The sequence below is a fragment of the Streptopelia decaocto genome (genome assembly GCF_964273445.1).
Source record: "Streptopelia decaocto genome assembly, chromosome: 1".
NCBI classification, from domain to species: domain Eukaryota; kingdom Metazoa; phylum Chordata; class Aves; order Columbiformes; family Columbidae; genus Streptopelia; species Streptopelia decaocto.
Window position 1 is genome coordinate 66,924,379 of NC_138663.1, and position 61,708 is coordinate 66,986,086.

A 61,708-nucleotide genomic window follows, 5' to 3' on the forward strand; every position below is an offset into this window, starting at 1 on the left:
GTCCCCAATCAGAGGCGGAGATCCTTGAGGGTCTGACCGTCAGACTGTCAAACATTATCAGAAGACTGACCAGGGTGTATTTCAGAACTGGGACTGGGTACTCCATTACATAGTGCATTTTTGCCTGTCCTTTGAGCAGATTTCAGTACAAGGTGTGGGGATTTCAAAGTACCCACGTTAAGGAGTAAATCACTGGCTCCTCTCAAACCACAGGCACACAGATGGTGTTTTTGCAGGTCTGTATCATCTGCATAAGTCAAACTAAAGATGTTGTTCTATTGATAAAAATGCAATGGATAGGCTGCACTGTTTCAAGAACAACAGGATTTTAAAGAATTTTGTTTAAGCTTTACCTATTTTGACTACCCCTTGACCCACCTTTTAGTGGGTAGTTGGCACCAAGTAGTTGGCAAAGGGATGGAAAGGAGGGAATCAAAAAAGGCTGAAAAGTATTCTGGAAATAAAAGACAGTTAATAGTTCATGTCTTCAGTTCCCTTGGCTCACGAAAGTCTCAAGACAGACTCTTGCTTTCTAATTAAAAAAAAAAAAAATCCTCTACTGCCCAACCTTCTCTCCACTACAATGTCTGATGGAATCCAGAGCCACAAACTGCCTGGGCTTCACAAGCAAAGGGCATGTCCTACAGCAGCCCCTTTTATGTCTCCCCGACACCCCGCAGGCAGCCTTTCTCCCAAAAGCACAGAATCTTGCAATATCATTATGTGTAACATTCTTTCCATGTTTTCACTTACACTCCCAAAGCACATTTATTTCAATCAGTGTGCACATATGGGTTTGGGGTAGGGGGGGTTGTTGGGGTTTTTTTTTAGCTTTTTCTTTAGCTTGATATTCTGCACTTTCTGAAGCTCAACATTTTGATTAAAGATTTTGCTTTGTGATGAAAGCAAACCAAGTACTTTAACTTTGAAAGACAGAGAGCAAAAAGAAGCAGCCAAAACATGTGGTGATTCTTGTTTTTCTTTCAAGAGTGACAAAACAGCATATGCAATTCAATACCAAAGACCAGTTAATTTTAGCTGAAAAAAGCAGCTTATCATAGAACATTTGCTATGATTATAATATGTAATCCTAATTTCCTATGTAAAGCCCCCATGGTGCCCATACAAGTCACCTTCACACTTTGGGAACACGGGCATGGGGCAACATAGGTCACTGGTTATCAGCCTCTGTTTTATTTTACAACACATTCATGATTCTCTGTACTTCCAACAGCAAATACATCATGCTTGGTTGGCCAGTGCTGGTATCTGATACTCCATGATTACCTTGGCTTCAAAGTGAGACAGTAATGCGCATTTGTGTTACTCTCCCTTTAACGTAGTACAAAGCTGGACACAACTCATAAAGAAATCCCTAAAATCCATTACCTATTTATGATCATGTACAAACGGATATTTATCATGTTAAAAGAGAACCATATGTTAAAGCGGAGGCTAGAGCCCAATAAATCTTTTTGGATGAGATCCCTTTTCAAAAAAAAGGAATAAAATAATTAACATTTGCTTTTGCCAGTAGAAACATTTGCTCATGAATCTCCTGGGAAGGGAAGGGCATTTAACCTTTTTCCAGGCCATCCCCTCAGACATCTCTGACCCCTGCCGCAAAACAGACAACAAAGATTCCCGACTCCATGTTGCCTATTAAACCCCTTGTAAGAAACATCTGGATGAAATTTTCTTGGCAGTTGATCTGAGAAGTATACAAGAAGCAGAACTAGGGAGCAGCCATAGTTCAGCTGAGTGACACAAAGATGATCCTATGCAAAAGCAGAGTTCTCCTTGAATGCATCAACTCCTGAATATTAGCTTGTGACTGTGTGAACAACCTCATTAGCACAAAAAACAAATAAGCCCCTCTTCCACTTTGCATGAGTGTAGAGAAGGAAAATGGGCTCTGAAAGAAACCCATCCACAATATATTTTTTTTTAAATAAAATAATAGCAGGCTTAAACAGTTTACCTGCCTAATACTTCAATTATCAGGTAAGAGAGAAGTTGGCCGTGTCCTTAACTTCCAGAAAAACATTTATTAGATCTGTGAACAATTTCAAAACTTCTATGGTTTCTGAGAAGCTCACCAACAAACTGGATGTACCACTTTCCTGCCTTCTCAGTCAATACAACCCCAGGCCTAAATTAGCAAAAGTGACCTACAATTTTCATGGCCTGGCATTCAATATAAAGGATGTCCTGGCCCTCTGCTGCTTGAGCTTAAAGAGCCTGTCCAAGGCAGCTCAATGTATTGTTCACTTTTGGAAATGCAGACCCTGGAATGCTCATAGTTTTCTATACAAACAAAAGACCTAAAAGTGAGAAATTTTCATGGTTGCTATTTAGTGAGTACCAGCAGTGAAAAACCTACACCATCCAGGCCAACTTTACTTTGCAGTAGAAGGGAAGAAAAACACACAAACAGCAGAGAGAGTCTGACACAAAGGTGCAGGTAAAAGAAAAGCAGTGGAGAACCTTCTGCCCCACAGCTGCCAGGCTGAGAAAATTCCAGGGGATGGAACAAGGAACATGCAAAGATGCTTTGGCCTTTTCCAGAAGCCAAGGTGCAGAGAGCTTCAGATTTATCAGACTGAATTCTAATCACTCTGACATATTAAAAAAAAAAAAAAAGAAAAATAAAAAGTATCAGCACAGTGCAGGGCCAGCAATCTGTACTTCATGTCAGTCATTGAAAATTTAATGGGATATGGGAAAGACTTTGACTTTTCAGCTGGGGCACTGCTCTAAAGACATACATTGTCAGTATGCCCTTAAAATTGCTTGGTAAATATTTTTAAGTCATGAAGAAATTAACACCTAGAAACAAAATCTGGTCTCAACATCTTATCTCTAATCCAAACTTCACATTCTAAAGCACCCCTACTTATTTTGACTAAACCACTGCGATCCCAATAGATCTAAAGGAGGGGTACCTATCCAAATTAGTGCTGCTACCAGGTTCTCACTAAATGACCATATTCACAAACATCTTATTATATGTGTTCCAATTTATAAGAAACCAGTCTTTGAAATTTAGGAAAAATCTGGCAGATAATGAAATTTCAGCATGACACAAGAACAGCCAAACTGAATGCAGACCAGAAACTCAACCACAGAAGTGTAAGAGTAAGAAGAAATAAGTTAGAAGCTGTTTTACTTCTATTAAGGTAAATAAAATACTGTAAATATTTTGTACCACATTATTCAGTACTACCACTGGAATGGTAATGAATGAATAAAAACAGAAAAGAGGTTTCTAGAATCCCAAGTAAAATTCAATATTCAGCAAAAACAGTGGAAATTAAAAGTTGTCATGTAGAACATCTACATGCGAGGGCCACACCACTTATCCAGGCAGGAGGTAACATCAATAGGTAGATTTAGGGGAGCCACCTGCCATGTGTGTCATCATAACTCAAGTGAGTTTATTCCATTGCTAAGAGAAATAATTTAAGACTACTGCATCAAGGGAAAATCTGCAGTATTGTTGAGACCCTTTGCTGTTACCAGTGTATGCTTTGCAACTCCAACAGACACCTCCCTCTACACGTTTGGTCTGCACCAAGTAGGGAAGATGAGATAATATTCTGAATCCAGCAATGTGTACTCAACCAACGAACAATCAAACCAAGCAGTAAAAAGCAAGTGACTGGAAAACATGGAACCGAGGCTTACAGTGTATCAAGAAATGTCCTTACACTTTAAAAAATTATAATGCACTCCAAAATCCATTTGTTCAGGCAATCCATGTACAACAGAAGGCACTGTTATCCATATGAATCTATCAATTCTGCACGGCAAAAACCTGAGAAGTGCAACTCAATTAGATGCAGCCTGGCCCCTCCCAGTCGTTCAGGTTCCTTGAGGACAAATGTTTCCTTTCAGTCCACCAAATTATAGACACACCACAAGAATTTGTACATTACAGTAGCTGGTTAGAAAGAGCATTCTGGTGGGGGAAGCACACTGCTATTTTTCCAGAAAACCTTCAGCAGCATTAAATTACCCTCCCCTATCACTCAGAACTCGCGATGATTTCAAGAAAATGTAGTGATGAGACCCTTTCCATTGACCTTTGTAGCTGATCCTTCAGTTGCCACCAGGAGTACTTCCAGCAAAGTTAAATGCTGTGATCAGTCCTTTGTTGTCAAACGTGTAGCCACTTTGTTGTTCTATTGTCTTAGTCTCTAGAATTCAAAGAAGGGAAAGGATATGAAAAATAGTCTACAGAGAACGCTTTTGCCAGAAACAATACCATTAAGAATTAAAAGTTATGGAAAAACCTCTTGGCTGAGTCAAAATTTTGTTCCCTAAATGTAGTGACAGTAATAAATTACACTCAAGATTTTCTCTAAATGCATAATCGCAAACACCTCTACAACAAAACTGAGAAATGAAGCCTCTACAGAATCAGGGTACATTACACTATTCTGCAAGCTTTTTTATTAAATCTGAATTTATTTTCCCTGATGCAAGCTTTCTAAACACCTGAAATCTTACACTGACTGTGAAGGCAATGTTAGCGGTTAAAAAGTTACAAAACTGCTAAACACATAATAACCTATAGCAATCTTCATCAAATGCCTGGCTGACAGCTAGGTGTTGCCTTAATTTGCTCTTCATTTCAAATGCCAGATTGTGCAAAACTAGTTCATACCCTGTTCAAACAGCAGCACATGTCAGTGAGAAGGCAATTAATTGAAAGTAACAGTAATCTATCTGAATAACACACACTTCCAGGCAAGGGATAATATATGCACAATATCCTACTCAGGCCTCTCAGAAAATGCTAATTAGCACAGAGATTTATTCTCGTATTGTTGCGGATTAGATGCAATTCCAACATCCTTGCAACAGATAAAATGGCCCAAGAGAAGCGACTCACCTGCAGCATTTCGCCGGTGCTCTGCTAATGTATAAATTTCCTGCAGCTGTTTCTTCTGATCCTCACTCAGCGGTGCTGTCAGCGAGTGGTACCACGCCGCATCTCGGCTCTGCACAGCTGTCAGAACAGGAAGGGATGAAAAGTGATTATCAGGTTATATTGCAAGCTCATTTCACAACAACAAAACGAAACCCATGGAATCTCTGGTTGGTTTTAACAGAGAATTTGCACTGCAAAACAGGTTTAGTATTCCTGACAGAATCCTCACTGTAGTAGAGGCAATCCATTTTGGGGAATTTGATTACATCCTCCGCTTTCTGAAACAGAAAGTTAACCATGTGGCTGTTACTCACGGACAATTATGAAGTGAATCTTTTAATTTAAAACTTACATCAAAACTAAAACCAACAGGATTAGTCAAACAGGAAAGGGAGAAATTATTTCTCCATTATGATTGCAACACCTAGAAAGAAACAAATATTTCTATATGTAGGAGTCCCTCTAGTGACCAAGTCCCACTTATTCAGGCTGTGATTAAAAAGTCCCAAAAGAGAATTAATCTCTGGATGTATTTGGTACCATTTGTGTTTTGCAGTACTTGTAAGCCAAAAAAATATTATGTCTAGCATTAGAAAGCAAAATCACATTTTCCAGTCTCAATGATCTAAATTATTACTCGTAACGCAGAAAACGGTTTTCTAAGTGACGACCATGAACATCTCCAAACTATTTCACCATGTTATATCATTCTGCCAGCTTGCAAACACATACCTAAAAGTGCTTGAGTAAAAAACTGGTATTCATCAACACCATTTTCAAGGTCAAGAGGTGTGCTGAACCCTTCAAGAGCAGTCTCCTCCAAGGCATCTTCATCCCAGTCATCATCGTCATCATCTTCATCCTCCTCCTCTCCACCTCCTCCTCCACCATGGTTCTCTTGCATCGCCTGGCTCACTTCGTTTGTCTCCTCCTCATCACTCGGTATCTCCTCTGCAGAAGCAATGATTAGAAAGTATAGGGAAACAATGGCTTGCGAATGAAGAACAATTAATAAATCTAGGTTTCAGCTGGAAAGGGGACCCTCTGTTAACACCCCTTCCCCAAAACCTTAGAAGAACTGGAAAAATGAAGCTGTTAGGATGTTTCCTACATTCAAGATTCGTTAAACTTTTGTTTTCAAGCACACCTGGGGAATGTGAAACTGCCATCTTTTTTCTTCTTCCATTTATGCACTCATTGTGCATTTATAGGATCCAAAAATGTTGAGGAAATGTGTCTTTGACAAAGTGTTCCATCACTGTGCCTTTTAAATTATGAACAGAGACTTGCCTGGACTTCACAAATTGACACAAAACAAAGAGAAAACCAGACGTGGGGCAAATGTCTGCCTGCTATTCTTCAGAGTGCTCCTTTATTTGAACAAAGTTAAAATCACATCTTTTGCTTAGCTTTACCTTCCATTCTCCTTACGAAAGAAGTATTTCATCCTGAATTAAATGCAACCCCAACATGCAATTCTAAAGACTGCTCTTTCTCACTGAAGGAAAAATATTTGAGACTTGTTTATAATAACCAAGATTCAAAAAAAAAAAAACCCAAACACTTCTAATTCCAAACCTTCAGATCTTCCTGTGTCAACAGTTTAGAAAGAATAAAGATGACTGTATCTGCAACAAACAGAAGCACTGAATCACAGGACAGAAATTTGAAAATTACTGTGGTGTATCCATACTGTATTCCTATGCATTGAGAAGAATTCTGTAATTCCATTACAGAACAATCACGTGTGAAATTTGAGTGGATTACATAATCTGCTTACATGCAATCTAATTTTCAGGCCTCAAACCATCTATCTACTATTCTAAGTCAAATACAGCCACGCATATCTGCCTGCAATACTGTGTAAAATTCTCTCCCCGCAATTCCCTCCACAAGGTATTCTTTGATGTTTTTTCTCTTCTGGCAGACTCAGCAATAAGAGGCCTGTCTGCTCCAGGAACCTTCAGTTGTCTCAAACCCCACTTTACAAATCACCTTCCATTTGAACAAAGAAGACTTGCTAAGATTTCCTTCAAAGTTGACCACAACAGGTCTTTCAAATAGTTGGGTACTAGGAACAGCTTCTTTCCAGGAATCAAGAATATAACCAGTGCTATCCTGGCAAAGTCCTGCTGCCTGTGTGAGAAGACAAAGCACATTGACAACCCACAAGAGTGGATTTGCGAGTTTTGTTGTTACTCTTAACCAATACTACCCTTCCACAAAGTGTTAGCTGTTACACATTGAAACATTTTGGTTTCATTTTGGGAGGAAAAATCAATTCCTAAGATGATCTTTCAAGGACCCACTAAGCCTAGCTATTTTCAGCAGACTAATGAGTCTTAAAAATGAACTGCAATTTCTTACCCCCTTTAAATCAAATCCAGACAAAATCCACAATGTGAAAAGGGGAGATTTTACCATTATCTTCTGCAACGTGTTTTTCATCTTTAGCATGATCCTCATGTTCTGTGAGTTCTCGTGAGGCGCAAACTTGTTTTAAGCCCAGGAAGAGCAGGAGGATTGAAGGGACAATCTGGGCAGCCACAGCATCCACTGCAGGCGGTCGGTTCTGTAATTCCATTAGGATGCTCAGTCCTATTATACACATCTTTCTGTCATGGAGTCTGAAACAATACACACTTGTTAGACAAAAAACAGATTTTCACTGCAAGGACATGTAGAGAGAGCATTACAGTCCTGGTGCCTGATATGGCAGAAGACAGAGACAATGCCATACAGACTGTGTTCAAAGTCTGTGATCAAAGATCCTAAACACATTATTTCCTTCGTTCTGAATGCAAGTTCCCCACTGGAAAGTCCGTTCCCAATAACAATTAAATACCTTTCAAGCACTGGCCAAATTCCTGGAACAACTGTTTCGCATTACCAAATATGAAATCTGTAATGCTAAATAAATACTGTTAAATAATTATGCAGAATATCTTGTCTTTAATAAAGCATTTGATACAGACTATCACCATTAAATAGGATGGAAAATTAATTTGCCTTGGCTTCGATAACAGTACTGTTGCAGGGATTGAAATTAGCAAAAAGACTATTAGTGGAGAGTAATGATAAGCGGGAATGCACTGAATTGCAGGGCACTTTTACAGAGTGCCACAGGGCTAGCTGTATTTAAACATGTTTATTAAAGAGTCCATTTCCAACACTAACTTGAGACACATTGCTAACTCCAGTGAAAGCATGGAAGTAATTCTACCATATCAAGAATAGTTGGCAGCACGCTCAAATAGGGAACTTGCAAATGGCTAGACTTCCAGTAAAACAAACAAATGATAATTGAAGGGAAGGAAAGTCTTGAAATTAGTAGCAGAAAGACTTTTATGTGACCATAGCCAGACTACTAGGTAAAAAGACTATACTCTTAAAAATAAGAACTGATTTTCACTTCCAGAAATAGAAGTCATCTGCAAACAAGACAAGGAAAAATTCTCTAACTTCTTCTGCAGATACTCTTTGGTTCTCCTTTACTGGAAACACCAGCAGTATTCAATTCCTCTCTACCATTATGTTATTTTAATATTAAGGGGTTGAGACAAACTTGTTTTGTTTGAACTATTCAATTTGATGCTGACAGCTTCTGTGCCAGCCTTCTGCAGGACAAGTAGCTCCAGCAAAAAGCTACAGCAAGACCTACAGAAGCCAAGCAAACCCCCAGAGCTGGCAGAAGACGGCAATCCTCCAGACTCTCAGTAGATATTTCCCTACTGAATCAGTTCTACTTTGGAATGAAGAGGATAGAAGTTGAGAGAGAAGAAATTATCAAGTTGTGTGCCACAGTGTAATAAAGCTTACAGGGAAGTGCCAGCTCAATCCACCACTTCAAAAATTGCTACAGAAATACAATTTTAAAAGTGCTTACAATTTAGTTACCAAAGAACCCACACAACATGCTACTGAATTACAATATTCTTTAAGTAATAAAAGTGACTATGTATTACAACTTTCTGAACTTTGCATGTGCTTAAACAAGGCTGGGGATTAAGAGGGATTTCATTACACCCCCCACGTTGTTAGTCCTGTTAGGGCTTAGCGAAGTGATTCCATTCTCAGAGTAGCTGACAACTACAATAAATTATATATGACCATGCGTAACATTATGTTCACAGAGGACCTTCCAAGAAAAACAAAGTCAACCAGCGTATCAAATTACGCGATTTGTCATGTTGGGTTTGGCTGCTCCATTACACATGTTGAAAAATGTACCAAAATGCAAGTAGGCAAAGAGTGTCCTTCCATCACTGCTAACTGCAACACTTTATTTTCAGAAGGAACAGGGCACAAAAGAGGGCATACAGACCAAGCAAGGAAACCGAGGCAGGAGAACAGGGTCTGCTTTCACCATAAAAAATAATAATTAAAAAATAACAACAACAAACACAAAACACTCTTGTGAGTTTATCTATCTTGAAAACAAGCTCAGCACCATTTGCTCTCCTGCCAACACTGTGAAGACCAAAATCCAAGCTAAAGATGATGTTGCCTATGAATGAAGCATAGCTTTTTGAGCACAGTTGTCCTTATTGCAAGTACAAAACAAAAGAACTTCCCCCACCCCTTCTCTCTGCCTGCACCTTCATGCAAGTTTGACCCAAGCTCTGTAATCTATCCACAAGACTTCTATTCTGCATCTTGAAACTGGGAAGCAATGAAATTTCTTCAGTCCCCAAATATATAAAGAAGTAATTTCAGTGTACATGCACTAGAGTAGTTAATGACATTTGGCTCTAACTGTTACAACCATTACACAATGCCAATTGTAAAATGCAACATTGTAAAAAAAAAACAAAACAAAACAACAACTTAGTAATTAGTGGCTTAGCTTCATACTAAACTATCTTTCTGGACAACAAATGAAAGCGCAAGAATCAAGCATTGCTGCTTAAAAGAGAGTCATCATTAGGAAGGAGCCCAAATGGCCAGAAAAATACAGCCTATTTGTCATAATCCATTTTCAAGCTACTAAACAGAGAAGTTGTAAGAATGAACATGTGTCTTCAGAACATGCAGGTTATTAGAAGGCCCACCAGGACAGCAAAAATCCAGGCATGAAGCCATCCTTAGTGAAGCTGAGCCAGAAGGAGACTTGTTTCTTCCACCTGCCAGCAGAGACAAACAGCAGGATAAGCATCCACCTTGCCTGAAGTTCGGCGTTCTGCTGTGCCCCAGCTGTACCAAGTACCCACGGGACTGAACAAGCAAAACAGAGTTTAATGTCATTTACATATTTTCATAATGGCATAGAACAGTCTCAGGACCATTCCTTTGCTATCCAAAGGCTCATTATCTCAGCAGCCTTCCATCTGCATGAGGGAGCCTGGATACAATTCTCCTTAGCGCTTTGTGCTTCAAGATCCGTACTTATTTGCTCATCAAAACACAATAGTCCTCCCTAACAATCATGGACTTTACTTGCTCCCCCAATGGTATATGAAGCCCGGAGTGCTAAACATGCAACGCATGGCAGTGCAATGCACAACTCCTGGGCAATCTGTTCTTAAAAAGCTGCGTGTGGTCTTCATAATCCGCAGGACTTTTTCTTGCTAATACACTTCCTTCAAACACAGGACAAAAAGGTCCAAGAATCTTTTGTATTTAAAACCAAGCTGAAAGTGTTTCAAAGGAAAAAAAAATAATCACTAAGCTTTTCCTTTACTGGTTTGCTTTGCTCCTTTATGTGAGGATCAAGTTGCTTTCTATTACATCAATCCAGTTCCTTGACAAACTGCAAATAATTAGCCATTTCCTTCTAGCTGCAGAGTTGGAACCAACCCTCTTTTCCTATATAAAACCTAAATTTTATATATAACTCTGAGAAAACTAGGATTTCTAACTATTTAAACTCCTATCAAATAAATCCCCATATTCAACTTCTAAAAAAATAAAATCACTTTTTTTTTTTAAAGCAAATTAGATTTTCCTTTCACCCTACTTTCCACAGAAGAATTTTTAGTATGAGAATTACTATCGCTCTTGCAGAAGTCTCACCCAAATTTCAGCTGCCAGGGAAAACATGGAAAGCAGTCAAGGAACAAATGTTTCTACAAATGGCTTTTCAGTTTGAGGTTATTACAGAAAATATTTAGAAATAAATAAACACAATATACTGTGGTAAATGGGTATTATGGGCACACGTCCACAGATACATAAGATCCACAATGACATACTGGATTTATGCAGAGCCTTACATTGAGTTCTCAGCTCTCCTCGCCTGAGTCATTTTTAATACTCCAAATTTCTAATCGGCTTTAAATAGTTTCCATACTTTTAACGGAAGAACAGCTACTTATCCTACCATAACTGCTTTCCCCCCACAAGAGGTATTATTCTCATGGATTTCGTCTCATGCATTCACAAAGTGCTGCCTGAGAAATCCTGCATTCTCTTGGCAAACACTGTTGGCTTCAGCCTGAGAGCATGCGGACACGCACAACCCTGCCGCTGGCAGAGCAGAATCTACGGGTAGTAGGACCTCACATGAGCAGAAGACAGACAGAGGGTTGCGAGATTTATGGAGAGCCACTGCTACCAGTAAGTCACATATTTTCTGCACAGATGGGAAAGAAACGGCAGGAAGATTCACCTGGTCCTTCACACGTGGAAGGGACTCTACTTTGTTCTTCTCCAGTTTCTCTAGGATCTCTGAGTCTTCCAACTGGTTTGAATTTGAGCCTAAAACTGCCTCTTGCTGGAAAACAATCTATAATAACTGCAACCCAAAGCAGCAGCGAATGATGGGTGGTGGGAAAAAGGACTGTATAGTTCAAGGTGCCCACTGCTGTCCGCACTGACGAAGACATGAAATCTGCAGGGGCGGACCCAAGAAGGGTTTCAAGAAAGTCAGGTTTTGTTTGCATTTCTGTCTTTTCCTGCTTGGTTAGGCCTCTGAGTATCTGGCTGCTGTTCAGATCATGACCCTTGCTACCCTTACTGAAACAAATTGTCTTTTAGAAGTCGTGCTGTCCAGAGGGAAAGGGAGGAAGACCATTACATCACATTGCATCACCGTGCCTGACAAGCGGGACTGAGGAGACAGCACTGAAGGAAGAGCAACTTTTAGATTTAAGCAATATTACAGATATTTATTTCACTGCTGGTAGTAGCAGATCAAAGAGATACATTTTGATCTGCTGCCGTTCAAGTGCAGAGTCTGAGCAGAATCTTGCAAGATGATCTCCATTTTCAGTGTCATAAGCTTTGTCAACTTTTGCCTCAGCTCTGAAGAATTTAGTTGAACACTAGTTGCAGTAGCTGATGCTTTTTGAAAAGCGACAAAAAAGAACGGAATGTTAAGCTGTAGCCTACAGGAGTACTTGAGGTTGGCATCTAGTCAGATCTCAGCGTTTTTCCCTTCTGAATCTGACTAGTTTCTCACCAAATGCTCCAGGATGAACAGTTTAAGGCTATACATCTCTTTCATTTTTTATTTCTTTGAAAAAAAGGAATGACACATTTACCTCCTATAGGGAATATCTTCTTTCATACTGTCTCTGTATGCATTCAGCATTTGATATGCAGTAGAAAAAATGACTACACAGAGCTGAATCTCAAGAACTTTGCTTCAGCCATAAGAAAAAAAAAATAAAAATCAGTACATGGAAATCCTAAAAATTCTTGGTCTTTTTTAAAGTCGGTAGATGTAAAAATAATTCAGTAATTAACAATAACATCTCCACAAAGTGTAGAAGTTGTAGACTTAAATGTGCCCTTTTCCAGCCACGGGCACTCCAAAAGAAATGAGGGACACTGGGTCCTTTATGCTTTCTTTGTCACCCACTCAAGTAACCCCTCTAATTGATAAGATGTGTATTTCTGTTAAGATACAGGACGTACCATAGCCATTCTGTATATACAGTGGGCAGAAGAAGTCAGAATGTTTGTGATAATATGAGCTGTCTGGTTTTGTTATAATGACTACAATATTTTTTTTCCTCACTTTTTATCTGTTTAATTTTGTACTTTTTATTTTTTTTATTTCAAGGAGAGAGTGCTATGGTAACACCTTGGAATACAGACATCAATGGGGAGTCTGCACAAAGCCTGTATACACCCAAGTAGGCAATTTCTCTGGTATCTCCAAATGGTTTTCATTCTAGTAAAACAGACAGAATTAATGTGCAGACCTGAAATAAAGTAGTCTATGTTGCAGTTCTCCAAACTACTGTGCTTTCACACTCATCCCACTAAAATGTGTACTTAGGGCAGAGGAGGGAGGAAAACAAATTTTACTGTGTACATTTGGTACGTGTTTTAAAAATATTACAGAGGGCATGCTCAGGGCAAAACCTGCTTATACCAGTTGGCCATTGATTAACTGGGAGTCATTATTTTATTACAGGTACAGTAAAGGTAATGCAGCGCTATAAAGCACCACACAGTTCTAAATTCAAGATGGACAACTGGGACAATAATGCAGCTATACCAAGATGGTGTATAATTCTGTTCATGAAAGATTAACTCAAGTAAGAATTGGTACAGAGAAAAGCTTACTTGGATGACTGCGAAGTGGAGAAACCTAATTATAAGAAACCCCCAAGACACTTGCTTAGAATTGGAAAGACAAGACTGTATCAATAAAAAACAGGTAGGAAAAGAAAGACAACCTACAATAAGGTGTGCATCTGTGGGTCAGGAGCTGCTGCCTGGGCCCATGCTCATTCTTGGGATGACTCCTGACACGCTGACACTTCACTTAATCTGTTGACATAGACTATACACAGAGAAGACGCGTTCTAAGCTTACCCGTACACCTGCAGTCAGATGTCAGCCCCAATGACAAAACGTACCTCACAGCGGGAAGGTGAGAGGAAGCTGTTAACTACATCTGACTGTCTGACTGCCCTTGAGTGGATTTGAATCTCACAGTTGGATGCCACATCTTCAGCCAAGAGGCAAGCACCAGCTGCCGAGCATGGGACTTCACGTCTGCCCAGCATCAAGTGTGTGCTTAACTATGCGATGACAGGCTTTGTCCACCTTCATTTACTTTAAAAATGTTCAGCTCCTACCCAAGTGCACACTAGTGCAGCGAACACACATGTTCAAGGGAGGTCGGATTGAATTTTAAGTTCAGGGGTTATGCTAAACATCCAGTACACCAATGGCATAATGATAAAGATGCAAAGATGATCATGAACAACTCATAGGGATTAAAATCAGAGTGTGGGATTCATTGGAAAGAATAACGGTTTTTTAACATTAAATGAAGCCATTAAAAATACTTTACAAAATATAGAAGAGAAAAGATGGACACACTGTGTTTCAGAAAAAAAGTTAACATCTTGCTGAAAAACAGCTGGCCAGCTGCATGCTGGACCATCTACTGAAGGAGCAGATAGTTTCTGATTAAGAAACATAAAATAATTCTGAAATATGATATGTATCATAGCCTTGCATCCTCACAGCACAGAAAATTCAGCACGTAGCTCAACAAACCAAGAAAAGTTACAGGGACATAAGTCACATTTACTGGCATCACAGCAATTAGAGCTGGTGTGGACTATTGTTATTTAGACTAGCAAAGGAATGAGAACTCTTTCATCAACATGACTAGGGATGCAAACAGAAGTGAAAAAAAACATCAAACCCATGGACTCTCAAAAAAAAAAAACCCCACACAATACTTGCCCAAGAAAACAGTCTGTGTCATTCATCCACTGGTTTATGAACTGTGCAGTGATGGGCTCAGGATTGTGTGGAAATCTGATGTTCTCCAAGGTGTGCAGAAGTAGGTCAGGATTGTAGTAGAGCGCAGCTATGGCAACCTGAAGACACATGGTACGAAGCTCGCTTGTTTTAACTCCTCTAGTTAACCGCTCCAGAACAGCCTCCACAAAGAGTGGAATACACTGGGCATAGAAGTATGAAAGGAAAGGAGAAAAACAAAGAAAAACAGACATTATACATGTTGCCAGATTATATAACAGTTTAAAATACTTTTATCAGAACTGTTCTCCAGAGTTAAATGAAGTCCAGGTATGACCTAGGAACACATTCTATTCACTTCCTAGTATAAGAGCATTTTAAGCCTCTCCTGGCATGCTTATAAATCTTTCGCAAAACAACCATAATCTGAGCTAAGAACTGCCAATGTTATTATTCTCAGCATGGAAAGGAATATTTGGGGCCATTTGGTGGAATTTGTTCTAGCATGTATAAAAGGTTTAGAAAATAACTCAGAGGCATTCTCATATTTAAATAAAGATATCCAACAATTTCAAAACCAACAGGCATTAAAAATGGAATTACCTAAATCTGAAAGAAAAAGAAGTTTTTCCTAACAAATGTAAGTGATATTAAATTTATGATAAAAGTTCGAAATGAGTGAGCTTATTCAGATAAAAGCAAGTATGCACAAATTTCTACCCAATGACATAAACATCTACATATACTTCAATGTGCAGGTTTATGCTTGACAATAATTTTGGAAGCATTATGAGTGTTTTAGTTCATGAGTTTCAGTTCAGTGTGCAACCATTTTAATTGACAGAGCTGTGGAGCTCAGTTAAGCCTTCCACCACATACTTACTTCAATGCAAATGCATGCAATTCACTTTAATCCCTTCCAGATTTCTTTTAAAAATAAAATCTTCCAGGGAACAGTTTTATCTTCATTACTTCATAATTACATTAGTAAATTTATACTGGTTTCAGTGACATTAACTGAAAATTTATCACTGCAGTCCACAGATTGCACTGTGGCAACATCAAACACGACGTGTTAAAGTAATTTAGGCTGGAGTGTTATGTAAAACATAAGACCAGAATTTAGCCCTTAATAAGAAAAAAGACTACTATCTAAAAGCATATTTTAACAAACAGGAAAACTGTGATGATATTTTTCCCAGCAACCACAATCCAGCCACACTAAAAATTCTTCATTTCCAAATGCATCGAGCAATTAAAAACATTAAAAAGAAACAACTTCAGTAGTTGGATATGTATAGTTAACATTTCAGCCACATTAGTTTTAACAGCGTGTGTTTTGCATTAAAAGGGAAGTCCTATCAGGAAAAGCAACAAAACAAAACAAAACAAAACAAAAGACAATCCTGCACATCATACTATATCTTTACCTTACAGCCTATATTCGTTTTCCAGTCATGCCCATGAATCTCTGATCTCAAAAAAACCCCTCAAATTAACCAAACCTTACAACCTCTCTTGAGCTCATTTACTCCTTTCTGTACTTCTCCCCATTCCCACACTTTACCTTTCCCTCAAATTCTCCTATTCCAACTGCTCTTCCCAGGAATCATACACGTCATTGGAAGCCAGTAAAAGAGAAAATCTATTCAATATATATCACCTGGTCAATACCCCGTCCTTTGCATTGAAGAACAATTACTTCTAAGAGTTTGGCTGCATGGCACTCTGCATCTTCTCCTGCATCTCCTGTTAATACCTAACAACCAAAATGACAATTCAGTTTATCAATATTAATCACTGACAACTTTGAAAGCAAGTGCTCCTGTACCTGCACCCATCAAACACCCTCTATATGACATATACATATCTATTCATGCTATATTTTGTGAGGAACTAAGACACATAAAAAATCATCTATACAGGACATAAAAAAGGATAAGTGGCTAAAGATGAATTTAAAAATTTAGAAGAAATCGCCATAGTTCTTTATGAATGTTAGTATTCTTTATATGTCATTGTTTTCCCTTTTTTAAAGGAAATGTCACTTAGAATATTTATTGATGTCTTCCATGTTCTGCTTCAATTTTTTTACTTCAATGCTAATATAGACACTGGCAGATTAACAGCCTGGCAAAGTGAAGTCCTCTCTCTAGGCTACTTTCTGATTAAAAACAAGATGTGTGCAATCCCTCTGTGTATTCACATATACATGAAACTGCCTGCTGCTTCTCAGTACATTTCAACCCTATGGTCAGTGCCAATCAAACCTGACAAAGAAACAGAATTCTCGAACACATTCTATCTATATAAGTTTCTTAAAAATAAGCAGGTAGCTAAATGTCTAACACTCTATAATGCCCAAAATCAGAGAAAGGCTGCAGCATGATCTCTTAATTATACATGAGAGAATCGGCATAAAAGAGAAACATTATAAATGTCGGAAGAACTTCAAATGAGTTCACAGCTTAGCTGACAACTAGAGAATCTAATCACAAGATGTACAACCCAAGGAAATCAGGCTTCATTAATTCCTCTACTTACCAAAATAGCTGTTCATAGAAGAGAGTCGAGATGAACAGCAACTTTCTCCCACACAGATTTTGTGCGTGCAATTTTTTTAAAAGCATGTCACTTAAAAAGTGTGAAGGTGCTATGTGTACTCAGAACTGAGTCGAGACCAGATTTCATTTCATTCTGAAATGACCGGCCACCACCTGGCATATTCAGGTCACCCTGCTAATCTGATTGTTAAGTACCAGTGATAAGCGCAAGAGTAAGAATCAGAAGCCTTACCTTTTTACACATAGCATAAATGATTTCTAAATGCTTTGGGTTAGACAGTAAAGTATCAGTGTCAATGGTCACATAATTATGCAACAGGGGCATCATATCTGCAGAACAGGGAGAGCAAAGGAGAAAAAAATTACAAACTAATCCATGAAGTGCTAACCAGTGAGGCTGTAATCCTATAATGGGATTCATTAGCTCAGATTCTTGGACATGGTTGGAAACTCAAGCCCTGCAAAGCCTATTCTAGCAGAATTCTTCTACAAAGTGCACCAAGCATGGTACATTCTCAGAAGAAATAACACAGGACTACATCTTAATTAATTAATTAATTTGCTTTGAGTTCAGGACCTCCTACAATAACTGATCACACTGACGGATTTGAACATGCTTCTCCTACTTAAATATGCTCCTGTTACACTCCCACACTAAACAGACGGTCACGGTACGACTCAAACACATGATCGTTCTAAACCCCCACATTAAATGGATGTGACCCTTACAAGGTGGGTTTTTGAGATAAATTCCCAAATAGCAGAAACATAAACAGAATAGAAGTGATCATACCTGCAAAGTACTCAAAGCAATCCTGCTGGAAAACCTCATACAGAACACCTAAAAGCTGCCACATTTGAGGTGAAATCATCTGGCATGTCAAGCTGTAGGCCAAGGAGAGAATTTCTTCATAAAACTCTGGAAAAGATAAACAATTTGAAGCAAGGTGCTTTAAAAAATAAATTTAAATTGCAAACACCTTGAAATCTGAAACCAAGCCACGAGTCATATAACATCTAGAAGACAGTAATTAGGAACTAAATCAATAGGTAGAAAAATAATACAAATTGGAAAAGACTCTTTTAGATGGGCCTTACATTGGCTATAGTTACAACAACATACACAGTTTTTCTTTATAAATACACAGTAGAGAAACATATTACCAGCCCAAAGACATTGTTTCTAAACAATTTACTGCAAAATATTTTTATTTCCCCAACTTCTGTTGTATTTAAAGGCCTTATCACAAAACTGTGTAGCTCTTTAGTACAGGGTATTGATAAAGCAGTAATTTAATCACAGACCGTGTCCATAAAAACACTAATGTAATTGTAGATGTTGTCCTTTAACACAGCTAGCACTGTAATCAGAACCGCATCTACTGCTTTTGAGTCTGACCTCCAGAACACAATAACCAGCCTGACTAATGTACAAGAGACCAGGAGAAACAAATCACAACTGAGAATTCATGTCTTTTTTTTCTTCAGTGAAGCACACCCAAAAAACACGAAGTTCCGTTCAGGAAGACAGTATAGGTTGTAATAATTAAGTTGAGAATTTTTTTTATGTAAAAACATCTAATATTTTTCTAAAAATTATCTCTAAAACATACCTATAACATGTTTCTGCAAAACGAGGCCAATGATCTGTAAACAAATGCTCTCAAGCTGTTGAGTTATCTGAAATAAAAACATAAAGCAGTTTTTTAAAAAACTTAGAAATACAGCAGTTTAATCAATGGATTTCACTAATTCAGTTTGAGAAGTTCATTGAAGCAAAAAGGCTTTAAATCACTCTTTAAATACTGTATTAGCAATCACAATATTATGAAATAAGGTCTCACTGATCTAATTACTCAGATTTTCAATAAACAGTACTGCTTTAAAATTTATGACTTACAGCATTCGGCTTTATTTAAAGAAAAAAATATTTTTTGGTTATTCTACACATCCCATCAAAAACTGTGCCTCTTGTGCTCTCTGGATATAAAGTAACACCGTCCTCAAAATGTTTGTGAAGAAGCCTCTGTCCAAAATCTTGGAAGTAGAATCGGTTTAAAGGCAGAAAGGAAGAGATGCTTTTGCTGAAGGTCTGTGGAGAACTTCCCGGAGTGGGCTCAGCAAGAGGAACACGTGCAGAAACTGGGAGTGTACAACTGTGTTGAAATCAGGATTCAGCTTTGCCCTGTTGGGCAGAGAGACTTCACTTATGAATTAAACTAAATTGCAAGGAGAACTATATGGCCACATTGTAAGTCTAATTAAAACCAGCAAATACAGACATTTCATGATATTACCACAGGTTATTCATTACAGACAGAACCTTGCAGGATGTGAGGCTTTCTGGACTTGTTCTAGCAAAGGGATTATGTATGTGACCACAGATTCATCCACTTTCCTTCAGACACTTGATTCAGAAATGATCGTCCCCTAAAATCTCATCATACTTAATGGTGAAAGGGAAAGGAATTTCCAAGGAGCTTTCAGCCCCATATATCATTTCTATACCATTTATATCACTTCTGAAATAAGATCCTGAGATGAAAAGCACTCAGCACAGTATTTTAGTTTGTGCTTCATACAACAGAAAAACAAGCTGCTAAGTTTATACCAAATATGTCCCAACCCCAAAGGTTCTCCTAGGCTAAAACCTGAAGATATACTTCAGACTATCAATCCTAATGCTCAGCTTACTTACCAGATTCCATTTTAGCTTTCAAAAAATACAAGGGGTTCTTGTAAAGAAACGAAAGATGTTTTGAATACAAAAGGAACACAATGGTCTTCTGTCCTGGTTTTGTTAAAAACAAGACCAGTTTCTCTTTCAGTGAATTTTCCTTTCAGCTAAGTTCTTCTAAGTAACTGCACTTTTCTAAATTTGGCTGCATGTTTTTCCAGACAGGAGCTAATAATGGTAGCAATGGTATGCAGAAAAGACCCAGGTTTAGACTTACTGCTATGGTAGCTAAGGTTACTGATAAATTTTGCATGTCCCGTAAGTGAGAGGGGGAGTATTTGCAGGGAGGGTGAGCAGAACAGGTGACTAAAAATTGACCACCTAAGTATTCCATCCCATACACATCATACACCCTACAAAAGTGGGAGACCACGTGGGTCTTGCTCTTTGACCACAGCCGGCATCTGAAGAGGACCCTGCCTGTCGTGCCTGGCATCCGAGGCCTGGTTCCAGACCCTGCATCCCTGAATCCAGTTCCAGTTTGCTGCATAGTCCAGCCCAGGACTTGCAGGTGCCTGCCCTGCAGCTACCGGTGCCAGCTCCGTGGCTGCACAGCACTGGGAAATTCAAGATTGGTTTTGTATATTTTGTATTATTTTCTCTATTTTATTAGTAGCATTAGTAAAGCATTTTTAACTTTTTACAACTTGCAAGTCTCTCTACCTTTTCCTCTTATTCTCTTTCCGTAGTGGGAAGGGCAGGGGGGAGGGGGTTAACAGAGCATCTGCCATGGTTTATTGTCGCCCTGCAGTAAACAGCGATATCTTCCAATAAAATAATTAGTATTTAAAATGATGTATTTTTTAAATTATGAGCTTCATAAAAAGATGTCACACATGAAATGAAACTTTCTCATTGTAAATCAAGGAAGCAAAACAGTCTAGGACAAAGCATTTTATGCCAACTCAGCTTAAAGTTACTGACTGACTTTGCCTCTCTGGTTAGCCACTGAACTCTTTCCTACCTCAGTCAGCCCAGGTGGTATGAGCAGAAAGAAACTCTTCTCTGAACATGTGAAATGTAGACTTACATTGCACCACAACTGGGAGACCAATTCCCAGGAATTCTACACAAGAATTTCTGGGTAAATAACAAAATACGAGTTACCATTGTAAAAAATTAGCCTTATGCAAAATAATACTCCCTAAAATTGGGTTGGACTAGATGATCTCCAGGGGTTCCTTCCAGTCCTAACCATTCTATGATTCTGTGAAATCTATTTTAACAATCTGTAATACAATTATCCAATCAAGTATTTACCAGAAAAACAGCTAAGGACTTTACCCTCAGAATACGAATTCCCCTTGAAGTTGAGAGGTAAACAATTAAAAAAAAAAAAAAAAAAAATCACAAAGGTAAACCAGGATTTAAATTCAAATTTGTCAGAGATCAGTTGGTACTAATTCACCATCCTGCTATAGTAAATGCACGTTCATGTCAACTCAAGTGATGCAACATACATTAAAGCGCTCGTTGTCACAAATGAAAGGCATGAGGGAACAGCAGGATAAAAGATGTATAAAATAAAATCTCACCTCCTTGTGATCTTCCACAACTGTCAGGATAGTGTCAATTGTGTGCAAGATGCCCATGGCCATAACTGTTTTGTCCTCTACTTCCTCATATTCCTCACTCTGAAGAACTTTACCAAATATTTCAGCCTATGGAAAGAAACAACTAACTTGACATCCAAGAGCAAACTCACAAATTCACATTTCTAATTTGTCATGCAAAGCCAAGACACCTAATTCAACAGCACCAACACCTTATCTGTAAGAGACGTCAGTACTGAAAAATATGCTCCTTACTTTTGAAAGGGGAATATAGCAAATTAAAAACTCCTCTTGAGAAGGCTGGCTATGTTAAGTCATTTGAAATGTTAGATAGTTAGAGCGTGGCTCATTAAAACCAGTGACAAAATTCAGGATCTTTGAAAAATGTATACATTTTAAAGATGCTTCATAAAAAGAAAAAAATACTGTGAATGCTATAGGTTGACCTTTACCAAGATTCCTTTAAACAGTGTGCACTTCTAACAAAGTTCATTAAATGTTTACCACACTAGGCACGTGCTTCTGACTGGACTGTTACTTTGCTATTGTCTCTTACCAGGTGCTGAGTCATGTCGACGGCGATGGTAGCAACTTCCTGACTGTACTCACAGATCATCTTCTGGATGACATTAGTAAGATCATCGTTTTCCGTCTCTCTAACAATGTGCAAGAGCTCTTGCATAACTGGCCTTACATAAGGCTTCACATATTCCTTGGCTAAAAGAAGCAATTGAAGTGAAATCAACTACCCATAAACACAAATATACAGCACTTAAAACTACTACATACCTGATTAGTCTTGACCAAAATAATTTTATAAACCTACTCAAGGCACTTTTACAGCCCGTAACTAGCAGACCAGCAAAGTAAATAAATTGTACATTTAACACACTCAACACTGAAATGCCATCTACAACAAAAATCCACTGTTTTGGGGTAATACATGCCCTTAGACATAGGCGGCATTCGTTCTTAGACATACACACTGCTTCACTTTGCTAAAGAGAAACAAAGTCAGGTGCTATTTCATTTATTAAAAGAAATTTGTTGATTCTAACTTCTTGCTGCAAAGACCTGCTGTAAAACTTGAAGTCAGAATTCTGGGATGTATACAGTAACTAACGAGTAAGTGAAGCTGTCTAAACATGATGAAATGAATGGTAGAAACGTTTAGATAAATCTGCACCAACCTTCCCATTTCTAAATAACAAAAAAAAAATAATCAGCATATACAACTGATGAATCACTGCAGCATACCTTGCTCTTGGTTGCTTATTAACGTCTGAAGAGCGATGGCTGCTTCTACTTTGACAGGCATTTCCTTATCATCAATCAGGCTCTTCTTTGCCAGCTCTACTGCATTCCTCAAGTTTAGCTCATTGTGAAATTTCAAAGCACTGAATGAATGGAGTACCCAACAGGACTGCATGGCAAAAAGAAAAGCAAGATAGGGACAACTGCAATTTTTAGCATTTCTTTAACTGATTAAAAAATAATGCTAACTATCTCTGTTTACATGCATTGCTTTTTTTTTCTTAATTATGGTGTGCTCATAAAGTAACATGTAACATAGTTCTTGCAACCAAGCAGTTCCTTGTTTTCCTTTCCCAAATTCCAATAAATTCAGTATACACATAAGTGGCATTCATAGTTTCGGTCCTTCTTGAGGAAAAAAATCAGAACAGAAACTAAATAAAATTTACTGCTTGTTGATGACTGACATGGGCGCTTGGCGATCTTCTTCAAGTTACACTCAAACTGACATTATCTATTCTGTGGAAATCCTACCTATTCTTCACAGCCATTCAACCACCCTAAGTTACTGAGGTCTGCTAACAAGAAATGGTCACAAAAGGGCCATAACCGCTGCTCAAATTCTCCAGCCTGATCGAAGAGGTAAACAACAACATGACACAGACTTTTGATCAAGTCATTTAACTGACAAATAATTTTTTAATTTAAAATGCTGAAAAATTACCATACGGGGTAGTTATTCAAAATTTTACTTTGTATCTGCTTTATTTCTTTCATTGACATCCAGAATGAAGTCAAACTGCAAAGGAAAGAATCATGGCAAATATTGAAGTTGATGTAACTGGTGAACTTACTCTAGCTCTGAGGTACCCCAAGTTAGACATGAACAACGGAAATACATGATTCTGTAACATCAGCTCCATTTGATCCTTGAAGACACTCTTCTGTTGGTGTAAATAAAAATCAGTTTTGGAGACCATTCTTTTTACATACTTCATTATAGCAAATAATCCATTTCAACTCTCAACCACAGGAAATACAGTGCTTTGTCTACATAATAAAGGTATTCTCTCATGAAGAGATCTGGATCTTGTACCTTGAACAGAACAAACCTCATGAGCATAGCAAGTTCAAAGACAGATAGGTGAAAGAACTGTATATATAACAATCAACTTCACTGACTGAAATACTCCAAACTGGAATTTTTCACTTGCTTTAAAGCAACCAATTCCAGTTGATTTTACTTAAAAAATTAATTAGGATAGATAATCTAGTACCTCCGTTCTTCATACACCGGAGTACATGAATAGCTGAAGATAAATATAATTTTAGCATGAAACAGATCTGAGTACCAAATGACCTGCTGTTACTATAAGAATTAAAACAACTTATTTTTATATGCTACAACAATAACTCACACCTTTTTACATGTTTATTAATGGACTAAGATAATTCATTTGTGACAGAAATCTCCTTGACTAGAGAAGGATATTAGATGAAAATTATTCCTCATTATTCCAACCTTGGCAAATCCCAAGATATTGACAGGAAGCCAGGACCACCAGCACGGAAATTTTGGACTTTCCTAGCACCTATAAGCCCGGCATACTAGAAAAGATATATGCTGGGGGCACTGGTACCATCCAAAGGAATGATTCAGTAGCTTAGAGAGGAAGAAGGTAAAAGGGCACATTCAATACAAAATGTATCTTAAGTGATCACACTTCACCAATGCATACACCATTTTTTCCCCACACTGAGAGGCAGATGAGGAACTGAGCAGAGAAAAAACACGAAGAAGGGAAAAGAATTTTCTCTTGTGCACAGAGATCAGAGGTATGCACACATTAAACTGGAGCCATTGTGGAGAGCCAGGTGGCTAAGGGAGGGTCACTGTGTTTATGAGCTCCTTACAACCAATCAATCAATCTCTCAACTGACCAGTCAGAAAACACTTACAAATCAAATATTCTGTGCAGAAACAGTTCATGGAATTTTTCCATCTGCCAAATCCCAAAACAAATAAATTCAGAGTAAAGAGGAGTCTGAAGTGTTTGGCGCTTATTACCCTTTGATAAAGTATCTTAGAACCTTATGTTTCAAGACTGAAAATGTCAAATAGGAGCAGTATACTGGAATAAATCTTGTTTTTTCTTCTGCTTAGGACAGGTCAATGGATTTAGAAACCTCCAGTCAATATGAAAGATTTCTCACAACATGAACATCATCTTCTTTCACTGTTACACTCCAGCACAAGGGAGGGCATTTACAATCCAACATAATCTACAAAAAGCCTGCAAAAGTTACTGATGTTTTGGAATTTCAGATCAGATCATGGATGGGTACATTGGTTAAAAAAAAGGATGGTAATGTTGGTAAGATGTGCCTTGTAACATGAAGACACATCCTGCACTCACAAAGAATGAATTTGTGCACACTTAACAAAGGAAGCCTCGAGCACAAGACCATCATTCTCATGCTAAAAGGGATAATGTTTTGGCAGTAACTTTTGACGAGGAGCGAGGGCACACTAGACTCCAGCATCTACAAAAGTTTAAGGAAAATTGTAACCAATGTTACGATAGAGACCAACAGTGTGGCTTAAATGTGTATTCAAAAATACACAAAATTGTGAAGATACTGTCTATAAAGGTGGAGAAAGGATAGAAACTCTGTGCTCTTTCCAGCTATTTTCAAAACTCCCAACTGGCTGATGAAATAAGACTTAAATCCACACATTGTAGGCTAAGAAAGCTGGAAAGCTACACAAAACATTCCCGCAACATGCTAAGTAAACATTTTTCTGGAATCAGAAGCAGCCCACAAGAGTGCAGGCTGTTGGGGGGTTTGCTGAGGAATCACAGGCAGTGCTATTGATGGAATGTACGTTTGCTATTTTAACACCCATTTTATTAGTAAAAGCAAGAGAGGACCAAGGAACTGTTCTGTAGCAAACAAACAGAACTTTGGAGAAACACAAGAAGAAGAAACTGCGTACAAAATGGGAATATAAAAAACAGGAAAGAACGTTAATATTTTTAAAGAAACAAACTCTCAGATTCTTATTGCACAGTGCAATCTCTACAGACTTCATAAGCATAGCTAAGGGCTAGTTGCACTTTCTAAGTTAGGATTTTTTTACTGGAAATAGCAGTTGATAAGAAGAATTACAAACATATACCTTTTTCTCTTCTTTACCCACCTACCTTCAGTAAAATATCTGCTAAGGATCCTATGACATGCAAAGCCCCATCTTTTTTTCTTGGATCAATGGTTGGTTCTGTCAGAATCTGGTAGCAATATGCCATCATTTTTGGTAATACCTACATAAGATAGAAAATACACAATCTCCTTTTGTGAAATTACTTTAACAGCATTGTTTCCATTAAAACATTAGTAGGATTTTTCTAAGTAAAAATTTTATATTGGCCAAAGTAACTGCATATGTACCATCTTTCCACAGTGAAAATGTAGGAGGTTCCCTTTTCAGTCTTTCACCCAAACTTGTCATAATTAATCTCCTCAAAATTTCACATTAGTAATAATAAATAAGGAATCCTGTTGCTTTGAGGCAAAAAGGTGATGGAAAGACAAGAGGGTCAAGCAGTACCTCACTGATTTTTTTTTCCCTTAACTTCTCTTCTGGTTTGTCCCACACATATATAAATACATACATGTGTGTACATATATGTATGAAACATATACATATTCAAGAACAGCTTGAACTACAACCTAATAAACTTATTCTCTTCTGTTGGTGTGGGCAATAGCTTGTAAAGCTGAGAAGATTTAGAAAGGTTTCCTGGCAAAACCAGTTCACTTCTGGGGGTGTTAAAATGATAACCAGAAAAAGTGAGCAGTTTTAGCAAACGGATGTATGCTTTCCAGGGCCAGGCCCACTACTTTTGCACAGATCACGTTAAATATAGAAAGATCTACAGGAAAGTCATGTCCTCATTTCAAGAGCAGCTGCATAAAATTGGTTTCATTCTGGCTAATTTCATTGCTGTCAACAGGATTTTAAATAGCATCATTGAAAATTAATAAGGATCAGGTTCACTTTTCCCCCTGCTACTTTAGGAAGCTCAGAACAGCTGTGACAGAAGCTGTTTGTAAACTTGGGAAAATACCACCACATTTATTCCAACTCAGTTCGTATCTAGCAGATTCATTTTACAGCTGCAAGAGGAACCCATTTACTTATTTATTAATTTATTTATTTTACATACGCATGTATTTTAGTTCTCCCACAACTGACAGCACTCCTTGAGGAGTTTGACCACGTATTAATATTAGCAAGAAGGTTTTTCAAGACCAGCTTCCTGTAGCACCTTCAAATTTAAGTGAAAATGACACCATTAAGGAAACTTGAAATCATTAAAAACCACCAGTTCTGTACCTCTTTCCTCTTCTTCGCAGCAGTATAAAGGAGATTCTGCGCTGCTGTTGTAGTGGATGCATAGTCCTCAAATACATCTAACAAATTAAATAAATTAATAAATAAATACATTCCTTTCCTGAATGACATAATAATACAATTTTTATAAATCATCTTGTTTGTGGGATATCACAAAATCAGGGTGAATATGTAACTTCGAAACTATTGACATGGTTGTCTTCACTTCAAGGCTAAGGAGTCCAATACAAACTTATGCCATGTACCTTAGGAAAGCATTTACTTCTTACCTTCCAAATCTACTGCCTATTCATCATTCCCTTTAGTAGGAATGCATTATTTATTCATTAATTCTTTTGAGACTATGTATTTAAGGGATGAAAAATGCTGGCTTTTTTTTTTTAATTAAAAACACTATAGGAAGAAAAACAATACATTCCAGTACCATCTGTATACCATATGTACAGAATTTTGGCTTGATTTTATTAAAACCTCATGGGAAACCTTTTGTATGTAAAAACTACTTGGATCTGGGGTAGTTTTATATCTGTTGAAAGCTGAAGTTTTTTAGCTTCACTCATCAAAGTAAGCTTCCTTTAATCATATTGAAAATATGGTTTCTATCTTGAAAAAAAATCTGTGCTGTCAAACATGTTCTAATCCAAACGTCCCTAGACAAACTGAATTAAATAAAAAGATCTAAAAATGTAATCTTAAAATTACATGCTAACTTTTCCTGAGAACTTGAAGATAAAACATGATTGAGAAATACTACCAGACTACTGGAATTCTTGTTCCAAGCCCAAATGTGCCTTCACTAAACTTCAGTTAAATGTTCTTTCAGGCCTTTTTATTTTTACCTTCCACAATACAATTTAAGTCTGTATTTAACTGTCTCAGCTAAACATAAAAGTTTTATTTACTACTTACACAGAAAGAGCTGAATTCATATACCAAAACTCAGCAATATATTTGCACCCCAGTGATCAACACTATATTGTGATTAATTTTTTCCATAACAACTCTCCAAATTTTTTTCAACTATTCTATGAACATTTAAATTCTGTTTTCACTTATGCTAATCCCAAATCAAATTCCCAAATGTTAGGTATCTCCGTGGTGCCCGGCTTAGTGGAGTTTTCCAGCTAAATTTGCTGTATTTTTAAAGTATCCTTCTCTTGTTCCATGAGATGACTCTTTTAATAAAAGTAATTATTCATAATATGGTCCTATGTGATAGTCCCAAGATTTTGCCCTACATCTTTTGAAAGAATATATATTTATTTATCTTACAATTTAGCTATAATAATTGGCAAAATATGCTGAAGACATAATTTTCAATAGGGAAAGAGCAAGTCAGGCCTCTTCTGGTCAAAGTGAGAGCTGCAAGAACTTGCAAACAGCTGGCACATCTGTAATTCACGATTTTGAAACTGGCATTAAGAAGTGAGCACAACAGTTTATTTGGGCTGCACTGAGTACATGTAAAATAGAGAAAAGCTTTAAGAGAATAATTTATTTTAAAGCTAACAGCCAAATGGTCAAAACTCACTTGATCTGCCTTCTTCTTTTAAATGCAAATTGGTGAGATTTTAGAAACAGATTTTCTTATTCCTGTTGTTCAGGACACTGGTAAAGACACTACGGTGGCCATGCTGTTAACTTGGATTGTGGTGTACAGTTATGATGAAAGCAGAAAATAAATCCTAAACACAAGCATTTACCAAATTTCATGCGGATATATTCATATGGATCCTCCTGCCAGAGCTCTTCATCCTCATCTTTGTAGCACATTAGAGAGAATATCACTTCTTCTGTTATACTCTAATATTAGAGAAGTCAAATACACGTAAGTACATAAAACCAAACTCCAGTACAGCTTCCCTCCACTATGCACTGATTTACTAGATCTAATTTTCCGAAAAGCAAAGTTATTTTAACAAGTGCTCTTTTATTTTGGCTAACAGAAATAAATTTGCAATATAAATACTTTTCTTTTGCAACAGTCCCAGACATCAGTAATTATATAATCTAACTTTATAACAATACATTACCACACAGAAAACATACTTCAGTATATAGGCTATGAACAGGAGAACATCACATTCTGCAGAAGAATCTCACCAATTCAACACTTACCATGAGAATGGATTTCAGAGTCCTTCCCCTTAACACTCATGAGATTAACTAACTAGAAGGGAGCTTATGATATGAAAAAAAAAAGCATCCAAATCACTTCTCACTTGTTTGTAGTTCACTTTTAAAACATGTCCTTACAACAGAGCTAAGTTCCTCATAGTTCATGTTCTCTTTGCCTACTATCTTTTATGGCTTTTAGCTTTTATTCATCAATTATGAATTTCCAAATCTACAGACAATTCTGAAGACTGGCAACCAATGAAACCCAGAACATTATGACTTTCTGGCAGACTTCAAAAATAAAAATTAAGAATTTATGGAACCAAATCTTTAGTTGAGGTAACAGTATCTGCAATAAAAGGTAGTCACAATACTGAAAAAAACCAACCACATTCATGTAGAAATGCTGGGTTTTGCCCAGATTCATTGCTACATGCAAGATTCATGAAACCACCTTTAAAACTGCAAAACTGGTAGGGTTTGTGTTTGGTTTTGTTTTGTTTTTTTTTTTAATCACTCTGATGACATGTAGTGTTTACAACTGGGCTTTATGCACTGACCTGTATGTGTGGCTTCATTTGCTTCCATGTTACAGAGTGAATAACCCCTTGGTTCAGATAATTTAATGCTTGCTGAAGAACACGCGGTGCAATATACTCCTTTTGCCTGTATTGGTCTAAGATTCTTAAGAGAACCTAAAGAAATAACAAACTGATATTTTAAAATGAAGATTGAGTCTTCTCTCTCATGTGCAGACATGCAGTGCACCTCTTCAGTGAATGTACATGGACAGATTAATTAGTTTTACAGCAGAGGTTCTAGTGTTAGTAATCACTGTAATGCATTTGATCCAAAAATCAAAAATTATTTAAATACTAAGAATCTAATCCTGCAAGCATTTATGCATATGTATATTTATATGTCTACTACTAGCCCCACCATGTGATCACTTGTGATTGTAAACCAAAGATATACTTCAATATTCACAGGCTCACAGAACATTTTGGAATAGATAAGGAAAAGGCACAGTGAGATTTTCAAACCGGTTGGCTTCTAAATCTGTTAGTGGTGCCTGTGTTCATTTTTTAAGGACAGGCCACTAAAGAAGACAAATTACTTCGGAAGAACAGCAACAAGAATAGAAATACTAAACTAGACATGAAAAATAGGTTAGCACCTAAATTTGTAAATCAGAAGAGATGCAAACCCCTTAACTTCAATTACCTGTTGTAACTACTAGATATTATCACCACTTGCGATCACAAACTCTATCACACAAAGCTTCCTTACTATAAAGGCTCACCCTACTAAAAAAAACCCTACAGTACAAAGCCACTAATCTGCACTAATGGCTGGTGAACTATTAAAGTCTTAGTAAGTGTAAAGAACTGGCATGTACATAAATAACAATAAAAATCAAGGGCAATGTATAACAAAATATTGAGTCACCTATTTTCAGAAAGACAATTCTGCTTCGTAATTCTTCGCAACACTATAATAAATGTTATTGTGAATGTAACTCCTTCCTTAGGAGTACTAAGTCTGATCTTAAGTCTTTTATACGATATGCTCCTTCAGCAAGAATTGTCTATATCTCATATAGACTCTAGCACAACGTCAGCACTTAACAACTGATGAATAAGTAATGAAGGCTCAGTAATGTAATATTCACATTAGAATTCTCACTAACTCTGCAAGGAAACGTGACAAATCAGCATTTAAGAGCCAGAAATGGAAGAAATATGCACATTGTCCAGTTCATTTAATCTTGAAAGTGAAACTGCTCCCTCTACTACATAGCCTAATTTCTTAACAGACAAACTTTAAGTATCTCAAATGACAACCACTCATGGGAGACTATTTTTCCACTCAGGAGTTAAACACTGCAAGGAGTTTAGAATAGATATGCTTCCACTCTAATTTCATTTAATGTTTACAGCCTTACCACAACCATTCCTCTCTTCAGTTCTTAACATTTACTTATTTACACTGAATTAATATGCTGAGGGATAAATTATTCTGTTGTCAAACTGGATGGAGAAAAGTAATTTTGTTTTGCAGACAACCCTGATATTTTGAAATCCAGTTTAAATTTGACTTGGAAGTGACAACAACAGCCTGGCACCCTGCATCAAAGACACTGGAAATTTAAACAGTAAGAAGCCTGCAGATGCCACCTCAGGGATATTTCACCTGGCAACGTGCTGAGGAGCCACACACTCCAGAAATAAACATTATCCAAATGCCTGTCACTTGAAAAACAGCATTCCCAGGTGTTTTCCTAGGTTTACAGGCCAAAGGGAATCGAGAGCCCAGAACCACGAGCAGAGAGCGCACTGCTTCTTAGAAGCCTGTTTGGAATAAGTAACCCAAAAGCCTGGACACCAAAGAGCTTTAGCTAAGCCAGAAGCCTGGGAACTACCACTCCAAGTCACCTAATATATGGCATACTGAATGCAAAATGGGAGAAGCTGTGCCAAAAATATCTAAGCTTGGGAGCCAGCTCTCTCAAGGCTTCCAGGCACCCAGTTGTTCTAGCCATTCCACCAAACCACGGAGATGCTGAAGATGTGGAGGCCCAGGTTTCCTGGGGGCGCACCATTAAGCTGGCAGAAAAACACAGGAAAATCTGACAGAAACTGCCTCTCTTTCTATGCAACTTTACCAAAACTGAATTGTCTCCACAACACCGTGTTAATCACAAAGCATTAGCAATCCCTAAGAGAAATAATTGCCTTGCAAACTTATTCTATATTTTCATAAAATATGTTATTCAGGTATAAAATAACTTTTACTGCTTTGCTCCAGACACCTCCTAATCTGCTTGTATCTTGAAATCATAGAATGGTTTGGGTTGGAAGGGACCTTAAAGATCATCTAGTTCCAAGTCTCTTGCTATGGGCAGGAACACCTTCCACTAGACCAGGTTGCTCAGAGCCCCAGCCAACCTGATGTTGAACACTTCTAGGGATGGGGAATCCACAGCTTCTCTGGGCAGCCTGTTCCAGTGCCACACCACCCTCACGGTGAACTTTCTTCCTTATTTATAATCTAAATCTATGCTCTTTTGGTTTAAATCCATCACCCCTTGTCCTATCACTACATGCCTTTGTAAAAAGTCCCTCTCCAGCTTTCTTGTAGGTCCCCTTTAGGTACTGGAAGGCTGCTGTAAGTTGTCCTTGGAGCCTTCTCTTCTCCAGGCTGAACAACCCCATCTCTCTCAGGCTGTCCTCATAGGAGAGGTGCTCCAGCCCTCTGATAATCATCGTGACCCTACTCTGGACTCACTCTAACAGGTCCATGTCCTTCTTATGTTGCGGGCCCCGGAGCTGAACACAGTACTCCAGGTGGGGTCTCACCAGAGCAGAAGAAGAAAATAATCTCCCTTGACCTACTTGTCATGCTCCTTTTGATGCAGTCCAGGATACAGCTGGCTTCCTGGGCTGCAAGTGCACATTGCTGGCTCATGTTTAGCTTCTCATCAACCAACACACCCAAGTCCTTCTTCTCAGGGCTGTTCTCAATCCATTATCCACGCGGCCTGTATTTGTGCTTGGGATTGGCTTGACCCATGTGCAGGACCTTGCACTTGGCCTGGTTGAACATCATGAGGTTCACACAGGCCCACCTCTCAAGCTTCTCAAGGTCGCTTGGTGTCATCAGCAAACTTGCTGAGGGGGCACACAGTCCCACTCTTTGAGTGCAACCATCCACCCAATTCCTTATCCACCAAGTGGTCCAAGGTCAAACCCATGTCTCTCCAATTTAGAGACACAGATGTCATGTGGGACAGTGTCAAATGCTTTGCACAAGTCCAGGTACATGATGCCAGTTGCTCTTCTACCAACACTGTAACCCCATTGCAGAAGACCACCAGATTTGTCAGGCATGATTTGCCCTTAGTGAAGCCATATTGGCTGTCATCAATTTTCTCCTTATTTTCCATGTGCTTTAGCATAGTTTCCAGAAGGATCTGCTCCTTGATCTGGCCAGACACAGAGGTGAGACTGACTAGCCTGTAGTTCCCTAGGTCTTCCTTTTTTCCCTTTTTAAAAATTAAGGTTACATTTCTGCTCTTCCAGACAGTGGAAACTTCACCTGACTGCCACAACTTGTCAAATATGATGGGTTTCTCCTAGGGAGAAACTGGTGTGCTCTGCTCGCTCCCTGAAATGCCTGTATACCAATGCGCGCAGCATGGGGAATAAGCAGGAGGAGCTAGAATCCTATGTTCGGTCGGGAGATTATGATCTGGTGGCAATTACAGAAACATGGTGGGACAGTTCACATGACTGGAATGTGGTCATGGATGGCTATGCCCTTTTCAGGAAAGACAGGCCAGCCAGGCGTGGTGGTGGAGTTGCTCTCTATGTGAGACAGCAACTACAATGTACTAAATTCTGCCCAGGAGCAGATGACGAGCGAGTTGAGAGTGTATGGATCAGGATCAAGGGGCAGGCTGGCAGGGCTGACACTGTTGTGGGCGTCTGCTACAGGCCACCAGATCAGGCTGAGGAAGTTGATGAGGCCTTCTATGGGCAGCTGAGAGTGGCCTCACAGTCACAGGCCATGGTTGTTGTGGGTGATTTTAACTTCCCTGATGTTTGCTGGAAGGACCATTCAGCCAGCCAGCCACAGTCCAGGAGGTTCCTCCAGTGCATTGATGATAACTTCCTCATGCAGATGGTGGAGGAGCCGACTAGGAGAGGTGCACTGCTGGATCTCATCCTCACTAACAAGGAGGGTCTGGTCGAAGCAGTAAAGGTTGAGGGCTGCCTGGGTTGCAGTGACCACGAGATGGTGGAGTTCAGCATCTCATGTGGCAGGAACAGAATAGCAAGTAGAATTGCAACCCTGGACTTCAGCAGGGCTAACTTTGGCCTTTTCAAGCAATTGCTGGGGGAAATCCCATGGGCAAGACTGCTTGAAGGAAAAGGGGCGCAAGATAGCTGGGTGGCATTCAGTGATTGCTTCTTCCACGCTCAGGATCAGAGCATCCCCACACGTAGGAAGTCAAGGAAGGGAGCCAGGAGGCCTGCGTGGTTGAATAGGGAGCTGTTGGGTATGCTCAAGCAGAAGAGGAGAGTTTACAGGTCATGGAAGCAGGGGCTGGCCACTTGGGAGGAATATAAGGCTGCTGTTAGAGGATATAGGAAGGCAGCTAGGATAGCCAAGGCCTCCTTAGAATTACAGCTGGCGAGAGGGGTCAAGGACAGCAAAAAGAACTTTTTCAAATACATAGCAGATAAAACTAATACCAGAGGCAATGTAGGCCCACTGATGAATGGGGTGGGTGCCCTGGTGGCAGAAGATACAGAGAAGGCAGAATTACTGAATGCCTTCTTTGTCTCTGTCTACTCTGCCGGAGGCTGTCCTGGGGAGCCCTGTACCCCTGAGACCCCGGATGAAGCCAGGTCAATGGAGGAGTTTGCTTTAGTCGATGAGGACTGGGTTAGGGAGCAATTAAATAGTCTGGACATTCATAAATCCATGGGTCCAGATGGGATGCATCCGCGGGTGCTGAGGGAGCTGGCTGAAGTCATTGCTGGACCGCTCTCCATCATCTTTGCCAAGTCTTGGGAAACGGGAGAGGTGCCCGAGGATTGGAGGAAAGCAAATGTCACTCCAGTCTTCAAAAAGGGCAAGAAGGAGGACCCGGGTAATTATAGACCGGTCAGCCTCACCTCTGTCCCTGGGAAAGTAATGGAACAGCTTGTCCTTGGTGCCATCTCAAGGCATATCAAGGATAAGAGGGTTATTAGGGGCAGTCAGCATGGCTTTACCAAGGGTAGGTCATGCTTGACCAACCTCATAGCCTTTTATGAGAATGTAACAAGGTGGATGGATGGTGGCAGAGCGGTGGATGTTGTCTACCTTGACTTCAGTAAAGCCTTTGACACAGTCTCCCACAGCATCCTCACAGCTAAGTTGAGGAGGTGTGGTCTAGACAATAGAGTAGTGAGGTGGGTTGCAAACTGGCTTAGGGAGAGAAGCCAGAGAGTGGTAGTCAATGGTGCGGAGTCTAGTTGGAGGCCAGTATCTAGTGGAGTGCCCCAAGGGTCAGTGCTGGGGCCAATATTATTCAATATATTCATTAACGACTTGGACGAGGGAATTGAGTGTACTATCAGCAAGTTTGCTGATGACACCAAGCTAGGAGGAGTGGCTGACACGCCGGAGGGCTGTGCTGCCATCCAGCGGGACCTGGACAGGCTGGAGAGCTGGGCAGGGAATAACCTGATGAAATTTAACAAGGACAAGTGTAGAGTCCTGCATCTGGGCAGGAACAACCCCAGGTTCCAGTATAGGTTGGGAGATTACATATTAGAGAGCAGTGTAGGGGAAAGGGACCTGGGGGTCCTGGTGGACAACAGGATGACCATGAGCCAGCACTGTGCCCTTGTGGCCAGGAAGGCCAATGGCATCCTGGGGTGTATTAGAAGGGGGGTGGTTAGTAGATCAAGAGAGGTCCTCCTTCCCCTCTACTCTGCCCTGGTGAGACCACATCTGGAATATTGTGTCCAGTTCTGGGCCCCTCAGTTCAAGAAGGACAGGGAACTGCTGGAGAGGGTCCAGCGTAGGGCAACGAAGATGATTAAGGGAGTGGAGCACCTCCCTTATGAAGAAAGGCTGAGGGAGCTGGGTCTCTTTAGTTTGGAGAAGAGGAGACTAAGGGGGGACCTTATTAATGTTTATAAATATATAAAGGGTGAGTGCCATGAGGATGGAGCCAGACTCTTCTCAGTGGCAAACAATGATAGGACAAGGGGTAATGGGATCAAGCTGGAACACAAGAGGTTCCACTTAAATTTGAGAAGAAACTTCTTCTCAGTGAGGGTGACAGAGCACTGGAACAGGCTGCCCAGGGAAGTTGTGGAGTCTCCTTCTCTGGAGACATTCAAAACCCGCCTGGACATGTTCCTGTGCGACCTCACCTAGGTGTTCCTGCTCCAGCAGGGGGATTGGACTAGATGATCTTTTGAGGTCCCTTCCAATCCCAAACATACTGTGATACTGTGATACTGTGATACTGTAGTGGCTTAGCAATTTAATCTGCCAGTTCCCTCAGGACCTGTGGATGCAACTCATCAGGTTCCATGGACTTGTGAACCTTCAGGTTCCTTAGATGGTCTTGAACCTGATCTTCTACAAGTGGGCAGTTCTTCATTCTCCCAGTCCCTGCCTTTGCCTTCAGTGACTTGGGCGGTGTGGCTGGAGCATGTGCCAGTGAAGACAGAGGCAAAAAGGTCATTGCACACCTCAGCCTTCTCCCAGGTAACCAGGCCTCCCATTTCCTTCTGGAGAGGGCCCACATTTTCTCTAGTTTTCCTTTTACTGTCAACATACCTACAGAAGCTCTTCTTGTTGCCCTTAACATCCCTGCTCCTATTTCATTCTATCAGGGCTTTAGCTTTCCTAACCTGATCCCTGTCTGCTCGGACAATTTCTCTGCATTCCTCCCAGGCTCCTGTCCTTGCCTCCACCCACTGAAATAAAACAGTATCACTGGATTGCTGTACCTCAGTTGTTTGCAGCCAAAGCACTTATTAAAGACTGGCCTGAAAATACACCTTTATACGATATGAGGCCTCTGCATCACCAGTTGTTTCTCTCAGCTATATCTAGAATATTTATACATGATGATAACAGCATTTCATCAGCACTTGCCTTTTCTGAGAATTTTCCTGCAGGGTTCTTTTGAATTGCTGAAAAATTAGTGTTACTATATCTTAGTTGCCTATGCCACTGAGTTCTAAAGAACTTCTCAGTCACTACAAGGAACACCTGCCTGACTCTGTTCAGTTTTGTTTCATGAACTTCAATACCAGCACACTGCTGAATAGCCAAAATAATCTAATTCAGAAACAAGTGAACTGTACTTACCTGTTGTATGCCCACAGCATATGTTTTTAAGAAAAACTCTGAGAATTCGAAGTATTCTTTAGTTACATTTCCAGGACTACCATACCTTTGGAAAGAAGAAACACAGATATTGACATTGTGGTAAGTCTACTATGTCAGGAAAACACATTACAAAACATGAAGGACTCTGAGTAGCCTTCCATTTGCAAGGAATCCTTTTCCACAGATTCTTTCTAAGCCTTAATTTCCTAAATAATACTGTTTCCCTTTTCTTGTCTTAGATTAGTCAAGTAAACACAGCTGCCTTTTTGTCATGCTCTATAACTTCACTGTTTTTTATGTGTTTTCAAATCTTCCCCTGCCTTTATGTTCAAGCACTTGTAGCTGAATGTAGGAAAAAAAAAAAAAAGGCAAGTTTCATGTCAGCTTAGGAGGCATAAGAGTCAAACCGTTTCACTATGAGCTCAGACCAGTAGCTGAGCCAGTGAAAGAGTTCAAGGCAGAAGACAGGAGCAGGAAAAATCAACTGTCTCCCTTAACTGTACCACAAGTAATGTTACAGACTTGTAACCCCAACTTAATTTTTAATCAGTCTGTTAGTTCGTTACCGTTCAAAAAGACGAGCTACAATATGCAATGCCCACTTCTTGCATTTCCACCACACCAGTTCTGGTCTATCATCTTCATCAATTTGCAAAGTCTCCTATAAATAAATACATTAACAATTAACTGTGTGTTTTGTTGAGACAAATGATGTTGTAAACATTGTTTGCTGAGCAAACTAATAAAAATGCACAGCACTGACTTCAGCTTCAGATCTGTTAACAGTTATATAACATTCATGAACTTTCAGATACCTTAATTAGTCAACATAATTGTATATATCAATACCTCTACAATGTCCATACTTTAAATTTCAAAAACATGCACATTTAAAAAACTGAAACCAATGTTAAGGCTATTAAATAAATTTCTAATAACTTAGGAAATGGCAGTTAAAGTTGTACACACACAAACAAGAATTTAAGTACTATTTTTAATTTGTTATTCAACAAACAAGGAAGACATGAAAGAAAAAGAGGAACAGAGACAAACAATGGGTTTGTGATGAGCTTTTACTTCTTGTACAAGATAAACTGGCTAAAGCGTTGAGAAACTCAAAAATATCTCAGGTTAGAGTTTACAATGTATCACTACCTCAGCCAAAGAAATTCTGACACCTTACATGATCTTCCTGCATTTCTGTAAGAAATATCACTTATTCCAAGGATAGAAATCTTAAAGAGATGGCATCTTAGAAAAATAAACACAAAATCTTCACACTGCCTGTTCCCCAAACACCAACACACAAGTCTCAGAGGTCTTTACAAAACTAAAACTTACCGGAGGTACATTTCTGTCAATTATAGTACGGAAGATCTCCATCCACTGAGTCATAGTCTGGTTATTCACCAACTGGAGTGGTAATGCATACTGAAATAAGAAAACACACACTGTAATAAAATACCAAGTCTCTGTGAAAAAAGATAAATCTTTCTACAGTAGCTACATTCCCAGGAAGGTGAGGTTTTAAGTAAAATTAAAAGTAATGGGTTAGATATCAATACTATTCTAATTGCAGCCTTCTTGGTACATTTTACAGAGGAATTTCTCAGCAGACACTCTTTGAGGAAGGTTCCTTGGTATAAGAACTTGCTAATTCTTTTTGGTTCTTCCTCTTCTTCACAATAGCCCAGTTGACTTTTAGGGATAATGGTAGTAGCTATATCACAGGGCTTGGGGAAACCAACAGCATTTTAGTAAGTGAAACGTACTCCTAATTACTACCTATCCCATATCTAGTAAATCTTATTTCTCTACAAAATCCAAAGCAAAGTGACAATATTCTGGTAAGCTATTGGAAGGTAAAACAGGATCTAGGGGTGTTTTTAATCCTCCCCCCATTTAATAGCAAACTACTCTGGCTTTTTAACCTCTATTACGAATTTTCAGGCTGCCCCTTACATAGGATCTTGTTTTGTTTCCCATTCTCTAAAAGTACTTCCTCACCAAACTCATCCCTGTAAAAGCTAAACTCATCCCTGTAAATGCTTGTACCTCAATAAATAATTTCTGTCAAATCTTGAGAAGATAATGAGAAATGCCATCTACTGAAGTGCACTATTTTACGATTATACTACAATAAGCACTACTGCTACTTCCAGAGGCTAAGCAGCACAGTCTAGATACTCCTATAGTTTGTATCAGCTTAAGGGTGACTTTACAAAAATAGGAACATTTCTCTGGTAAGCTTACAGACAGGATGTACAGAAGTACCTAGGTTCATTAAAAATTTAATCTGGGGGATCACGTGACCAGAAAAATCTGTAAAGATCCTATTTTTATAAAAGCTGTTAACTGTACATGACTTTTCCCATCCACATTGGTATTTTTAGTCAATCACACCCATGAGAGTACTGAAGGGAGTCGCTGTGCCCAGCAAAGTAAAAGTTCTGGTTTTCCTCTACATAGATGCCAACCTGAACAAGAGCATAGAAGATTTTTAAGATTTGTTTCTGAAGCAGTACAGAGTAATGGGAGTTATCAGGCAGAAGCTGGATCATCTGCTGCTGAATCCGAGGCAAAAATATTTGCATTGCTGCTATGAGAGGATCTCGCTCCTCTGCTTTTTTGTATCTGCAAAGGAAACAAAAACGTTGGTCCAGGATCTACACACTGGAGAGTCTAATGCCTATTCCCTATCAGCAGTTTAATTTCTGTACCATAAAAAAAAAAAAAAATCCAGCACTCACTCATTCACTTTCCCCTCCTCTAGCCCCCATATCAACAATTTGTGCAAATTCTCTAAGGTATAAATAGAGAAATGAAAACCAACAAATGTTACCTTATATAAATGCAGCTATTAGGAGGAAAAACTAATGTTCTTTACTACTGAACTGTCAGCTCACAGGAGTAGGGACATGAGTTTCTCTGTCATTCATACCAATGCCAAACCCAAGTTGGGTGCTGAACAAAGAGGAGTGAACAGCCATTGAAAGGGAAAGAAAATTCCTTTGTTTTGACAACATTCTCTCTTTCTTCATTTACATTTCTTCTGTGCAGTTTACACATATGTTTCTAACAACAGATAATTTTTTTTTTTTTTTTAATAAGAGAGAGGTCACTACACTTCTCCTAATTTACGCTTTGTGGATTTAGACCATCAGGAGGATGGTGCAGGTAACAATATGCAATAGAAGTATATGACAATGACAGTACCGTCTTCATGACATAAAAGTAGAAAATAATTTGCATTCATATATTCAGCATTTGGGAAATCTTCACACAAAAGAAGTTATAAACATTTAAGAAAATTTTCACTAATGTGTTAAATCAGATGAAAAGCACAAAGCCTCAAGAAAATTGTCAGTAAATGTATACAGATTATTGCTGGCTTCTCCGCTTTCACTGATGATATAAATATGATGAAGAGTTTTCATTTATTTGCAGGAAAGGAAGCATACGATAATTATTAATTCCCCTTTTCTATCCGAATTCCTTGGAGAACTGCCAGTGCTGTCAAGAACGTCATTCTTGGTAATCAGCTGAGCCTACAAGTACTGACTCCTCGCCTACTGATGGACATCAACTTACTCGTAAGTCTTCACCAGCTGATACAGGCACAGGAGGCTCCCAAGCCAACTCCCACTGTTCTGAGACTGCAAGTAGTAGCCGATCTTGTCCACCACAGCCGTCCAATGGCCGGGAAAGTCATGTTTGATGATAGCACGGAGGCACATTGTCAGCTGTGCTCTATGGTAGGAGGGAAAGAGAAATACATTGTAAGTAAAGAAGATCATGGCAGAGTGTTTAATATTAAAGGACAGATTCCAAATCTTGGTTTATTTGCCACAATAGATGTATTACATCATAAGTGTCATACATATTTTGACAACACTGAAAGAGTTCTGTGAAGTAGAAGAGGAAAAGCAAGAAAAAAAAAAATCCCAGAGGATTTAACCTTAAGGAAAAAACTAATATCAGACCATTTGAGCTAGCACTCTCCCTTCTTCCTCTCTCTTCACACCCATTCAAGCAATATTTGAAAACAATTAATTGCTCACAAAACCAGCCAGCTTTGTACTTTTAAAATGAATGCTAATACTGAAAGCAACCACAAAAACACAAATTTGTACATTTGTATTGAACAATATTGGCCTGTGTTATGATCCAAGCCAGAGGTTCCTCATGAAATTACATTTTTCCTGGGATCTTCTCAAACAGCACTTCTCAACCTCTGAGGTACATAGCAGAGCCAATTGGGTAAAAACATCTTAACTTTCCCTTCCTTCCACACACTATTAGATGACACTCACAATGGTGAGGTAAGACATGATTGTTAATTGACTAAAGTGGGGTGTAACAAAAAAACCTGGGTGGCACTGAGCTAGAAGCTGTAAATAAATACTCTTTGCCTCAGTAGGGAAGAATAATTTTTTTTAAAGTCTGCATAAAATATCGGTTCTTCTCTCTTTAGCTTTCCTTGGGTATCCTCTTGCAGTGCATTACAGAAGGAGCCACTATTACAAAGCAGTTCAATAAGGGATCCTCCACCTACTGATCCTTTTAGCTTTGTACAAACTTCCCCCCCAAGCCTTTGGAGTTTGTGCTTGTTGCTCATTTGGTTCCTCCTCGCCACTTATTCTCACAAGCAAACAGTGAAACCTATCAGTATTACAGCATCAGACTAGTTCCAGTGAAGTTTCTTTGACTTCTTTAACCTCCAACAAATCTACAATTTTATCCAATATTTAAAAACCCTGTACTTTATTCCAGGTGATTGTCCCAGGGATGTAACGATCCTTTAACATGTAGATTGTCACAGTAACATCAGGACATTTTGAATACCAGACTATGACACAATACCTGAACAAATTTGCAAAAAACTCCTTGAACTTTCATTACTTTATGTTCTTTTGTATAAACGTAGCCTTTGTATTTTTTCACATGATGGGAACTGCATGCCTTTAATACATTATCACAGAAACAACACAAGCTGCCTCACCTTGTAGTACAGCCATGGCAAGGAGAACCTTTCTCTTTCAGTGGAAACACTAATCATCTGCATCAGAGCATGTTAGAAAAGCTGAACTGGAAATGATATCTCAGAACAGGCCCATTTATACCGTAAGCATTCCTGGCAGGTGTTTTTCCGATCTATTCATAAAGACCTCCAGTGACAGCGATGCTGTAAGTCTAACACATTCTCGTGTTTTATCACTTCTGTAAAGTGTTTTTCTCTAATCCCAATTTCAATCTGTAGCCAAACACCCCTCTTCTGGATATGACTACTGACAAAAAAAGACATCTTTTGAAATCTTGCTGGTGGAGAGCAGGAGGAGAGAAGAGGAAGATTTTCTTCTTCAACATCTACACATCACAGACTAATCCCATCCTATCAGCCTCATTTTCATTAGTGGTGAACAATCATACATTGCAGTATGTTTGTGAATCTAAACTATCATTCCAGCAAAAAGTGGACAGCATTTCTTCATTCTTTTAACATCTTAAACCCAAGAATGCTAACACACATTTAAATACCAGGATTACACATAAAATTGCAAAGGTAATTGAGAAAAGGCTTAGCAGAAAAAAAAAGAAAATATATCTTGGGCAGTATTTCTCCAAATGGTTAATTTTGTATTGCAGATAGCCCTCTTAATATATTTACTCTCAATCAGCCAAATAGACAGGCTGTCACTACAGTAAGTGTTATAAGACACTTTAAACAACACCATAAGAGGATAAATCACATCACAGGCCTCTTAGCTGGGTTACTACATTTCTGAAGAACAGGTGCACATAAATATGTTAAAATTTATTGTTATTACATTTTCAGAACAAGTATTTGCTTCATCTCCCAATAAACTGAGATCCTAAAATTAACTACATCCAGACCAGTAGATCTGAAAACCTGAGCTACAGAACTATCTCTACACAATGTAATGTACCTCACTAAGTCAGGAGAACGAATTATTCCTTCTACAATGTTATCACGAATCTGCTGACGATCATTTTCATGAATGTTGAATGGAAATACAGCTTCTCCAGGAGGTGGTTCACGGTCCGGCCAGTACTGCGTCACCATGTTCTTCAGGTAAATGGCAGCTAGGTATAAACATCGGGGAAATAATAGTTTAATTCTAGCACATCTCCACATTACTCTGTGCTCAACATGTAGTACAGCTGGAAGCAGAAGGTAGAGCAGGTTCTTAACAATTATAGGCACTAAGCACAGCTGAGTCAGAAAACCATTTTTTTTAATGATTCCACACAAGATCAGGCTCAAGTCCCTCATTCTAAACAGAACAGAATAGTATTTCAGCCAGCTTCTATCAGGATACATTCTCTATTACAGCAGTCTTCCACAGGGACAAAATATTCCACCGTTCTAAACAAGCAAACAAAAATCTACTTATCTGCATTTTCACTCATCCCTAAAAGAACTACTCAAGCTCAGCAAGAGAAGTTTTGGAAAGCTCGTGTAAACAAATCATTGTGCGGGCAGATGGGACACTCTGCTTGGGGAAATGCCCAGTATGAAGTTGGCAATTGGCCCACCTTCTATTCAGACTGAAATGTTTGTTGTGAATTCCCTGAGCTTTATCTCACTATTAGGATTTCCCATAATCCCCTAGAATGGTTCCCTTCTGTCTCACATGAAAAACCATGAAAAAGAAAGTTAATCTTCAACTGAAAATAAAGCAGCATTTATGCCTCAGTACTAAAATGCCTCTAGGCATTCTTTAGGAAATATAGGAAATATGGTCTAAGACATTAAAGCAATGTTCTTAATAAACTCTTGGCCCTGTACCATTTCCGTTGATTTCTAGCTGAGCTTTTAAAGTATAAATAAGATATCCCTGGGTAAAATCATTTTTTTTGGTGATGACAAATTACGAAGCATGAAAACATGTAGTTTGTAAAACACTTTACAGAAGTAAGAGGAAAAACAGCTCTGTGTCTATGACGTGCCAGAATATTCACAAAGAAACAGGTCCAGAAAGACCAGCCCAAGGATTTATTTTACTTTGTCCATAGATCTTGTTGTTATCCAAATTCTTGGCTTTTAAAAAAAAAAAAAAAAAAAATCCCAGGGAAACCTGATGACTTACAAATGTAATTTAAATGTGCTTTTCTATTTCATAGCCCTATGCTGTAAAAATAAATAAATAAATAAATAAAAATTATGCTCTACATACTTGTTTTTTTCCTGAATGATACTGAAATGAGAGACTAATTTATAAAAATAACCTTATGGAGTCTAGATTAAGCATAAAACTTTACTACAGAATGGTTTAACAATGCCATTCAAAGTTGGATTATCTTTGAAAAAATAAATGCCAGCATGACAAACAGCATATGTCAGCATGCCCCAGCGCACTCAGGGGATTAATAGGATCTGTACAAAAGAAACAACAGTGCTTCTATGGGAAATGCTGTTCCATAGGATAAAAACAGAGCTGTAAATGAAACAGTATTTATCAATTTCTTGAAAAAGCTTAATATTTTCTGTATCTGTCAAAAATATTGTATAGTAGTTAAAACAGATCATGAGACTTTTGAAACTGTTCTTACACAAGTGTATACCCTAAAGTTAACTGCATCACCATACCTGAACTCACGCACAGTTCAACAATGTTTCTAGACATGCTTAGACTATAAATTTATTTATTACAAATGTATAACTTAACAGTCATGCGACCTTTCTTCATATCTGCTTTTGTGAGCAGACAACATAGATACTGACCAAGCGTATGTGGCCACCCTTGACCTAGGGAACTATGGTTTCTTTCATTTTTCCAGGAAAAGTGATTCAAATAAATAAACAGGTATTCAAATGAGATCGACTGTTTTTAAACTTCTGCTTGTCTTGGCATCACTACTTCTTCACCACCAGGTGGAAAAATACCTAAGGTTCCCTAGGTACCAAGTTTCGAGCAGAAATTATCCTCTGTGCGTATCAGTATCACAGCAATCCAGTAGGGATTACTACAAACACAGGGAAGCCAAAGCAGGACTCTACCCTATGCCCATGGTTTTACCTGATCCTCATGTAGGAAAGACATGGCAAAGATGGATCCTTCTCATTTCCACAGTCAGAACAAACATGAACTCACATTGCAACAGCTCAACACCCTCTTGAAGCAACTAACAGTCTGATTTTCTACTCAAATAAAACTAAAGAAGGAATTTATCTCACCTGCTTGACGCACTGGAAATTCAACTTGATCTGATACTATGATTTGCAGTAGACTTGGAGCAAAATTGATGATCTTATAGGACTGAAACACATAAAACAAAGTTAGCAAATCACTGTGTTTAAAATAGACTGTATTACCAAAAGCTGAGTAAGAATTACAAGCTACGTATTTTGCAGTGTTCTTTGACTGTCCTCATGAAATATGAAAGGTTTTAGCACTTGGATTTACCCAGATGTGCAGCAATCCAAATAATTACTTGTAAAAGCTGAGTCTACGACGGCACATGGGTGGAATCAGTAATGTGACAAAGCCCTCTATTAGAGATTAGTGATAATGAATATTTAAATAATTCTGAGAATGCATAATGAGAAGCACTACAGATCTGTCTTTGAATTATTTAACTAGGCTTCCTAAGTCAGATGGATATTGACATGTTTCATCAATACATACCATTTACTTGCAAAATAAATTGTGGTATAACAGCAATACTGAATTTTTAAGAGATTAAGAAAACCATTTAAAATTATTTTCAAGTGTAAACAGTATCTGCATCAGCTATGTATTATACAGCTATCTATCTTTTAACCAACTAGAATAACAGAATAATCAAAACTGGGGAAACACAGCAAAATAACTATTTTTAATTAAAATCAAGCATGGAGAGATGACATTTCAAAACCCACAGTCTTCCTGAGAACTTTTCAAATGCTACATCAGCTATGCAGCTGAAGAATTTCAAAGAGAAAACAATGCTCACTGAACTTCTGAGGAAAGCACGCCAGATTTAACAGATGTGAAAATCTGATAGCATTATGCTGCTGTCATTCAACAGGGGTCCTCCAACGTGAAGAATCGTTGACTCAGCATGGTGCAGTGACTGCTAAGCCTTGGCAACATTAGTAGTTACTAGTAGGTCAGATCTTTCATCACTTAGATCTGTGTGCTCGATGTTCAAAGAGAGATGTTTCCTGGGGCTAGATGGCAGTACTTTCTTTATTTCACCTTTTATAGTATTTCTTTCCAGCTAGATTATGCCTGGCAGTTGTGTGGTTGTTTCCAAAGCTGCGCTTTAAGTACAAGTCCACTACATCCTTCCATAAATTCTGCCTTGTTTGAAACCTGTGAAATAAGAGGTATGTTCTGCTCTTCATGCACCCAGGTCCTGGATCTAACATTTTCATAATGAAGTAAGCTTAACATTGCATTCATGAAGCCTAAGTGTAAAAGTTGCATCACAACACTGTCATTCAATCATTTGACCAAACTGTTTAACTTTCTGGCCTTCATTTTATTCACTATAATGACAGTGTAATTCTAACCTGCTCTGTGCTCGGAGATTCATTTGATCTTTATTGAGTAATCTCAGATCTCAGATAAAAGCGGTAATGTCAAATGAAAAGCACAGTCTCCTGCAATTCCCTTCCCTGTAAACTTTAATTATCCATAAGCAATGCTCCAAATGAAGTAAAAGCTGTAACAGTACAGGAACTCCACTTATCTACAGACATGCTGAAATACCAGCTTTCAAAGTCAACTGGCTGAAGCATACTGGATTCCAAAGGTCACCTTTAATCAAGTATACTGGAGTCCAAAGCTTGTCTTTCAGTCGCTATTGGCCAGAATCCGGTACGAAGCTGGTGGTTTCTGACCCTCGGGGCTGCAGCAGCCTCCAGCACTCAACACCCAAATCCCAGGGAGATGAGAAAAGCACAAGGAATCCCAGCAGCACAGAAAAGCAAAAATGTGCCTGAACTCTCACCATCTTTTTTCTTCTAAATAGTGCCAGTGTGCTGTCCTCAGACCCAGTCTATGAACAGCTTTTAGCACTATAAACATATTGATGAAGAATGCAACCTTTTGGGGGGGTTCTTTTGTTGTTGCTTCCTGCAGTAAGCCTACCAGTATCACATTTAGGGTAGACACAGTAGTAACAGTATAAATTCCTTCCCTTTTTCTGTGCAAACAGCTTTTCCCGCATCTACATTAAAGTCACTGCTACTCCAGAAAGCTTTACTGGTACCACTTGTGCTGGCACACAATCACTACCCCTGAAGTTTTGCCAGGATCTGTACAAATACGGTCACTTGGCCTGCAGAGCAAATCCTCTCAGCAAGTGCCTGGGGTGACGCAAGTTACACGGAAGATACGCAGAGCGTCTCGGGGGGGGCCCGATCCCCACCAACATGGCACTATGAGGGCTTTTTTACACTTCACACACTGACAACACTAAAGAGATCACAGGGACATGGCACTGAGCTCCCACTAAATCCTTCTGCTTCACGCTATTAACATTACCTTCCTATCACGACTTTGAGCAATGCCCTAGTTTCCTCATTCCATCCCATTCACATTTTCACATAGCTCCCTTTCCCACCCATCATCAGAAACACGAATGCTGCAGAGATCAACAGCGACTGTGTGCCCATTTTAGAAACAAGACACCCAATTCTGTTGTATTTGTGAAGCTCGAATATCACCCTGCTCACTTGTGCAGCAACAAACCCGGTCAGGAAAACTACACGCTGCTTGCAATTTTTGGAACAGAGGACTTTTTAAAAAGCTGCATGCAGCAACATTTTTCCTATACCAGCACATTCTTGCTGGTTTAGTTGTCACACTAATTGTGATCTTGGGATGTATTCTTCCCTGCTTTGCTTGGGAAACCATACAACAGGCTCCTGGACACCAGCAAGTAAAGCTGTACGTATCATGTAGCAGGTGCAGAGCAATTGTCAGGTGTGCACTGTGTAAATAGAAAGAGACAAGGAAAAGATGTCAGAGCTCAATAAATTCAGCACGACAGTTATTTCTATTGTTAGAGCTGCACCTGAACTTTTAGAACAGGAGTGCCGGAATCTTGTCAGTCCCACGGAAGGAATGGAAAGCTGCTGGTTTTGAAGAGCCGTGCCCAGAAGCCGCAGGGAGGCACCAGATGGCTGAAAAAGACCTGCAGTGCAACTCCCGTAACACAGCAGGCTGTTTCCTGCACTTTGTGAATAATCACACTCCCTTGAACTCTCGTTGTTGTGATTTGGTAAAACTTTCTATAAAGGTGCTGCTCGACAGGGGCATATGTTTACTTTAAAGGAGAAAGTACAAGTTTTTGAAAGATGAACTTTCCCTGAGTACTTATAAGGAACAATGATTACTTTAAAGCTGTGTAAAATGTGTACTGACTACTCTTGCACGAATCACAGATATCACTTATGATTAAAAAAATAATAATCTAATTTAATTTCCACTGGGATTAATAGGATGGGGTACAGCATTGTGCAAGGCTAGCAGCTGAGCTAGAAGAGGCATACAGTACTAGTAAGATTCAACTGAGTAAATTTACAGCAATGACCAAGGAGATGCCTGTGTCCCCACACATCTTGTTTCACATGTGTCCCCTGTCTCAGGATCTGTGCAATGCAGCTGTACAGCTTTCTGCATTCTGTCCTTTCACTTTTGGCCTAACATGCAATCGTCCTCATGTCAGCTCCATTCTTCAAAACATCAGAGAACGCATCATTTTTTTGCCTCTTCCATTTGATTAAGCATTAGAACAGATGACACCAAGAAAATACGATGAACACTGTCATATGTAAAGGACTAGAATAGTAGGAGAAGTGAGCAGGAAACACACATAAAAGCTTCCCCAAATTAATCCTACTGTAGAAAACAATTTTCACATCTAACATTCAGATTTGGCTCCCTGGTTATCATCCACTACATACTACTAAACTTTATTTCAGATAAGTATAATTATTGTGTCTTGCTTGCTGTCACATTTAAAGCCCACAGCAAGCAACTGCTCTATAATCGCATTTGTCAGTGACCTTCCCACTCCAATGAGAGCAACCACAGCAGCTGAGCACAGAACGGCATGGGAAGATGCTTCTTCCTCTGCAGAACAACAGGACAAGGGACGTGGAAAACTGGACACCCTCAGGTTCTGCAAGCAAAGCCAAGCCCATCCTTCTCCACCAGTAATAAACAACATCTATTTCTCCCTGCCTCTGAATTCAAGCATGGTACATAAAAACTGCTGGAAAAATCAAGGCACCGCATCTTTGTTTGCAAAGATAAACACACAGAAAGAAAAATGTACCTTGAATATGTATGCAATTAATTGTTTACAAAGATTATTTTAAGGCTTTCATGCATTTGATTTGAATGTTCAACTATCTGGTTGACTAAGTTTTATTTTCTGTTTGCTGCACACTGAATATGTGTTACTTATTGTCACACTGGGGAATACTTTTACAATTGTTAATAGTATTTTCTCTCTTGGTTTTTATGCTGGCAGTCACAGATAGATTGTTATAATGAACTAGGACTTCACAAGACACCTTCTTCTTTCACTGCATATGTGCAAACCACCATTTAAGGAGGGGGAAATGCACAGTATTTTTGCACAAAGTGAAAATAAACATAAGAACCTACCTGAGCTTCTTTCCGCTGTGGGTTCTGCTGCCAAACTTGTTCAGTCTCAAACTCAGCTTTCACAGCACTTCTAATCATGCATGTCAACCTCCTCATCACAAATACCTGAGATTCCTTCCTCTAAGTAACATGTAGTGTTCATTGTCACGCTCAGAGTGGCTTTAACATCCCTGCCTACTATGGGAGCCAACTCAACAAAGATATGGATGATATGGAAGGAAGCCCAACTTTATTCTGGACTCTTCTGCATTTGGGCAATCTCCTTACGCTTCTTTCTCTTATTCCAGCACTGCTTCCCAGTTCCTGTCAAAGCCAAATTCTGTACCTCCTTCTCAATATTTAAACAAACAGCTGTATTTTTACGATTGTGTCCTAATTTTCCCATTTGTTACAGGCCAAAGAAATGTGTTAGAGCAGGTTGGGCCAATGAAGGTTAATGCATAAAAATTGTATGGTAATCCTATCCGAATTGGAATCGGAGACGGCTTTGTATGTTCACATGATCACAGAGTACACTCCACAAGACTCCAAGAATTGGCACATGAAAGCAGTATTTAGCCATTAAAAAAACCAAACCAAACTAACAAAAAAATAAACCACCATCAAAAGTCCCTGAAGTCCATGAGACAGACCTAACAAGAGTAACAGCCCAGAACAGTTACCAAAGAGAGGTGCACAGAAACTGAGTATCTTTCTTGGTATGATAATTGACTGTTCCAGTAAGTACAGTGTGGTTGATAAATATGATCCTAAAGTGCATACTGATTATGACATGACAGAGCTGAAGAAAAAAATGAAAGAAAAAGAGGGGGATGGAAAGATGTGTGCACTTAGAAAATCAACAGGCTAAGAGGGAAATTACAGCTGCTACATCACAGATATTACTGACCTGGCAGGAAATTACTGCTCTAGTTTATCAAGAATCACATTTCAGACAAATCCCACACTTACATTTGTGTTCAGATCACTGAGAAAAGTGAAGTTTTTCGATGACTCAGAAGTAGCATGCATCATCCGACGAGAAAGATCAGAAAAATCCTACAAGGAACTGAACTATCTTCAGAACTGCACCAACAAAAATGGAGCAGAGTAATAGGGCAAAGTATAATACAGGGTCATGCACCAAAGGACAACAGGAATTTCTCCTTAAAGGTTCAGGTTTCTTAGTGAGGAACAACTATAGGATAAAAGGACCTCAGCATATTAAGTGATAAGAAATATGTAGGCGTTAGGCACAAAGAGGATAACTGTAGTTTTAGGATGTATCAAATAACATACTAGTGGCATTGAGCATGAGACTTTCTGGAGTGCTGCAAGCATAAATGACAAGATTGCAAAAGAAAGATTAATTCAAAGGCACAGAAAAGTGAAGAATGCTGTGCTCTCCTATTATTAGATTTCATAAATTCAGTTTTACGATAAAGTAAAAGAAATACAGCCTGTTGAGGGTAGGAAAACAGTCCTGTAGGGATCAGCCTTTGGCAAAGATGTGAGAGTGGGTATCAAGAAACCAATTCCAGTTAAGAAGTAAGACTGGCATAAATGCATATAAACAGACCATAAATTTATTTAGGCTGGAAATCAACACTTCTTTCTAGCTACAGGAGGAAGAAAATTCACAAACAGCTTTCCAACAGATATAATAATGGGAAAAAAAAAAAAAAAAAGGAATCTTGATTTCATTTCTGAATGCAGTTAGATGATAATCCAGAAGGCAGACAGCAACTTCATTGATTTATCTCTGTCTTTACACAGGTGCGGGAACATACAGAAGAGAAAGAGGCATTTTCAAAAGCCTGCCGGGACTTTCTACAGCTAGATAAGCTTTCACTCATTTTAACTCCATTCCACACACTACACTGTAAGCAAATTATGGAGTTGAGACTATTATGATCCTGTTCTAAAGGACTCTCTGTATTAGCACAAGCAATAAGGTGCCTACAGAGAGGTGTTATATTGCTGGACTAGTAGGATTTATACTTTCTGGGAAGCTCCTGTGATTACCTGGACTCAAACTTGAAAGCAAATGTATACTGCAGACAAGCTAACGCAAGAGAAGATTTACCTCAATACCCATTAGCATGTATCAGGAACAGCATCACTTTCACTAGTGCAGAGAAAAAAGGTGGACCCTCTTCTGTTTGGCCAAGTGTGGTATTACCACTTCAAGTACTTATTACTGGAGGGTTTTCTGTTTGGTTGGTGGATTGGTTCCTTTGCTAGAACGAGATAAAAGCTAGAACAGCACCTGGACTCCAGTACTTGCAGGAAGACAGTTACATGTCAACACTGTCATTACATACAGAGGAGCCTGACAAGTCACTTTGAAGTCTTGCTTCAAAAGCACTGAAAGGCTTCAAGGTGCCAAAGGCCCACATTACGCAACATTCCTCAGGAGCGCTTTTGTTCTACACATCCGAAGAGTCACGTCAAACTACCAACACTGCATCAGTACATTATATCAGTCAGATACACCATGCTTCATTTAGTAACAGAAAGCCTACAGAATAATAGATATGTCTTCATTTCAAGATTCATTCGTTATAACAGTTAGAACAGAGAAAACGTGTCAGCTATTTCAAACAAAAATCCGTATCTCAGCCTATGCCTGATAAATGCACATGCAATGTCAAAACTAGGGTCTTTCATGCAAATTGCATTATTCATCACTTGAACTTAAAACATTTTACAGATCTCAATCTTAAAACACTTTCAAAACTTCTCCTGAGTGTCACAGTACTTATTGATGATGTTAAAAGGCCAGTTTTAGGAGCAAGATCCAGGAACCCAGACATCTGCCTCTTTGTTCTGAGCCTGGCAAACACATGGCAGTTTATTATTGTACTTCTGATTCTTGTGCAACAGGCTGCTGACAAAAATTTATAATTTCCCTCTCAGCCTTTAACAGTAGGTATAAAAATAGGTACTGATGAATTTTTAAAGTAACTAGGCCAAATAAAGAAAAAAAGTTTTGCATTTTTATCTAACTATCCACAAGAGCATTCTCAATGTCCAGCACTTAATCCACTGATTTACTAAAGGAACTTGCCAACTGCTAAAGCCAGGATTAGCTACAGCTAATTCAGAAGTTTTAATTTGCCTAAATAGAAAATTAAGCCGGAGTAGCAATCCTGAAGCAGCAGTAATTCCTGACAGCCAATTCCCATTGATCGTTTTGTTAACACCCAAAAAAAATCCAAGTCTTCCAATAGAATTGATCAAATCTTCCATCAAATCATAGAGGTTAAAGATTTATTCATGTTGTGCAAGGGAACTTTCTCTTCTCTCAAAGGTCCAAACTGAGATTTGGTCACAGTTTTGGCTCAGCACAGACTGCCACTACATTAAGTGCAGGATGCCGTCATAAATACTACCCGCAAAAATCTTAATGTGGCTTTCTCGAAGTTTTGCTTGGCATGCTGCTGAATGGGACACCAGGAATATTCTGGAGTCCCTGTCACCGTGCATCTGGAACTGGAACACAGGAGCTTCCATTTAAATATGAGAAGAAACTTCTTCTCAGTGAGAGTGACAGAGCACTGGAACAGGCTGCCCAGGGAGGTTATGGAGTCTCCTTCTCTGGAGACATTCAAAACCCGCCTGGACACATTCCTGTGTAACCTCACCTAGGTGTTCCTGCTCTGGCAGGGGGATTGGACTAGATGATCTTTTGAGGTCCCTTCCAATCCCTAACACTCTGTGATCTGCCTGAGCACCCGCGGGCTCGGGGCAGCGTGGCGCTCAGCGTCCCGCCTTCCAGCACCCAACACTGACCGCGACCGCCCGGGACAGCCCAAGGACCGAGCCGCCGCGCTCCGCTTCGCTACGCCCCGCTCCCAGGGTCACAAAATCAAGGGTGCAATTGAGTGAGGGCGGCGGTCCCGCCAGGGCACCTGCGGCGCGGACATGGGGCGCCCGGCGCCGCTCTCCGCACCCGCAGGCTGCCAGCACCGGCAAGTCCCGCAGCGGCAGAGCCTGCCCCGGGGGTCCCGGCAGCCAGACCAGGGCGGCTCTGCCTCCCGCTGCCAGGCCGCCCCCGCCCGGCCCTGCTGACAGCCGGCGCGGAAGGCCCCATTCTGGCTGGGGACGCCACCGCCCCCGGCCCCTCTTTCCGCTGCAGCCCGCACAGGGGGAGCCCAGCGCCGCGGAGACCCCGCGGAGACCCCTGTGTCCCCCATCCCCAGCCCTTCGCTGCCGCCTCAGCGCGGAGGAGGGGGCGACCCCCCCCCAGCTCCGACCCCCGCTCCCGCCCCTGCCAGCGGGGCCGGGTGCCCCCGTGCCGCGCGGCGGCCGGGGGGAGATGAGGCGCGGCGGGGCAGGGGCGGGGCAGGGCAGGCGGCCGGCGGGTCCCGGCCGGGGCCGCCCGTTGCTCCCCCCGCCTCACCTGATTGAGCTCGTTCTCGGCGGCGATACGCAGCTTGGGGTCGATGGTGCCCTTCAGAGCCTGGATGATCCTGTTGGGATCCATCTTCCCCTTCCCTCGCCGGCGGGCAGCGCTTCCCCGGGGGTAGGAGGAGGAAGATGAGCCGCCGCCGCTAGCGCCGCCGCCCCCCCCGCGCCACAATCACAGGCTCGTGTCTCCCACCCCCCCTCCCGGTCCCTCTCCAGAGCCATTCACCGGTTTGCGACAGCTGGGTATTGGGAAAAAGCAGCGCTGCTTTACGGCCGCAGCGCCTCCTCCCGGCTTCGTGCAGAGGTCGGCAAGAGGTGGCCGCCATCTTGTTGTACGGCCACAAGCGAGGACGGCCCGTGGTGGGCGGGGTGAGGGGGCGGCCATGTCGTGTCCCGCTCCCTGAGGGACAGAGCGGCGGGGGGCGCTGTTGTCATCACGGTCTGTGTGGGGCCGGCGACTCTTCCACTCCCGCCTCTGATGCAGCTGCCCCTTGCTCCACCCCTGGAGATACCAACAGGAGAGTGGGCCCATAGCGAACCGCTGTCACGGCGACGGTGGGGAAGGTTATTGACGCGGTTATCCAGGTACCTCAGGATTGTGCTCCTGCACAAGACGGGCTTACAACACGCGGGGAGAGAGAAATGTGCCGCAAGGAGCTTCCTAAAATGTGCAGTTGGAAGACACGTCACAATTCCTACCATGCTTCTGGTACTTGCCCTCACTATTATACAGATTAGCAGACCCTGAAAGTGGTTTATCTTAATGGTATTTGTGTGTGAAAGTGGGTGGAAGGTGCTTTCCACTCAGGTTTGTCAGGAACATCAAAACACGACTAACTACAAGCATTTGCCCCACTGTGATTCTCCACTTCCGTCCTATTTCGCCTCTCAAATCCTGAAAACATGCAGCTGAACCCAAGGAAGATTTAAACACCCCTGCAGGTGTGAGGTAGCTATCAAAGGTGCAGCTCACAGACCAACAGCATGTCAGGAAAACCTCACAACTAATACGATCTTGGTGAGCCAAATCCTTTGGTTACTTCTGCAGGTGATGTTTTACATAACATTAACAAACCAGGGACATGTTATTAACTGGTGGAAAGAACAGAAGGACTATTCGCTGTGCTTTGGAAGAGTCAAACACCAGGGCAATTACAAGATCATCCCATTATATAGATGCCCTAAGAACACAATTGGACGTGTCATTTTAATTACAGTATAAAACATCATTTCTCATTATTACTCCTCAATTAAGAAAACAGCAGTACTTCCCTCAGCTTATGTATTACCTGACCTCTACTGAAGAATACTCTTCTTAACAATGGGGAATGCACAGAAGCGCCATTTATGGCACGGATACCCTTCTGTAGCCAAGAGGACTATATGGTAAGGCTTGCCACAACACCTTGACTGCCACTAAATAACTTAAGTTCCTAAATTGTTTACAAAGAAAATATTAAAGCAGATAATACGATGATGATTTCATATACAAAAATTGTCCATTGATAAGGTTGCTTATAATTAAAAAAGAATCTAGCTGTAAAAATGAATCGGACCTACCTAGCATTTGGGGATTGTGTGCGTTCTTGTGGTTTTCATCACTTTTTGAAGTGGTGCGGAACACCTGATCATTATCACTCAAGAGCTGTCTTTCTGTTCTCCAGTAATGCAGCTCTACAGCATCTAGCAAGACATTGTAGGTACTTTCATTCACCTTTTCATCTCTTCTTAGAAGCGCACAAGACTATGTCCAGTAAACACAATAGACATAAAACAAAAAACAATGTGAGCATAAAAAGTGTATCTTTTTCATGATGGTAATTCTTTGCCATTTTGGCCAAGATAATAAATAAGACTAGTTCAATGAAAACTGCTCATTTTAAAGATCTTGGATCATATTTCATACTAAAACCAAATTTTTACTGTTATATCTCTACTTCCTTTAGCATGTTTTGGACAGTTTAAAAGCAGATCTGGTTTATTCCATTTCTGTGTATTCATCTGTGGTAGGAGAAGTTAAAAGTTACTGAATTTATTTGTTGAAGGACTTGTCTTCTGGAGCTAGTGAGGTAAAACATATCAATAATGAACAAAACATGCTTAAAGGCTGTTAACATCTTCCTTAAATATTTTTCAGCATTTTATTGCACTTACAACCTGCATTTAAAACTGCACATTTAACACACAACATTCACTACAAAAAGTGGAAAAAATTTTACACTTAGGCTTTTACTTTTAAGACCCACTTTTTGTGCACACAGCCATCAATGAGGCAATGCAAGCAAGTCTCTGAATCAGGTAACATCCGGTTCAACAACGGTTATTCCCTTTGTAGTATGTTAGGAGTTATTTAGTTGTGAATAGTATTGTTGCAAGCATCCACCTATGTGCAAGATTTGATGCTTGCTTGATATTTCTTTCTGTAAAACATGAACCTCCATAGATACCATTTGCTATGCTATTCTAAAAATAAGTTTAGGCATTAGTTGAAGTATTTTTCTGTAAATTCGAAAACTTTAGAATGGAAGTAGCTATCTATAAGCAAGAACTCATACGCCTTTTTGTTAGAGCAAAGATCCTGTTAATATTTTGGGCTTCCTCTACTTCAAAATAATGTATCTGGAACTGCAAAATGAAGAATCTGAGGTATTCTGAGATTTTCTTGTCAGCTGTCTAACCCTGCTGGTGAGAGAAGACCCAGTGTGACAGGGACAAGTGATATACAAAGAAGCTAAAAGCAACTAAATGAAACTCAAGTGACACGAGCATGCAAGTACAGGAAAAGAATAGGTGAGAATAAAAGGAAGGTGCGGAGATAAGGGAGAGCAAAGATTTTTTTCTTAAAGCTCCAAAACTCTCCAGGTGTACTATAACAACAGTTTTATGAAGCATCTAGAACAGGGAATCATATTTTGAAACTCACTTGCTGAAGCCAAGGATTTTTAAAGCCACATTAAGTTTGACCTCCAGAAAAATCAGACGAAGTTCCTGGCAGAGTTGCTATCAAGATAACTTGATTAAGTTCAAGAACTTTGGGAGCTGGCGCAAAATGAGAAAAACCTTACATATTGCAGGTTCCTTAGAATTAGTCCTTTGACTTTTGGTTGTTTTGAAATGCAGGTAGTGTTTTAGCTGAATGCTGTGTGTAACACACTTTCTGCTGGCATAGAACAACTGCTATGTTAACCTGCCATCCAAGCTCCTGTACAATAGCCTCTGGTTATCAGCTGTAGTTAATAAGAGGTACCCATGGAAAAGTATGACAAAGATGACAACAATCCTTTGTGTGATGTGCTACAAGCTAAAAGTATGCACTGTTTTCAATATGGGGTGTACTTCATTGTAGTGAACTAAGGACAAAGTGATTGGATCTGTACTTAGCATAAAGCCTTCATTCCCTATCCACCACAGCCTCACTCATCCAAGACCCAAACAGTCCAAAAGCTGTGTGAGCTAGTACTTTCCAGTCAAATTAGTACTTTCCAATGTTTGGTTGTTTTTTTTTTCAAGTACACCACCACCTGGAAATGTTCGATCAGCAGATACACTTTTATAAGCTTTTTCATGCTTAATAGAATTGTTTATAGTTGGGAGACAAGACATAAAACTAAGCTGATCAGAGACTTGTGAACAAGTGCATAAGTTCATTTTTATCTGGTTTATCTGGTACATCTCCAGTTAAACAACAGACTTTTCATATCCTCCACAAGACTCTCAAACTTAATTTTCTCAAAAGACCTGAATAGATTTGATAAAGAGCTAGCAAGGGCAATCTGCAGCAGATAAATGTATGCCAGGTTTCCAGAGACAAGGCTTTGATCAGAGTTAACATTCCAAAGCCATCTTCCCCACTGTTTTGTCGAAGCAGCTGCAGATAATTTGCGGCAGTCAGGGAGGAAAAGGTACATAAACTGAACGGGTGCACCAGAGCAGTGGCATTTCTCTGCAGCACCACTGCAGCCATCAGGATGGAGGTTTCCTTTGCTGCAGGAAGTTAGCCATGGCAATTCTGGTAGGTCATTCGTGTCTGCTCTCACTTCCATAACCTGGAAAAAAACACACAAGTCACAAGTGCATTAGTACTTTGAAAACTTTAAGAAACACTCTGGCATGGTTTAACCCAGGTAGCCAGCTCAGTCCCACACAGCTGCTCGCTCACTTGCCTCCCCCTGTCCCCTCCTAGTGGGATGGGGAAGGGAATTGGAAGGGCAAAAGTGCAAGAAGTCGTGGGTTGAGATAAAGACAGTTTAACAGGTAAAGTAAAACCTGTGCACGCAAACAAAGCAAAACAGGGTATTCATTCACCACTTCCCATGGGCAGGCAGGTGTTCAGCCATCTCCAGGACAGCAAGGCTCCATCACATGCAGTGGTTACTTGCAAAGACAAATGCCCTTACTCTGAATGTCCCCTCCTTTCCTCCTCCTTCCCCCAGCTTTTATTGCTGAGCATGATGTAATATGTTCTGAGGTGTCCCTTTGATCTGATGCGGTCAGCAGTCCTGTCTGTGTCCCCTCTCAACTTCTTGTGCACCCCGAGCTCAATGGCTGGTAGAGCAGCATGAGAAACAAAATGTCTTGAGGCTGTGTAAGCACTACTCAGCAATAACTGAAACATCCCTGCTTTATCAACAGTGTTTTGGTCATGAATCCAAAACATAGCACCATACCAGCTACTCTGAGAAAAATTGACTGTCACAGCCAAATCCCATACACCCTCCTATTTTAGAGTCATTCCAGTGTTTCACTGAAATCAGAGAAATAAATATGGAAATTTGCTCACTCCAAATCCAAAACTAGTGTTAGTTCCTTACAATTTATCTTCAGCAGGCTGCATAAGATAACTGATCTGGAGAGAATTTAGGAGATATCTCATTTGCATAGCAAAACACAGCAATAGGAAGTTAGCAGAACTATGTTGCCCCCTTGTATGTATTAATAAGACCTGATGATCATCTCTATATGGTGAATGCATGCTACTTGGTGCAACAACTCAAGCAACTTCATTTAACAACTATGGAACCAAAAGTATTGGCAGATAGTATTTACATGAAGCCTACACTGGTCTTACCACAAGTATTTTCAAGTTGTGAAACTCACCTGTTCAATTATTCATCCAGAACTGGAATATGGTTCTAGGTCCTTAGTCTGCATGTGCTGAGGTAACTAAAACTGTTTTGGCAAATAGTGCACTGAGAAGTTTTCAAAACAAGTTTTAATCTAGAAAAACAAAGAATGAGGATTGAGGTATCAATAGCCTAGTGTTTATCATTATGGGAAATCATGTGAAGTCATATTTCTAGGTATTCGAAAGATTAGAAATTTTCTACCAGTGGATTTTGGCCAGCTGCCAGTGTGGAAAGCAGGTGTTTTGCTTGGTCTTTTGCAGTATTTTTTTTTTAAATGTAGCCTTGACATGGAAGGTTCAGTACTAGCCTTTTGAGTCACATATTGTCTGAAAACATTTTTATGACAGTACCTGTTCAATTGTACTTATATTCATTTTTATAACAGAGGTTTGCAGCTCCAATCAGAAGCACAGTGAAAGCCAATAGTTCTAGCTAAGGGAGCTACACAAGAATGCTAGAGGATAAAATTGATGTGTTCAGTTACTGTATGGAGTAGAATTGCCAAGTGGTTACTTGGTTGTTTTAATAACCAAAATCGGGAAAACCAGACATTTGAAAGTAGCTGGTGCTGTAGAGATGATTCCAGTTCAGGCTGATAAAGCTTACAAAAGTATGAAGTCTTTCAAAGCCATCCATTATATGATTTACAGTCAAGTTTACTATCAAGGGATAGTGTAATGATTAGATTTCATGTTTCATCATCACTTCTTGGTTTTAAAAATCCATTTTATACAGGTGGATAACCAGCTCTGAAATTGAGATGCTTACCTCAGATATCTTAAATATATGCAAGCTAGAGATACATAAGTTTTGACAGATCTGCCAAGAAGAAAAACAACTGCCAGATCAGTCTGAAACAAAGTGTAACATGGGTCCACCAAGCAGTTGTCCAGGCTCGACTGAACTGCAACTTTAGAAGCAACATGTCCTTCATGTATTCACAGTAAACATATCTCACACTGCCAAAGGCCAAGCTTGTTAGCAATGCTGAGAAATAGTAGTAACTTATTCTTAAAACTAAGCAATCATACAAGTACATATAATAAACCCAAGAAAGATAAGTCACATGCTAAATTAAGAAGTCCACACCAAGGCAGCCTAAGGCACAAGGGCTACCCTGCTGCTATACACAGAGTAGGGCTTATTTATTAGTCCCTACGCAAACAACCTGAAAGAAGAGTGACTGGGTCAGTGCTCTGTCTAAAAATCCAGAATTGCAGGTCTGCTAGAAAACCAAAGTCCATCCACAGCCACAAAGCTACTGCAAGCTGGAAGTTATCCCTTGCACTTAGGCCTGTCTACCATATTCCCATATTTATACACAAGAAGAGTTAACAGTTTGAGAAAAAAAAATACTAGTTAAACTCCTGCCACTTAGCCTTTATTATTGAGAGTGTTCTAGAAATAAGCTGCTTTATAGGCTAGAGTCAGAATTAGCACATTTAAAAATACACAATACAGGCTTAGTTTTCAATGGCTAGGGCTTGATATTTTTGTCTGTAGCAGTAAAAAAAAAAAGATAAAACTAGGTTCTCTAAAGCTTTATCCTAAATTTTTCACCTCAGAACTCAAAGAAATTAAACCAGGACTTGTATTAAGATCACCCTCTAAAAATTTATATGAAAAAGAAATGCAAGCCTGGAATAAAACCAAAATCTTTCTGGCAGTGACTTGTTGTAAAACTAGTTACCAGGAAACAACAGCTTTTTACCAGGTCCAGTTTAAGTTTTTAGTTTCATTTAAGCAGAAAGCAGGACTGCTTTTACTCTGCTGTAAAGTTCTTTACTTTGCAGAGTTCTAGTTCATCCTTAGATACACCAGTCAGGCTTTTGTACTATGTACCTTAGTACACTCGGATAAAGTACTTCCTACTGCTAAAACAAACTATTGAAGCTTTTAAAACTGTTGAAGCTTTTAGAAGTAGAGCCAGTGACCTACAGTCTTCTTACTAGCTCATACTTCCATTTTAAATACTGAAGTGCTTTATAGTATGTGACATGCTGCTGCTTAGACAAGGACATACGTTGATGGCTTTTCCATTCGCAGGCCACAAGAGATTGCTGGTCACACAGCCCCTGAGCTATAAGGAATTCCATAAATGCTTCTTAGCATTTGTATTCAGGTTTGATTTAAAACACAAGCAGCGGGTCCCAACTACAAATAAAGTTCCTTAGTTCTCTGAAAGGAAGAGAACTTGCATTACAATCCAATCCAAGTCTCATGGGGGAGTGAAGCCATACCTGTTTGTGCTTCACAATGGTCAATTTTAACTTAATATATTGCAGCTGAGTAACAGTGTGAGCCAGCCCTTCAGTGACTGTTTTGAGGTTTAAAAATTTCAGCTACTTTACTGCTAAAGGACAGCTGACATGGCAACACTAGATTTTGACAGGATGTGCATTTAAAAT

At 39.6% G+C, this 61,708-nt stretch overlaps 1 protein-coding gene across 1 annotated transcript; it reads right to left on the reverse strand.

The window, feature by feature from the left end:
* Positions 1-966: 966 nt before the first annotated feature.
* Positions 967-54,347, reverse strand: IPO8 (importin 8). Its single transcript, XM_082042985.1, has 25 exons — positions 54,167-54,347; positions 45,354-45,435; positions 43,102-43,258; positions 40,745-40,903; positions 39,631-39,787; positions 38,495-38,584; positions 37,720-37,814; positions 37,133-37,217; positions 29,809-29,943; positions 28,834-28,933; positions 27,113-27,189; positions 25,920-26,036; positions 23,568-23,657; positions 22,717-22,882; positions 22,016-22,176; positions 21,442-21,567; positions 18,783-18,849; positions 17,963-18,088; positions 17,402-17,499; positions 16,269-16,364; positions 14,588-14,808; positions 7,358-7,563; positions 5,669-5,887; positions 4,898-5,014; positions 967-4,199 (listed from the first exon to the last, which is right to left on the reverse strand). The coding sequence occupies exons 1-25, from the start codon at positions 54,248-54,250 to the stop codon at positions 4,102-4,104; spliced, it is 3,129 nt and encodes a 1,042-aa protein (XP_081899111.1). The 5' UTR covers positions 54,251-54,347; the 3' UTR covers positions 967-4,101.
* Positions 54,348-61,708: the final 7,361 nt, after the last annotated feature.

Coding starts and splice junctions, on each gene's coding strand:
- IPO8 (XM_082042985.1), bottom strand. CDS start 54,250: ATGGATCCCAACAGGATCATCCAGGCTCTGAAGGGCACCATCGACCCC. Junction 38,585..39,630: donor TCTTCTATGCTCTTGTTCAG/GTTGGCATCTAT, acceptor TTCTTATTTCAG/TATGCATTACCACTCCAGTT. Junction 18,089..18,782: donor TTTGCAGAAACATGTTATAG/GTATGTTTTAGA, acceptor TATCTTTTCCAG/AGTTTTATGAAGAAATTCTC.